The following is a 51862-nucleotide window of genomic DNA, read 5'->3' as shown; positions in this document are numbered from 1 at the left end:
AGACCCGGGACCTGAGTTTAAGGTAGGACTGTACCCCGACCTCCATCACAGCTCAGCAAGAAGTGAATCAAAGTTCATTCACTTTCCACGCTGCGAACTCACCCTGCCCCAGCTGCAAGAAGCCACAAAATGATCAACACAGATTCCACACTTTCATTACTACTCGTTTCCACTCTACTTAGTATTTTGGGTTAATTTATATTAAGCAAATCTAACCTATGTCTTTTATAAAGGTTTAAGAACAAAAATATCAATGTTTTCAGCGTTCTGGCTGGACCTTTTAGGTGAAATCAGCCTCATCCGAAAGTAAAACCATTCACGAGGGGACTCCAAAATGAAAACTATGACTGGAAAGAATGCCCACTGCCTTGCCCACATGCACGTTGGCAGGTAAACAATCTTTATTACTTGCAGGTCCCTTATGGGTGGATTCCCCTACTTGCTAAAATGTATTGCTTCCCCCCAAAATCAACACTAGCAGCACACAATTGTGGACAGGTACAGAGGGGCAAAAAATTTGAGTTGCTGCATGAGTTTCAGCTCAGACTGTAAAGAAGTATCATTTTCAGTCTATTTAGTGCAGTGGTTTTTTTTAGCATTTTTGTACTTTTGGCTGGTGATTTCACTGTTGAAATGGCCCCAAGCAGAGTGGGAAAGAGCTGTCTAGTGTGCTAAGTGCAGGAAGGCTGGGCTGTGCCCTACGGGGAAGCATCCTTCAGGAGTGAGTTTTTTAGGGCTGTTGGCCATAAGTTCAATGTTAACGAACCAACAATATATAGCCATAAGGTGTCTTTAAACAAACACATACTGAACAAGGTTATGCAGTGATGGGTTGACAAAGACCGGTGGCTGGCAGGCACCTGCCCCTAGTTTTCCCTTAGGAGCCATGATTCAATATCAGTAATTCAAGGTTCACAATGACTTTGTACAACATAATCGCCATGAGTAACAAGAATCAACTGTATTTTTTTTTTTTTTTTTTTTGCGGTACGTGGGCCTCTCACTGTTGGGGCCTCTGCCGTTGCGGAGCACAGGCTCCAGACGCGCAGGCTCAGCGGCCATGGCTCACGGGCCCAGCCGCTCCGCGGCATGTGGGATCTTCCCGAACCGGGGCATGAACCCGTGTCCCCTGCATCGCCAGGCAGACTCTCAACCACTGTGCCACCAGGGAAGCCCTCAACTGTATTTTTGAACGTTATCTAACAAAAACATGTGCTTTCTTTTCTTTTTTAATTACAAGTTTTTCCATAATCTTAACACAAATTGGCATGATGAAGACAATGGCCAGTTGTGTTCTCCAATCACCTGTTACCTGTTGGGACCTGCTGGATTTGGGGAATTTGAAGAATGAGAATGGATTTTTGTTCCAGGCAGGAAAACATTTACCCAATCTCTCTCTCCCACCTGTGGTCACAGCTCCAGGGACGGAGATGCTTGTTAGTTAAGGAAACAGCTCTGCCACTGTGAGCTCACAGGGATTTTAGGAAGACAGCTTTAGGGGAAGAGATGTTAGACTCATGTTTGGGAAGGCAGGTTCTGAAAACTCTTGGGACACTGGGGAGAGTTCTAGAAGAGAGTTGGGTTTCGGGGTCTGAATCTGGGAGAAGTGGGAGGTACATGTGATCCACCCGCCCACCCGCCTCAGACCCACCCCACCACACAGCACCTGCTCCAACATCCCGGCCCTACAGGGTAACGCAGATTGGCTCGCGGTGGCCACACAGATCGCCAGAGCCTCAACACACGTTTGGAAAAAGAATGCATAATTTATTTGTACAATTTTTCACACTTGAATTTTATAATTTAAAAAAGATACAAAACAGAAGACAAACAGTGGTCACATAAATTAAGAGAAGCACTAAAGAAGGAACGCCTTCTCACCATGACAATGCTTTTTAAAATCCGCCTGGGGAGCAGGCACCTCAGGATGGTCCCTGCGGTTGCCGCTGCCCAAGCATCCTGCGAGTGGATCGTACAGCCTTCCGTTCCAAGGTCAAGTCCTAGCACAGAATCACTCAATTTGTTCTTGGAAACACCAGTGTGTCTGAGAGGGAGCAGAACCTCACGGCCCCGCGTTTACGCTTCACACTTGGCAACTGAAACGTCACCTTCCCTCCAGAGAAACTTTAGGGGCTGGAAGGGGTCACAGGGAGTCCAACACACACCTCTCTCTTCTTTGTCACAAGCACGGATGCTGTGCTTTAGCCTGTCATTTACAGAGCATTACATTTGGAGCCAGGCACTTGGTATAAGCAACTCAAGTCCGCTGCTGTTCACACAGGCAAAGACAACAGTAGTTTCAGAGAGCCAGGTGTAGAACTACTTAGAGGATCACGGCCCAGATTCCATGAGCACTGAGGTAGTAACATGTAGAAACTTCACAGGAAACAGTGTATCTTTAATCAGCATCCCTGATTGCCCTGGGTCACCTCAATTTCCACGTGATTAGCAGGCCTTCAGAGGGTCAGCAGGCACCCCACTCGGGGTGGGACCACAGTAGGGGGTGGGGCGCAACACAGACTCCAGGGAGAGGGACAGGGAGAAGACATGGAGTAAGGCTGGTCTCCCTGGACAGCGCCCTACCCAACAGGCAGGTGCCCCCTGCCCCAGCAGTGCTCAGCACTGAGCACATCTGCTTTGAGGGCTCCGTCTACACTCTCACCCCCCCCCAAGAAGGAAAAAAGGTTTCAGTGCCCTGACAAGTGGCTATCAAGTCATCACCCATGAAGGGCTGGTCCCTTTATGTCCAGCCACCTTCCAGGGCTGCTAAGAAGGCACTAAAAAATGATCAGCTAAATCCCTCATGGGGAGACAGGCCCTGGGGCTACCCCAAGTGGCCCGCACTGGCGATGGCCCCAGAGGGTGGCCCCTGCAGGTTCTACCTGCCTTCCTCCCTTCCCATCTCAAGCCGTCCAGCAGCTGAGAAGTCACCAGCCCCATGTGCATCCAAGAGGGGCCCCTGGAACAGGGCTTGGAAGGGAGGTCCCCGTGGGACAGACCCCATCCCTCTGCTCTGCACTGGCCCTGCATGCCCACACCCAGCTGGGCCTCCCCTGTCGGACGAGGAGCGCGGGAGTGTGGGCCTGGGGTAGGGGAGGCCACGTGGCCTACAGAGAACTGTGGAGTGTGCCAAAGACAGACAGGTTCACTATTTGATAAAAATGAAAGGACCTGGGAAGCATTTCTAAAAATACATCATGCACAGGGATTAAAAATCAACCCCTTCATTTTCTTGTGGAATGGTGTCAAGGACCCAGGCTGTACGGATTAGCTGTTTGCCTGTTCAAAAAGGAAAAAGAAACGATGTTATTTTCTTGAGACAAACAAAGGTAGACAATTATTTTTTCCCCTAAATGAACGTGAGGCCCTTATACACCAATGAGTAAGCTTAATAAGACAAAGGGATATTGTTTTTCTACAGCATGAAGGTCAAGGGGTTAGGCTGACCGTGGAGGACAGCATGTGCAAAGGCCCTGAGGCATAAGGGGGAACGGGGTGTGTGGGGGTCCAATCATTCAGCACAGCTGGGACACAGGCCTCTCTGGGCAAACTGAGCATGACCTTAGCCACTGAAAGACGTCAAGTGTCTAATTAGTCCTGCTTTCTACCCCACTTTCTCTGCTGCTACCCAGCCCTCTCGCTCCCCACTCTGGCCGTGTTGAGCCACCGGCAGTACCTTAACACACCTTGCCCGTTTGCTCCCTCATCCTGGAGGGGCAGTCTCCCCTTGGCCTGGCTCACCTCCCTCAAGGTGTCCGGGCTCCCTTCTCCTCTCAGCCCCACCACAGCCCCCCAGCTTCCCTCTACCACATAGCCCCTGGCGGGTCAGAGGGGGTCATCTATTTCCAGCACTCAGCCCTTTCTGGGGCGGGGACTGGATGGACCTCATGGCCACTTGAAGGTGTTAGGTCCTACGGTTTCAATCTGGGGAGATGCAGGCTGGACCTTATTGGGCAATGCCCTCTGGTTCTGCACCTGGGTAGCTTTGGAGACTTGAGGGAACAGAATAGAACTTCTTCTTCCACCAGGAGCCTACCCCTAGAAGGAGCTGAAATCTGTGAGCTCTGCCAGTCCCGAGGCCCGCGAGATGGACAGACATCTGGTCCTCACCCAGATCCAGGCAGAGCCCAAGGGCTGGGCTCCGTTATGCGTTGCAGGCCAGGCCGGGAGCCTGAGGTGGTGGGTCACCGGGAGCCCCTGGGATCTTTCTCCTCCTCACCACCTCTCCTTGTACCAGGGAACCCCAGCCGCTCCCCCGCCCCGGGGCGTACTCGATAGCCCAGAAGAGGACAGGGCAGAGTCACTGCCCTGGGGCTGTGACAGGTCAGGCTGGCTGACCTGCCCCTCCCTGCTCTCTGCCCGTCACCAGAAGTTTGATTCAATGACGTCTGGGTGGGTAAACAGAACCACCTGAGCCAGAGCTAAGCGTGGTCAGCAGAGCCCAAGGAAGGCCATCACAGTCAGCTCTGGACCCTGCAAAGCTGAGCCCCAGACGTTTTCATCCGAACACCAGTGGTGAGCCCTGGACAGTGGAGGAGGGGATGCCACCTGGCATGGGGACCACACCTCCTAGGCTTTGACACAGCGAGTCAGAGAACCCAATGAGCAGGACGGGAAAGTTACCCTCATTTGTCGATAAATCCAGTCTGTAAACACGGTCACATTTCCGTACACTCCCGGTCGGTAAGCCTTAGCACAGCCAGACCCCCAGCTCGTGTCCCCGATCAGCCACCAGACGCTGCTCTTCAGAGTGACCAGAGGGCCTCCGCTGTCACCCTGGGGGACACAGCAGGTTACAGAGCAGAAGTGAAACCACAAGCCGTACATCACAGAGGGCAAGGAGGTGGGGGTGATGGGAGGGTCTGCAGGTCTCCTCCAATGGAGGAGTGATAGTTATATAATCCCCCAAAGAGACTGTACCAGCGACGAATTTGAGTCTGCGGAAGTTAATAGTTACCAAATAAGTGGCTGTCCATAGTTTTAACTAGTCAAAATACTTATTTCTGTGGCACTGACACTTCGACCCCATAGCGCCTTCCGAGGAAGCAGCGGCGTGCACTGTTGGGGGTACCAGGGCTTTCTCACCGTCCATGGCTGCCACTTCCCACGGCCGCCCCCCGGGCCCCACGTCGGGGAGGAGGCTTTCCTCACGGGCCCCCTGGGAGCCGGTTGGCAAGGCCCAGAGGCCGAACACAAGCTGGTCATCACCTGGCAGGAGTCGACGGTTCCCTGCAGGTACCCCGCGCAGATCATGGCCGGCGTGATGAGGTCGCTGTACACCTGCTTGCTGTTGCACCGCCAGGGCTCGATGAGCCGCACCATCGCCGCGTTCAGCCCATCCGAGGTTTTCCCTGCAACAGAGGACGGCCTGGCTTTCCCAGGAAGCCTGGACTCCCTCCCGGAGGCGTGGAGAGACGGCCATGACCCTCCTCCCCTACCGGCTCCTGGGGCACCGGGGTACCTTCCAGCTGCTGGGGCCTGTGTTTAAAGCGGCTCCAGATTTGGTTTGGGGGCAGACTGCCTGCCTCTGGGGCTGGGGAGCTCCACCTGTGTCCTAGAATCATCCTCTCCCATCACCCAGCCACTTGGTTCCCTGGGATCAATTTTCCTCCTTCGTTGCTCCCTCTTCTCTGCACCGTTCCCAGGGCCCCCCGAGGAGCCCTGTGTTTCCACCTCAAACCCCCGACTGTCCTCAACCCCACACGAGCCTCCACTCTCTGACCATCTGCCCTCGGCTCCCGGCAGGTGGAAACTTCCTAGACGCTCGCTGGGACTTGCGCTGTCTCCTGGTTGCTGCCTGGATGTCTTCTGGGCTCCATGGGCTTACCATGCTGAAGCAGTGCCTCTCTTAGAGGCTCCTCCACCCAAAGCCCCACCCCTCCCCGTCCTCCGGACTTGGGAAATGGCCCCGCCACCCACTGGGGGGCTTGCGTCACAGCTGGAAGCCGCCTTCCTGTGACTCTTCACTCTTTCTCTGCTGACACTCCATCCATCAGCAGATCTGGAGGCTTTGTCCCAAACGTGCTCCCACACCCATCCACCCCGGTCTGAGCCGCCTTCTTGTCTCGGAGGACACAGCACTGGTCCCCTCACAATGCTGTTGCATCTGCCCTCACCCCCAGCCCTTCCGTGACTCTCTACACAGCTTTCAGATCAAGTCACTCCAGTATCCTCACTACAGCCTACAAGGCCCTAGGCGACCTGGCCCCAGCCTGCCCCTCACCCCGGCTCATCATGCCCTGGCCACACTGGCCCTGCTGTTCCTAAGACACTCTCGTCATGCGGAGCTTAGCTCAAATGTCCTCTCTTCCGAGAAGCCTCCCCTGACCGCCGCTCGCTGTCGCAAACCTCCGCTGTTTGAAAGCACCTAGTTCAGTTATTCAGCTCCTTTCTGAGCACATCCTGCCCCCAGACATCCATAGGAGAATGTGAAGTTCCTGCGGGCAGAGATTTTTGTCTCATTTTGTTCACTGCTGCATTCCCAGCTCTTGGTAGGTGCTCCACAAATCGTGGCTGACTTTCCCTTTCATCTTGGATGCCGGGAAACCTTGCTCACAACTGGAGGGCTCAACCCAGGAGCTTTCTTGAGACCAGATGCCAGGACACCCAGCGCCACCGACATCTCCCCTCCCCCCACAACCACCCCGCCCTTAAGCTATTCACCGTGCTTTAAAGGATCCCTTGTAGGTGTGCCCTAAATTTGGAAGGATGTAAACAATATGTAAATGTACGACTAAGCCCATCCAATGCTCCATAAGAATGCAACAGCAAGGATCCCTTCATTTGAAAAACGTTATCTGAGATGAAAGCAAATTGTAACCGAAGGCAGCTGGGCCAGCCTGCGCCAGGAGGGTCTAGTGTGTCTTCCCTCTCCGTGGTGTCAGGGCAGGAGGACAAAGCCCCTGACGCCTGCAGCTGGCATTGCCAGTCACACGAGCCCATCCTCACTGAGTCCGTTATCACTCGGCCATCAAAGGCAGGCAGACTTCCGGGCGGCCTGTTAGCGACCATGGGGTACAAACATAGGGGGCCGTGTGCCCCTCACATTTAGGTGGCCTTCACCCTTCAAAAAGCAGTTTCCGGGGCTTCCCTGGTGGCGCAGTGGTTGAGAGTCCACCTGCCGATGCAGGGGACACGGGTTCGTGCCCCGGTCCGGGAGGATCCCACATGCCGCGGAGCGGCTGGGCCCGTGAGCCATGGCCGCTGAGCCTGCGCGTCCGGAGCCTGTGCTCCGCAACGGGAGAGGCCACAACAGTGAGAGGCCTGCGTACCGCAAAAAAAAAAAAAAAAAAAAAAAAAAAGCAGTTTCCGCACATTGTTCCATTTGGTCTTAATGAGGGCATGGGGTAGGTAGGGAAGCTAGGATTTTCCCATCTAGCACGTGGGGAAACAGGCAAAAAGACTGGGCGAAGTGCCCAAAGTCGTCCAGTCACTTAGTGGTAGATCCAGGATCAAAACCTTGACCTCCCGCTTCAGAACCCAGTGCCCTGCTCCTGAGACCCGCAGATCCCCTGCCTGCTGGGAGCCTCACCTTTCTCGTAGGTGGACCCCCACCCGGAAATCCAGCAGGACTGTGTCGGTTCCAGCATCATGCCCGGGTTGGGCAGACACACTGGTTTCACTCTGTCTGTTTCAAGAAGGGAAAACAGCGTGAGCGGGTCCGGTCTAACTGAAGGCCTCGGGCGACAGTGTCCACCTGGATCTCCCCTGGGCCTGGGACCACCAGCCTCCTGCCCAAGGAGACTTCTGGATTCCAGTGTGTCCCGGCATCCCCTTTCCTATCCCTGCCAGGACCCTCTTTCTAACAGGCAAGACGTCCCCCTCTGGAAGTTAGGGTTTTGGAGGATTGAAGGACAACAGTCCTGTGATGCCAATAGGTGACACTGGACGTGGTAGGGCTGCATCAGACTAAATTGATAAGGATGAAGGTAAGTGATTAGCAATTTACAATTAAACTCACAACAGGTGCAATTGCAAACCAGCACCGAGTGAAGTCTGACCCACCAGATGCCGACTATGAAACAAGGTTTCTAGACATTCACGTGCGCTGATTAAGTCGTCACCGTGCTGAGCAGGAAAAGTGCTGCGGTGAACGCATCCTTCAGTGGCCAAAGGCACATTTTGGGGTGACTCGGCCTCTGCTGAGCCCTCTTCTAGCAGCCAACCCCTCCCATGGCTCCACACACTACAACTCAGTGCAAATTCCCTCCTGGTCATCACAGCACATTTTATTTCCCGTCAACCTCTCCTTAAGATGCGGTCAAAACTGTTCACATGCCCTGGGCTGCAGGAGCCCAGCGACGCACCGTTGAAAGCCAGAGGCGTCTGCAGCTTCATAAGAGCGATATCGTTGTTCTTCGTCTTGGAATCGTAATTTGGGTGGGAAACCACTTTTGCGACTCGGTATCCGTTTCCATAGAACATGAAAGATTGTCTCAAAATTCCTGCAAAGGCCGTCCAAATCTTGGGATTGTTAAGAGGTCTGGAAGACAGAGAGGAACACCGCTCAGCATGTCAGAACCACAAACATGAAACACTCATTTGACGGTCTTCAAAAGTCATCCGCCAGAGCCAAGGTCTCCAAGGTCTCCAAGGTGACGTAACTTGTCAAAAGCCGCAGGACAAGACTGGTCAGGTGGCCTCAGGCCCCTCCCCCTCCCCTCCTTTACCTCATCAGTGAATCCTATTCCTCCCGTGCTTCCCCGCCAGCCTGCAAACCCTCACAATTCCAAGAACGCTTGTTCTTGAGCCTAAGTGCCTTCCTGAGGTTTGAAACCCCATTTCTGGCGTGGCTGGGTCTAACTGACTTTTACATGCTAGAGCATTTCCTGGCACACAGTGGGTGCTTAATAAGTGTGTACTGATGAATAGACTCTGAGGCTAATAGCCGTCCAGGCATTACCTTTATCTGGGTATTTCCCTTCTAAGAAAACCCTAAATCCTACAGCCCATGGAATACGGTGGATGGGAGGAAGGGAACGCTCCTGGGTAATAAACACTGCTTTCTTCAACCATACAACAGCCCTTGGAGCAGCACACCTGTCTTACAGGTGCAGATGCTACAGTCAGCAACCTCGAGGGAATTGTCTGAAGCCACTAAGCCAGAGAATAGCCAAGCCAGGCCCGGCCTCACTCTAAAGAAAAATAGCTCTGATGAGCGAGGCTTTTTCAAAATAGCCGTGTGATCAAAACACACAAAAAAACACAAAAAAACCCTCCACGTTTAAGAAAAAAGGAGGGGGAACAGTATCTTCTACAAAAGCTAACACTATACATGATGGCTACCCTTGCCCCCTCCACCCACCTGTATGGGTAATGCTGTGGCCCAGGGTGTTTAATGGACCACAGAGGGCCTTCCTGCATGGCAGTGTGAGGTCTGAGTGTCTTTGAGTGCACCGTCTCCGGGGATGAGCACCCAGGGGAAACCAGGCCTCCCAAGACGGCAGAGGCCTCAGGAAGGGTGGGACAGAGCTGAGAAGATTGTGGGCTAGAAGGAGTTCTTTGTTTTTTTTAACATAAATTTAATTATTTTATTTTTGGCTGCGTTGGGTCTTCGTTACTGCGCATGGGCTTTCTCTAGTTGTGGTGAGCGGGGGCTACTCTTGGTTGTGGTGCACGGGCTTCTCATTGCGGTGGCTTCTCTTGTTGCGGAGCACAGGCTCTAGGCGCATGGGCTTCAGTAGTTGCAGCACGCAGGCTCAGAAGTTGTGGCTCATGGGCTCAGTAGTTGTGGCTTGCGGGCTCTAGAGCGCAGGCTCAGTAGTTGTGGCACACGGGCTTAGTTGCTCCACGGCATGTGGGATCTTCTGGACCAGGGTTCGAACCCGTGCTCCCTGCATTGGCAGGCGGATTCTTAGCCACTGCGCCACCAGGGAAGCCCCTAGAAGGAGTTCTGATCACAGCATCACCCCAGCCCCACACCGCATCCCTGCGCAAGACCCCGCGAGTAATGGACGCACGCTCAAGGGATGGGCTTGGCCACGCGCTTCACGAGTCATTTGACCCTCCCAGAGAGGCAACGACCTGGGCGCCCTTAGAATCCCCACCTGTCCACAAGGAAACCGGAACTCGAAGGAGTCGGAGGCTTCACTCCAGGCCGCAGGGCCCAGAGCCTCCGTCTCCCAACCCGGGACCCGCCCCCGCGGGACTTACTCCTCCACGCAGTGGGCAGCGGTCACGATCCACTCGGGGGTGATGATGGAGCCTCCGCAGACGTGGGTGCCCTGCACGTGCAGGCTGACCTGCCAGGGCCAGTCCCCCGGGGCAGCGCTCGACCCGCCCACGATCCGGCTCTGGCGGCCCGTCTTCCCTGGGACCCCGCACTCTGAGGGCGACAAGCACAGCGCAGCCGGCCAGTGAGCGAAGCAGGGCCGCCCCCTCCCAGCCCCCTGACGCCCGTCACACCCAGTGCCCAGACGGCCCCCAGGCCGAGGGTCCTGCCTGGCCGGAGGGTGACTGTTGTCTGCTCTTGTTCCTGTTGGTTTGGGGTCCGACTTTCAGAGAATGTGTCCTGGTCTCTTTGGGTTGGGGAGTGGGGTGCAAGGACAGCCCTCCAGCCCCCTCTCCCCCCAGGAAACACCACTTCTGCTGGCACTGGGTGCCCCTGTTCCTTGGCACTCATGCGATTCCATCTGCGTCTCCTGTACACCCAGGTGGGGGGCCTGGATAACAAAGGCCCTGGCACCCCCTCGAATGCTCAGAGGCCCCAAGATTCCTGAACACAGCTAAGGAGGCTTTTCTCATGTGTGCTGCTCTCAAGGTGCCAGGAGATGGAGGCGTAGCGTGCGCGGGAAGGCAGGGCAGGCACCATGCTTTCTCCGTACCTAAAGAAGCTTGAGCTAGCCTGGGTGGGAAGGTACCAGCGGGACCACTGGGCATGCGTCCACCTAGGGGCGTCTGCTAGTTTCACCTGTTCAAACTGAAAGGCCAAACTTCAGGCCTGAGACCCGTATGGGAACAGGATGGGGCTGTCCCAGAGAAGGGAGTGCAGGGACAGTGTCCTCCATACCAGTAGAAGGTTTGGAAACTATAAATAATCCAAACACAGGGACGGGGACACCCACAGGCCTCCAGCTGCAGCGCAGGGATGCCCTAGAGTGTGGCCCCATCAGTTTCTTGAGCTTGCCGTCCTCATGGGACAGCTGCTTCTTGGACTTGAGGCTGAAGGCGTCTCAATTGCATCTGAATTCAAGAAAGGAGCCCCTTGGGCAGAGTGCTGGGCATGTCCTGACCTGTTACCCCACCTCATCTCTCCACATCCCCCAGAGACACAGGGAGATACACTTCTATAAGTACCAAATGTTTCCTATTTTAGAAACACAAAAAGGAAAACCAAGAATCACTTACCTATACAGCGTAAAGAAACCACTGTTTTTGAAGAACAGACATCACTACAAAAGAAGAGGGGAAAATTCTGGTCACTCTAACAAACGAGACACTTGATTCTCAAAATACTTAGAAATAAATATTTTCTTCCACTGTTCTCACTCTCTGCCTCCCCAGACATAGAAGAGTCCACAGTTGAAGACTTGAATAAGGAAAGTAAATCTATATACATAAGGGATAGTAGTGAAGAGCAGACACTGAGTCGAAGTGCAGGGTTCAAATCCAAGCTGTGTGACCTTGGACAAGCTTCCTAACCTCTCTGTGCCTCAATTTCCCCATCTGCAGAATGGGCTAATATAGTACCAACTCATAGGGTGGTTGTGAAGATAAGCACACATCATATCAGCTGTTATTATTTTTCCTTGGGATTTAAAATCATCCTTTAATTTCGTCAGGAAGACAGTCATAAACTGCCAGGTTCCTATAACTGCTTTACATTTACCGCACAGGAAACTATACAGTCAATCATTTGCCTGGGAACAGAAGAAAAGTTACTCATTTGGGGGGCAGACATTCCAGGTTACATATGAAAAAGAAACAACCAATGCGTTCCACTGTATATGGAATTTTCCCCCAATATGCTGAGGAGAAGAGAAACAGCCCTGACACCCACATGTTCGAACCTGGCCATGTTCTGTTGAACGTAAACAGTTCCCAGGGCATCAACATGGGGCCAGACCATTGTTACATGATGGAGCAGGACGCAGGCACGCCCACTGCACAATCCCATGAACCTGGTCCAGACCACACAGTGACCAACAGGCCCCTATGCTGGCTGACACGAGTGGCCGCACTTCTTTGCCAATCCCAGCCATAGCCTGGCTTCATGCCTGCCACCCACCTTCTAAAAAAAAAAAAAACCATTAAGGTACCAACTACAGAATCACCCTCACTTCCGGACAGCATCCAATGCAGGGCAAAGCCCTGCTTCCTGGAACCTTCCCCAAAAGGACTCAACACAAGCCCACACCCTGTAATAAGTCCCTTCTCACCCCCTTCCATGGAGACACCCACAGTTCCAGGACAAGGCATGTCCTGGTGGTCTCTGGCTGGGGGGCACTGGGTGCCAAGAGAAGACATGTTCCCATTAAGAGAAGATGCTTTCTAGGGATCATAAGGTCATTCCCCTCTGCACACTGTGCAGCCACCAGCATCAGGGCACAAGGCAGCCACTCAGACAAACCCTGCGAGGACTCAGGTATCCAAGAGCAACTTCTGAAAGCAAAGAGGAAAGCAGTTCTCCCACCTCACGCCATGCGTGCCAGGGACACCACGTGCCAGGCAATGACCTTCTCTTCTTTCCTCCGAACACTGCAGCCACCTGTGAGTTACCAAGAGGTGGCAGCCCTCCCTTCCCTGCTCAGCCCTGATTCCATGTAACCAAAGCCGATGAAGAGACAGACGGGGGCATTTACAAAGAGCCCAGGCAGCTGTGTTTAGCTTCTCGGGAGGGCAAACCACGGCCTGCTGTTTTGATGGGCACACCTGGCCGTGTGCACCCCTTCTCCTGGGCTCACCCTCTCACATTCCTGGGGACAGCCAGACCAGGTGCCCCAGGAAGAAGTCAGCCTCCCGGGCCACCAGGAACGCAAACCTGCTCCCAGCCTCCCACTCACAGGGAAGGAGGGGAAGTGTGACCCGTCCATCCTCCCCTAAATGCAGCATCTGGCGCCTGGCCAGCAGGGTGGTGCCGGCCTGGCTGGCCTCCTGGGGATGGGAGATAGGGACCTGGGAGCTGAGGAAGACTTAAGCAAGAAGGACACTGTGTATCTTTCACGTTAAGGAACATTCGGATAGTAATAATGATCCTAGGAAGACTGCAACCATTTTAACCTTATGCAACACAAAATGAGTAGCTCAAGCCCAGCCCTCTCCCCCACCCTCCTAAGCAGTTAAACCATCCACCATGGGACCAGCTCAGGTTCATTTCCACCCACCAGACGCACTGCGACCCACCCAGCGCTGCAAGTAGGCCTCCAGGTACAGGAAACATTGGTGGACTGGACCAGCCGCTCACTCCCAGGCCCACCCCTTGCACAGCAGCCTCTGACACGATTGCTTGGGCTGGGGGACCCACCACCCCTGCTGCCTGGGGCTGAGGGCCTTCTTGGGAAGCAGGATTTCCAGTGTGAAACCGGCAGAGTCCTGGGCAAACCAGGATGAGTTGATCACCCCAGTGGGGACCCTGAGACATTCTTTTGGACTCCCAGACACACACCCTGACACACAGTAAGGTACATGTCTAATGTCCGGAGAGAGAAAAAAATCAGGATAGAGGAATTTCAATTGTGCAATGTTACCCGATACCATGGAGGGCAGAGGGCAGAGGGCAGAGGGCACAAACAAGATGGCAAATAGACCTTAGCCACTTCCCTAGAATAAACCCAGAGCTGCTCAGAGGGACGGGTCCTACTTAAAGTCCAATCTCCTCCCCATGGGAAACTCAGACAAACCCGCAGCTGCAGCAGAGAAATCAAACTCTGGACGGTGATTCTCCCTGACGTCCCCTACTCATTCCCATTACACAATTTTTGAAAGGAAAGAGGAAGTCACCATGGCCAACAGGCCCATGAAAAGATGCTCAACATCACTAATCATTAGAGAAATGCAAATCAAAGCTACAATGAGGTATCACCTCACACCACTCAAAATGGCCATCGTCAAAAAGCCTACAAATAATAAATGCTGGAGAGGGTGTGGAGATAAGGGAGCCCTGCTACACTGTTGGTGGGAATGTAAATTGGTGCAGCCACTATGGAGAACAGTAGGGAGGTTCCTTAAAAAACTAAACATAGAGTCACCGTATGATCCAGCAATCCCACTCCTGGACATATTTCTGGACAAAACTACAATTCAATAACATACATGCACCCCAATGTGCATTGCAGCACTATTTACAATACTCAAGACATGGAAACAACCTAAATATCCATTGACAGAGGAATGGATAAAGAAGATGTGGTACATATATACAAGGGAATATTACTCAGCCATAATAAAGAATGAAATAATGCCAGTTACAGCAACGTGGATGGACCTAGAGATTATCATACTAAGCAAAGTAAATCAGAAAGAGAAAGACAAATACCATATATCACTTATATGTGGAATCTAAAATATGACACAAATGACCTTATCTAAGAGACAAACTCGCAGACATAGAGAATAGACCTGTGGTTGCCAAGCGGGGAGGGAGGTGGGGGAAGGATGGAGTGGGAGTTTGGGGTCAGCAGATGCAAACTATTATCTATAGGATGGATAAGCAATAAGGACCTACTGTAGAGCACAGGGAACTATATTCAATATCCTGTAATAAACCATAATGGAAAAAGAATATGAAAAAGAATGTATATATAACTGAATCACTTTGCCATACATACGTAGACATAACATTGTACATCAACTATACTTCAATGAAATAAATTTTTAAAAAGAAATCACCAAATTAAATACCTGTGGTAGAGTTTTTTATAGAGATCGATATTGTTGGCACTGACGTTCAGCTTCATGAAGCTTGTGGCTCCGCTGTCATCCACTATTCCTTGGCTAGAAAAAAAGCTATTCCTGAAAAAGACAGAAAATCTTATTTAAAATAATGGGGTTTTTTTGTGAGCATTCGTAAATCCTACGTTACAACTATATCAGAATATGACATTCTGGTTACAAGGAACACCTTAGCATTTGGGAAAACAAAAACACAACTTCCAGTCAAGTGACGCTGCGTTATAACCATCTTTCCACCCGATAAGCCTGAAGTGTCAGGGAAAAGTCCTCCATCAGTTGTGTTTCTAATCTAATCTGGATTAGGATAAAGAAGCAGTAAGAATAAGGATGTGTGAGTACATATCATGTAACAAAATTACACACGTTAAAATGCTCCCAGTGATAAAATACAGACCCTGAACCGTGATGGGGCCTCACTACGTCATTCACAGTGACATACGCTGCAATTGGGGGCTGGCATTTTGAAGGATTTCACTAGCTAAGATGCCAGCTTTCTTATCAAGTGGTAGTTCATTCTGAAAATTGGCATAAAGGCAACACACTTGAATTGCACAGAAGTCACACGGTGACACCCCCAAGGAAGAGACGGTGACAATGAAAGCGCACAGCCTTTCCCTGGGAGGCCAGATGGCCTCCACGTGTTGACAAGGATGGTCTGGCGTGTCCCTGGCTGGAATCCTGAGGAGGGGGCACTCCCACACCCCTCTCCCACCTCCTCTGGTGGCTGCATGAGGAATGAATTCTCTAATGGATAAATCTGTTGATCAGCTCTCTTCTGTTCAAAGGCCTCGCCAGCGCCTTCTGTGCTCATGCAGTGAAGGCTATGCAGATCTGTTCCCTCCGACCTTCCCTGCAGCCCTCCCCTCTCGCTTCCACCCAGGAGGTGAGTGGAGTCAAGGCTTCAACCCTGCCTGGGGGCTCCTTAAGAATGAGTCACCCAAGGCCCTCGGCCAGCACCCTGGACCCTGGTGACTGCAACACTGGACAGCCTTGAGTAACCAGGAGCGCATGGAGGCCCAAGAGGCAGGGCTGGGGGGTGCCATGGAGGGGGATGGGGCAGTGTGGTGCCCACAGTCCCCTGCTGGTTTCCCGGAGGCAAAGGTTCGTGGTGCCCCTGTGTTGGCACTTCCAGGGAGGGGCAGAGAGAAGTACTGATCTTATGTTTCTGTGCCCGTCACCATCATCACGGAGGCCACAGGGCTCAGAACTCACGGGTAGCCCATGTCCTGGCACGCTGCTCTCCCGTAGTTGTCACTCCAGCCATCCTGGCACACGGGGTGCCAGGACTTCCTCTGAGATGAGTACACCTGAAGGATGAAGTTGGGTCCGTAGAGACGAACTGCAGGAAGGGAGATTCTGGTGAGTCTCAACCCATCGTCCTGTCCGCCACATGAGCCCCACCTTCCCAGGGACCCAGAGGCCCTGGGACCCAGAGGCAGGGCTGGGCCCCCTCTTCCCGAGGCACCAGCTACACATGAGAGATGCCGAGAATCCAGCCTTTCCCCACAAAATATGCCCTTCACCCAAAAGAACTGAAAACAGGTATTCAGACAAAAATGAACATTGTACACAGATGTTCGTGAAAGCTTTATCCACAGGAGCCGAAAGGTGGAAACAACCCAAATGTCCGTCTACTGATGAACGCACAGAATATGGTCCATCCGCATAATGGAGTATTATTTGTTCATGAAAGGGGATGAAACACTGACACAATACAACACCCATGACATTCTGCTGAGTGAAAGAGGCCAGACACAAAGGCTCACACACTATGATCTCATTTCTGTGAAACGTCTAGAGAAGGAAATCTATGGAGACTGAAAGTAGATTAGTGGTTGCTTAGGGCATCTGGGGCTCATTTGGCTGTGGAATGACCAGCCTTGGTCTGATCATTTCCTACTGCTTCTGTGATGAGTGAATCCACACACCCTGTGAGTGGATAAGCAAACTGTAGGACATCTAGACAATGGAATGCGATTCAACACTAAAAAGACATGAGCTATCAGGCCACGAAGAGACGTGCAGGAACCTTAAATGCACATCATTCAGTGAAAGAAGCATCTGAAAGGGCTCCATCCTGTAGGATTCTGATTCTAAGATACTTGGGGAAAGGCAAAACCATGCAGACGGTAGGAAGATCCGTGGTTACTTGGGGATGGGGAGTAGGGGATGAACAGGTAGAGCACAGAGGATTTTTAGGGCAGTGAAACTACTCTGTATGACACTGCCATGACGGATACATGTTAGACATGTTAGACATTTGTCCAAACCTACTGTCCAGATGTACACATTGTACATTTATCTGCAATACCAAGCAAACCTTAATGTAAACTAAGGACTTTAGTCAATAATAATGTATCGATATCGACTTATCACTTACAATGCACGTACCACCCCAGTGCAAGATGTTACAAACAGGGGCGACTGTATGTGAGGGCAGGGGTTGGGGGGGGGAATGGGAACACTGTTCGTTCTGTACACGTGAAACTGCTCAGGATTCCATGCAAAGGAACACTGCGAGTGCAGCAGAGGGAAAGGGGAGGCTCACGTCCCAACAGAAAAGTGACTTCCAGGATGTGTCATCAAGTCCTGTGGAGTCAGCTGGATGGCAACCATCGGGAAATGGGCACATTAACAATGCAAACACCTATTTACTTTTTCGTGCAAAAACTCTGTGCAGGGAGAAACAAGATACTCTTATTAGTTGCCCCTAAGGAAAAAACATGATTGGCTGATGAACAGGCTTGTGTGTGTGTGTCTGTGTCTGTGTGTGTGTCTGTGTGTGTCTGTGTGTGTCTGTGTGTCTGTGTGTGTCTGTGTCTGTGTGTGTCTGTGTGTCTGTGTGTGTCTGTGTCTGTGTGTGTCTGTGCGCGTGTCTGTGTGTGTCTGTGTCTGTGTGTTTGTCTGTGTGTGTCTGTGTGTCTCTGTGTGTGTCTGTGTGTGTGTCTGTGTCTGTGTGCCTGTGTGTGTGTCTGCGTGTGTCTGTGTGTCTGTGTGTGTGTGTCTGTGTGTGTCTGTGTGTGTGTGTCTGTGTGTGTGTCTGTGTTTCTGTGTGTGTGTCTGTGTGTATCTGTGTGTGTCTCTGTGTGCGTGTCTGTGTGTCTCTGTGTGTGTGTCTGTGTGTGTCTGTCTGTCTGTGTGTGTCTCTCTGTGTGTGTCTGTGTGTGTGTCTGTGTGTCTGTGTGTGTATGTGTGTGTGTCTCTGTGTCTGTGTGTGTGTGTCTGTGTGTGTGTGTGTGTTAGAAACACGACCCTGTTCTTTCCTCTCCCTCGCATCCTTGTTTCCTGTGTGTCTTCTTTACTGTTCACACAGAACATGTCACTCCTGACACGGCTGGTCACCAAATGTGTAGAGGTTTTCTCCACACCAAGCAATTCTCCACGACACCAGCTGGGCGTCCTACAATTTAATTCTGACACTCTTTACCTGGAGAGAGTGTGAGCTCCCACAGGTTGAGGGCTCAGTCCCACAAGACTGATCGCCCCCACTTCAGATACCAACCCCAAGTCCAGATTGTCACCTGTGCTTCTGACCGACCAGCTAGAACTCAGAGGTTCCCACGACCCCCTCCTCAGCTTCGATTAATTTGCTAGAGCAGCTCACAGAACTCAGGAAAACCATTTACTTACTGTTTCCCAGTTCATTATAAAGGATAGGATAAAGGACACAGATGCATATCCAGAGGAAGAGAAGCACAGGGCAAGGTACGTGGGGAGGGGCAGGAGCCTCCGTGCCCTCTCTGGGCACACCGGTCTCCCCAGATCTTCATGGGGTCACCAACCCGGAAGCTCCCCAACCCTGTACTTTTGGGATTTTATGGAAACTCCATCACGTAGGCATGCTCCATCATTAATTCCATGTCCAGCCCTTCCTCCTCTCAAGACAGTGGGGTGCAGGGCTGACAGTTCTAAGCTTCTAACCGGAGCTCGTTCTTTGCAGTGACCAGCCCCCATCCAGGAGCCATTCAGGAGCCCAGCAAGAGTCACCTCGTTTGAACAAGACACTCCTCTCATCCAGGAAATGACAAGGGTTTTAAGAGCTCTGTGTCAGGAACTGGGGTCAAGGACCAAATACTAGAACCAAAGATGCTGCTGGTGGTCTTTTCACTTCGGAATCACCAGAGTTTCAGGAGCCCTGTGCCAGGAATCGGGGGCAGAGACCAATACATATTCTCTATTATCTCACAGTGTGTGAGTATATACTATGTGTGAGTATGTGAGTGTGTGTGTGTGTGTGTGTGTGTGTTAGGTGTGAGTATGCGTGAGTGTAAGTGAAATGGGGGAGATGAGATTTTTCACTGCATACATACCCTTAGGGACCTCCTGAATTATGATCTATTTGAGTACATTAACTGTTAAAGTATTTAAATAAACACAACTTCAGTATTAAGAAGAGAGAAAGTCTCTCCAGGTAACATGAGCTTGTCTTGCTAGAGTTTGTCAACACATGCACGTGCACAGGTAGGAAAACATCAAATGTCATTCCGCCTGAGAGCTTAACCATATCTGCTCAACTTCAAAAACTCCCTACTTTACTTAAGAAAATGGTGACAAATATATTATCACCAAAATAAAGGCAAGGCACTATGTCAACGGTTTACAGAGTGAGTGAGTCACTGCCAAGTGCAAACCCTCTCTGGGAAGGAACTGCAGGAGGTCAGAACTTAGAGGCCAAGGCACCAGCGTGGACGCAGGTCCATGCAGATGGTGCAGAGGCCGAGCTCTGGCCTAACCCCCAACCCTGAGGATTCCACGGCCAAGTCCGCACTGCATCTCACACAGGTGCCCTGACCTGGAAACGGGATGTACGGGAGTTCCATCCTCCCCCAGGATGGCTGCAGAAGGAAGACAGCGGTGGGGTAGAGCCTGGCCTTTGTCTGGCATCACCTGCCTTCAGAGTTAACAGCTCCCAGAAGACGCAGCAGGCTTTAGGCTCTGGGTATGGCCCTCAGTGGGTATTATTAGCACAAGCCTCGTCCTCAAGCATCATTTTCCCTGGCATGACCACTTTACCACCCATGAAATAATTCACTGAAAATAATAAAAGCAGAAGAGGTGCCCACCCCGTGACAACAGACATAGATCACCTGAAAGGCAGCTTGTTTAGAAAACGCAGAGCCCACTCCCAGCTTTATGTTTTAAACAGTTTGCCTGTTTTAGTGACGTCGTGGAAGCTGGGGCAGGCACGTTGGCCTGGTCCTGGGCTGGGGTCTCCCTTCCCCCGTGCTGTGCGATGCTGGTGGAGGGTTGGCACTCGCCCCCTCTGAGCCTGTCTCCTCATCTGAAAACCGGGCTTAGATGCAAGGCTCAGCCTCCAGGAAGGGATTCAGTTGTGGAATGCTCGGCGTTCGGGACACGGGCCTGACACCGTCACGCCTGCCCTGCTGTGGCCTCTGTGGTGGGCAGAGCGGTCCCCTCCAACCCGAGGCAGCCGGCACGGCCCGGCCACTCACCGCACCGGTTCTCGTCCTCGCCGCTGGGGCAGTGCAGGATGCCGTCGCACCAGTGAGAGGGGCTGACGCAGGTCCCCGAGGAGCTGCATTCCATCCCCAAGCACTCGTCCTCCACTGGCAGAGAAACGGAAGGGAGATGTCCGTCGGGCTGAGAAACCGAGAAAACCTCCCAGCACCCAGGTGACAAGAGGGAGTGAGCTTTTCCTCCTTCAGTGTAAAAGGCGGGGATGAGTCCTTGCCGACAACGTACGTCACAGGAAGCGGGGCTGGTCGCAGGGATCCTGAACCCCTCGGGTCTGTCACTTTGGTCAGGGGAGGACCCCAGCCTCGGATCTGGACAGCACCCACCCTCTCTGCCACAAAGGTGAGTCCTGTGATCCACAGACCCTGCCCCGGGCTGATGGAGGAGACCTGGCTGTGGGTACAGGAGGGGCCTGTGGCAGCCACCGCTGTACACTGAGACACAGGGACAAGGTGTGGCCCCGAGGTGCTGCACTCACTGTGCTCACGAGTGCCAGGTGCCACCTAGTACCCTGAAGCATGGGGTAAACTCAATGTGCTTCTCCCACGTGTACCAATATCACACACAAAGGGCATGGGATCTTGACAACCCACGGCTTAGGAGAAAGCATGCAAATGAGATTGGCCGCTTCCGAGAAAGGTTATTCATGCATCACGTAACCAAACAGGAGGAAAGAGATGAGAAATGTCACGAGGGGCCGTGGGTGAGCCCCCAGGCCAGAGACTAGGGCCACTAAAGGGCCGGCACACCACGACTTGGCCCTGCCCTGCACTTACTGAGCTTCCACAGCAGCATGGCGGCCAGGACTGCTCCCGCCAGGAGGGCCCCCAAGGAGAAGGTGATACACAGGATTTTCTTAGTCCCTGGAAGAGAAGAGTCGAGTAAACAACTTAGTCGCCAAGTTTCTTAGAAGTTAGACTCTCAAATATACATGGTATATCCTATCAAGGGATAATAATTTCTTATACATTTAAAAATGTGACTTTTCTCTTTAAGAATGTATCCTGGGAGGTCTTACTTCTTCCATAGCACTGAACTACAGGCTTTTTTGAGAACCGAAGCAGGAAGTCGTGATATGAAGCAACATACGTTAAAATTAAGCACTTCCAAAAGTATGGCCTGAAGGTGGTCAAATAAATGATGAATGTAAAAAAATGGCTGAAAAAAGGAAACATACCTTGTTCCGGTGATTATAAGCATAAGCAAAATGACAATAATGCTCCTCAGACTATCATCTCCACGTCAGTGGTACCCAAGGCAGCAGGAAAAGAGCCTCTTCCTCAAGGTGGTTTAGGGAGGGATGGCACAGAGTCACACTGACTCATTTAAACAGTCCCTGGCCACATGTGGCTATTTGCGCTTCAATTAATTATCGTTAAATGATATTAAATCGTTCTGTAAATTCAACTACTCAGTAATCCCATGTGACCAGTGGCTACTGCTCTGGACTGTGAAGAGGCAGGACATTCCATCACTGCAAGAAGTTCCACTGGGCAGCACTGGCATCGCTCCCGGGTCAGGGGGCAGGAACTCTGGGCTCACATTTCAGCTAAGAATACAAGTCTTTGGAGAAGGTCACCAGAGCTCTCTAGTCAAAACAAACCAAGACGCCACTGTCGGTCAGAGTGTAAGCCAAACGTCATGCCAAGGTTCAGAGGAACGCACCCACCGCCGCCACCCTCAGCAGTTCCTGTGCAGAAAGCAGCCCCAGGCCCAGTGCTCCCTTGGGATAGGCGGAGAGGCAGAGGGAAGTGTCGGGGCGAAGGCTCTCACACAGACCCTCCAACTCCTTAGTTCATACAGGAGGACACCCAGGCTGCAGAGGTGCAGTGCGGGGGGTCCTTGCACCCCACCTGTGCACATTCTTGCTTCCAGAAGTCCACCAGACCAAGACATTCAGCTTCTGGAGTTGATAGACCAGAGCTGACGCATCTGATCAGGGCTCAAAGCCTCGCTTCTCATTTTGTTACCATGTTCTGCAAATCCCACATTCTGTGCTCAAACCAGCTTAGGAATCACGGGGGAGCCTGTTACCCAGAGATCCTGACTCAGCTCAGGGACAGGAGGCTTGAGTCTGCAGTGCCACAGGCTCATGGGTGAGGTCACAGCCGCCAGTCACATTATCAGGACTTGGCACGGTGGTTGCATGTTACCGAACGCAGGGCAGGGTCACCACGGAAGCTCAGGGGAAATTCCAAGTGGCCAGTTTGACCCATTCGTCAAGGACGATTTCTCCCTTTAGGAGATTTCCCTATGTGTTATCTTATCCAAGATAAAATAATGTGCCTGGTGAGTTGAGGGATATTTAACTAGGTATCCTGAACCTCTCGTTGAGAAGGCGGCAACCTGCCCAGCCCTCACCAGGAGCGGGGGCAGCGGGAGCCCCGGCTCTCACCTTTGGGGCACAGGCATTTCAGAATCATCCTCTGGTCGATCAGACATGACTGGGTGCTGGTTTGCGATGGTACAGATTGTGAGTGTAATTATAACCGACTAAGCATTTACCTTCATTGTTAGCAATTGTTGATGCAACCCTATCGTGTCCAGTGTCAACTGTGAGTATCACAGGACTGTTGACCTTCTGGCCTCCAACACCCAAACATTAACATGTGTATGCGTGGTTCAATGGGAAACACCTATGACTCTTGCTAAAACAAACCGAGCCATTAAGATAAAAATTTCCTTTGTATTCCTGCCGGGGGTTCTCTTGAGTTTGCACTGTTTAAGTAACTTGCAAAATACTGTCAAGGCTCTGAGGGGCTACATGCTGCATGATTCCAACTCTACATTCTGGAAAAGGCAAACCTGTGGAGACAGTTAGATCAGTGTTTGCCAAGCGTTGGGGAAGAGAGGGAAGGATGAGCTAAGACGACGACAGGCTAAGACTAGGGGTCCTCAGCCTGGGTACCACGGACATCTTGGCTGGGTCATTCTTGGTGGGGGAGTGGTCATCCTATGCACTGGAGGATGTGTAGCAGCGCCGCTGGCACCTACCCAGGAGATACCAGTAGCACCCCCAGCCCAGTTATAACAACCAAAACGGTCTGCAGACATTGTCAGATGTCCCTGGGGGTCAAAATCACCCCGATTAGCAGCCACCGGCCTCAATCTACCAACCGTCACCAGAAAGACATTAGTGCAGAGACAAGTGTTTCCGTGATCCGAGACAAATTAATGGAGGGAAAGAGAACCACACAGGAAAGGAGCAGGGGCAGAAAACACAGGAATGGAAGAGAGTAGCGGTGGGGAGAAGGAAGGATGGAGGAGCCATCTGTAAGCGCGAAAGAGGCAAGGACTGAGGCAGAAATCCAGGGGCGACAGCCCTTGTGAAGAGCTGGCGCGGTCTGCGGAGGGGCGTCTTCAAAGGGTTCGGGTCTTATTCACTATTCCTTACCGCCACTATTTATGGCATGGGGGTGGCGCGTGGAAATTCACTCTGTCACTAATCTTTAACTGTGCAAGTTGTGTACGTAGGTAGGCATATCTCACGAATTAAAATAAAAACCATTGTAAAGCAATTATATAAAAAAAAAAAAAACCTCTAGTAGGTTAATTAGGCTGTCAGATGCAGGAAGTAAATTTTGGTCAAGGAACAGCCAAGGTAGTAATGCAGTGGTAAGTTATAAATGTGCTTACTGTGCTCTAGAATGTCACAATTGGAATACAAGAAATATGTGTAAGAAAAAAGACAAATATTCAATATTGACGGATGGATGAACTGAATAAATTAGATCACTGTACTTTCAATTAAAAAAAAATTATCAGTGAAAATGTTCCTTGGTCCAGCCACTGTACTGGTTCTGTGCTCATACTAGTACTGGACAGTTCTTACCACGTCAACTAGCCTGCATTAAAAGCTTGGGGAGGGGTGCGACGGGAAGGGGTCTGGAGGGAGAAGAGATAAAATGCAATGCAAAGAAAGCAGATGAATGAGAGGATAAGAAAGATATGGGATTAAGGTGATGGACAGAGGACACACCACCTTCAGTCCCTCAACCCTCCTCCGTGGCCCGGTCAGGTCTGGCTACAAGACCCTTCAAGCCAAGAGAAATGTTGAAGATGCTTCTGTACAACAATTCCACTGGCCACTTCATTCACCAAACACAAAATACACAAGCTACTCTTTGAGCGCCTTGAACGTGACTTGCAGTGCCCAGGGAATGGTACACAGAGAAAGGTTAAATCGTTTCTCCCTGCATTGGGGGTTTACCATCTACTCAAGATGATTCAGCGATAAACCACGCAGACAAGAAGCAGTTCAGAGAAGCCCAGCTAGAAAGACCACCCTGGGTCGTACACGCCAAGCCAGTACCAGAGCATTAGTGGGAGATGAAGGTCTTAGCAGCCGGGAGGCCCCCAAAGGCCCACAGGAGGCGAGACCCAGGCCCACAGCTTTGACACAGAGTGGGGGAGGGGAGAGGTATGCAGAGCCAGACCAGCCCGGCAGACAGAGGAGAGCTGGCACCAGAGCTGCTGGGGCAGACGGGCCACCGGAGAAGGCAGACCCAAAACTCGGGCTCCGTTAGAGGAAATAAATGCAAAAAGGGTCCTACTTGAGGTGCATGCTGTCCCCGACGGGGGTTTCGGCTGCCTGAGGATGACGGGTGTCGAGGTGTGCGTCTGAACCCTCGGGGTGTACTGGGGCACAGCGGGCGGGTAGTACTGAGCCGGGTACCCCGCGTAGGCACGGTGGGCCATGGGCGGCTGCGGAGGGTAGAGGCTTTCGGGTTGGAATCCATGGTTCTCATAGTAAGGCCCGACACCTGGTGGTGATCCCTGAATGATTAAAAAGAAGATGAATGACACAGCATTGTAAAGCAGCTATACCCCACTAAAAATATTTTTTTAAAATTAAAAAAGAAGATGAATGATACAAAACCCTAATTACCCTAAAGGTTAAATATACACCCCATCACACTCAGACAAGACACTGGGACAGTGCTGCAGATTCTTTTTTTTTTAACATCTTTAATGGAGTATAATTGCTTTACAACGGTGTGTTAGTTTCTGCTGTATAACAAAGTGAATCAGCTATACGTATACATATGTCCCCATATCTCCTCCCTCTTGCGTGTCCCTCCCACCCTCCCTATCCCACCCCTCTAGGTGGTCACAAAGCACCGAGCTGATCTCCCTGTGCTATGCGGCTGCTTCCCACTAGCTATCTATTTTACCTTTGGTAGTGTATATATGTCCCTGCCACTCTCTCACTTCGTCCCAGCTTACCCTTCCCCCTCCCCATGTCCTCAAGTCCATTCCCTACATCTGTGTCTTTATTCCTGTCCTGCTCCTAGGTTTATCAGAAGCATTTCTTTTTTTGATTCCATATATATGTGTAAGCATAGTGTATTAGTTTTTCTCTTTCTGACTTACTTCACTCTGTATGACAGTCTCTAGGTCCATCCACCTGACTACAAATAATTCAATTTCATTTCTTTTTATGGCTGAGTAATATTCCATTGTATATATGTGCCACATCTTCTTTATCCATTCATCTGTCGATGGACACTTAGGTTGCTTCCATGCCCTGGCTATTGTAAATAGAGCTGCAATGAACATTGTGGTACATGACTCTTTTTGAATTATGGTTTTCTCAGGGTCTATGCCCAGTAGTGGGATGGCTGGGTCATATGGTAGTTTTCTCAGGGTATATGCCCAGGAGTAGGATTGCTGGGTCGTATGGTAGTTTTCTCAGGGTCGATGCCCAGTAGTGGGGCTGCTGGGTCATATGGCAGTTTTCTCAGGGTCTATGCCCAGTAGTGGGGTTGCTGGGTCGGTGCTGCAGATTCTTATAGGGCATATTTAATTATGCCAAACACTGAACTCACATAGAATGAAAACTCACCAGCGTTTCCAATTAATTGGCAATAGTTTTTGGGTTTGTTTGTTTGTTTACTATTCATCTTTTGAAATAAAGAAAAAAAACAAATGGCTGACATTGAGACTGAGTAAAAAGACGTGTAGAAGTCTGGGAATGAGCCAATGCCCTATCTCCTGAGAGTGGGGTACAAAGTTATGGACTAGCAATGCCAGAATTATAATGAGAATAAAATAGCTGACATTTGAGAACTCACCTGCTTTGGGCATCTGTATTCATGCCTTCCTTGAAGCGTGACCATAACCCCCTAAGATGGTACAGCTGTGATGGATATACCCATTTTGCAGACAGGAACGTGAGTGGCAGAGATGAAGAAATCCACCTAAAGGATTTACAGCTTGGGGGGTGGCTAGCAGATCTGCCCCCATGAGCATCTTTCTAGGGCACGTGTGTTTATGTTGAGAGTGTGTGGAGTTCAGCAGCTCCGTCCCTGTGAGTGGAATTTCTGGGACACAGTGTGTACACACACAATCGTGGAAGAGGGGGCCCAGCTACTCCATTCCCCTCTCAGCTCCATCTTTTGGCTGGTTTCTATCTTCTTAGAATGCCCTCCCCTCCCCCTCTGCCTACTTAAAAATTGCCCTCTCCAGGCCCTGCCCCCCACTGGACACTCCGGACCCCAGCAGCCTGCCACCTTGTCCTGCTTCAGCCCCCCTGAACCGCCCACTGGCTGGGCCACTCTGGGAGCCACACTTGCTCTCTTATCTTATCTCCTCCCCACTCAGTAATTTGTCCCCTTGCTCCTTTTGACTGAGAGCTCAGAGAGGACCAGTATTCTGAGCAGAGGCGACTTGATGCTGAGAATTTTAAACAGGGCCTCCAGGGCAGCGTGATTAGAAAGCAATGGGCCAAATGCGAGTTTAATAACTCACCAATGGAAGATTACACTCGAAACCAGAGCAGTAACAGAAAGGGAGTACGAAGTGTAATCTCTCATCTAAATGGGGGAACCAGAGGCTAAAAAGCAGCACAGGCGTTTGGCCTCTATCTGAAGCATCTAAGAACGTGCCGTCCTTCCCACGGCAAGGAAAGATGGGAGCAGTCACGGCAGTTCGGCCCAGTGAATTCCTGTGCTGTGGATTTAAAATTTAAAAAGGCTCTAGTATAATTAAATACATACTACTAAGTAAAGGGGCAGGGGAAGCAAACGTCTATTTTCCAGATAGAAGAGAGAGAATTTTGTCATTAACCAGTAGAATAACTACTAAATGCACTTATTCCCAGGTATAAGACGATGAGTGAGATGGGATGGGGAATAAAGATGGTGCATTTGTCTCCAAAGTGTGTGTGTTGTGGGCTGGGGGGGTCTCAGGGAGAGGGACAGCCAGCCCAATGTCCCATGCAGCCATAGCCTGTCCCAGGCTACCAGGAAGCAAGGAGGCTACTCTGTGCTCTGCTGGCCGGCGGTATCCCAAGCGCGCTTTTCTCCCCAGGACTCACTCCCTCTCACCTCTGTCCTGCCTCTATCTGTCCACACACCCTCACCCCTGTCCCTTGCCCCACCCCCAATCTGAGCACGAAGAGAAGAGGCCCAGGGGGGAATCACACATCCACACCCCCTCCGAGAGCTCTGAGACTTCCCTGTCACATGGTTCCCCCCGCCCAACCCCTGCTCACCTCTCACCCCAAGACGCCTTCATAGCATCCAGGGAGCAAAGGCAGTCCTGCAAGCAGTTCTTAAAATGCCGACCCACACACATAGCTGGAAATAACAGAAGGAACCGGGAACAGAGGAAAGGTCAGGAAAGTAATGATTAACCACTTACTGAGTTTAAAGCCATCCTGATTTTACCAGCAGCATCAGGTGAAGGGAGGTATTTGGAACGTCCAAGCTGACCTAGAAGAAACAAGGACAAGACTGTGCTATTTCCGTACCGGTGAGTTTGCAGACGATGAATCGAGAATGCAGTAGAAGGATCACCTCTCACCAGAACCATGGCGGTTCTGCCTGCTCACCTTTGCCTTCACCTCACCACCTCCTCCTGCAGCTGTTCATCCTGAAGAAGACTGGGACCCACTTGCTTGTTAAGTTCAGGGCCCGCAGCACTCCCCCAGCTCCCACCGGGAGGCCCAGACTCCCCCGACGTCACCTCCACCAAAAGGAGAATCCAGGAAGAGAGAAACGTGCACAGGGACTTATAGACCGTTGAGTCAGGTGGCGGTGAAGGAAGGCAAAAATCCGGGTCAACCCCTGGCACTGCCACACCCTGAGGTGTCCTTGGGCTACTGACCTCTCTGAATCTCGGACAGAAGCGGACGCAGCCATCGCACTGGATTGCTCAAGTGAGGATTTAACGCGAGGGCACAGGCAGACGCCTCATGTGCCCAGGCCATGGCAGGTGTGGTAAGACTCTGCAGAGCATCCGCTGGGACAACAGAGCAGCCACCGACCCCGTCGTGGAGCAGGTGGTCTAGAGCTTAGACCCACATGGAGGCCACACCTGACTTTTCAAATAATCCATACGGAACCGCCCCAATCTTAATAAACAAATATATTTAGAAATTCCATAAAACACACCCATACCCGCCTGCTACTCCTCTCACTATCCCAAATCCAGAAAAGAAAGAAGTTCAGAACTAACCATTTGGGTGGTTTCTAAGGATATCGGTAATGAAAAGAAAGCCCTGGGTCACCTTGTTTGCTGACGTTTGTGAACAGTAGTATCTAGAAAGACCATCAACATAAAAAGTTTTATAGTAAAGGCTTATATGACGTCACTCTTCCCATCATAAGCAAATAATGGCCTTTGTCCAACACCCCTGGCTGCCCTGAATTGACCAAACAATACTCCAAGAAACGGCCTTCACAATCACACCTCCACAGGACCCCATCCACAGTGAGAAAGCTCTGGGTTTCAGAGCTGGCCAGATCAGGTCTGATCATTTTTCATCTGTAAAGTGCCCGGCACACAGCAGATGCCGACAGCACGATGACTAGACTCTGGATCCAAACCCCAGCTGAGTCACTCACTACCTGTGACCTGGGGCAACTCAGTTAATGTTTCTGGGCCTTGGTTTCCTTGTCTGCAAAAGGGGTTAATGGTAGCTCCCACTACAGGGTTGTCAGGGGCGTAAAATGAGTTGATAAAGAAGTTCTTAGTGTCTGGCACACAGGAAGTGCTACGTACACTTTTGTTAAATGAAAGTGAGCATAAAGGGCTTGCCTGGGGGCACAGGGGTTAAGAACCCGCCTGCCAATGCAGGGGACACGGGTTCGAGCCTTGGTCCGGGAAGATCCCACATGCCACAGAGCAACTAAGCCCGTGTGCCACAGCTATTGAGCCCGTGCTCTAGAGCCCGCGAGCCACAACTACTGAGCCCATGCTCCGCAACAGGAGAAGGCACCGCAATGAGCAGCCCGCGCACCGCAATGAAGAGTAGCCCCCACTCGCCGCAACTAGAGAAAGCCCGCGTGCAGCAACAAAGGCCCAACGCAGCCAAAAAAAAAAAAAAAAGTGATCATAAAGGTGATAAACGTTGAACAGCCCACAGAGGCAGGATGGGCCTGATCGGTAGCAGTTGCAGATTTGCAGATTTGCATCTGGAAAGGGTGCTCAAGATACCAACCCCACCGGCTCTGAAAATCCAGTGGAGCCAAAGGCAACAGAGCCAGCTCCTGCCGGGCACTGTGTCTCTGACTCCAGAGCGAAATTCTTCTTTGACTCATTACATTAAAAAAAGAAAACCCTGGGGACATATGTAAATGTATAGCTGATTCACTATGCTATAAAGCAGAAGCTAACACACCATTGTAAAGCAATTATACTCCAATAAAGATGTTAAAAAAAAAACCAACATTAACTTGCTAAAAATAAAAATATAAGTATGGCTGTTTAATCTCAGGAAATCTGAGATTAATTTCCTGAGATTTAATCTCAGGAAACCTCGTTGAACAAGTCACGAGAAAGACGCAGCAGATCATTTATTTACTCTTCATGCAAAGATAAAATAAAAGAACCAGTTTGTACTGATAGGTTTAAGATTGTTTTAAGATTTTAAAAAAGAGTCAACACTTTTCCGAGCATGAGGAAATAAACCTGAGCAATATACAGGAGGAAGAGATCACCATTCAGAATATATATGACGTTTAAGCCTTTAAGTGGGTGTGATTATCACATATTAATAACCTTTCCTACGTCTGCTCTGTAAAGAGAGAGTGTTCTCAGACTTTACAGCAACACAATATCCTCTAGTCTAAGCAGGAAAAGCTCGCACCTTCCTCGGATTAGTTTCAGGTGAGTCCTGCCCCAGCGAACATTCTCACCCCTGGTTTCTCTGCCCTCGGTGGCTGTCACTCCGTGAGCCTCTCGCCAGTTATAGGGTTGGTTGAAGTTTCAGGAAATGAAAATTTGATCCCACTGGCGGCTTTCCCAGTTTAAGAGCCCTCTGAAAGGAGTGATGAATCAATGCCCGAAATCCACGCTCCCTATTCATTCAAGATCCCTAACTGCGGGAGACTAGGAAGCCAGGAGCTCAAGGGGCACCGGGAACGCGGCCGGGAATTGTCCCGTGAAAGCCCAGGACCCAGAAGTAACCGCAGCACAATCCTATCTCACCCAGCGATCCCACGGCCCACAAACCCTTAGAACCCAGAACACCAAGTGTGCCCAGATCGGCTGCATGGACTTGGGAAGGAAAGACGAGAGTCGTGCCACCTCTAACTCTCTGTGGCCAAAGACAAAGGAAGGGGGAAATGTCTCCCTCGGGAACTGGACCTGACGGGAGACGCTCTGCTGCCCAAAAGGACCAGGAGATCACATTCCACATGGTTCATCTTAGAAACAGGCAATTCCACGCCCACACAAGATAGTAAATCTCTAACTGGTTTCTGAAAGGAGCAAGACAACCCAGATGGTGAGAGACAACACTGCTTCTCCAATGTTCTTTCCTGTCAGTTAAAGGACACATGATTGTCCTCGATTCCAGAAAGCCAGCCTCAATGAAGCACTTTTCCTTGAAGCGACAAAGAGCATGTGTGCCAAAGCTTGGTCCTCCTCTTTGTTCCCGGCAAGGTCCCGCTCCAACTTCACCCACTTGAGTCACACAACAGAGCACGGCTGTCCCGGGCCACCCCGGGCTCTCCTTTCAGAGGGCTGACTCATGCCTCGAGTCACCTGCCCGGCCACCACTCAACAGGATGGTGCCGTGGAATCCTACCAGCTTCCCATGAAGTAATGAAGCTATTTCCAAACAAGAAGAGCCTCTCCTTATACTGTAGTGTCTTTCCTCTGGACCTCAGAATGCATTTGCTGGAGGTTTATTTTGAAAACTACCAAACCAACGCAAATGAGGTCAGCCTCATAGATACTGACCCACATCCGGGGGGTCAGGGGTTTTCCCTATAATGAAGTCTCCACTGAATTTCCCCTGACACACGGTTCACACAGGGGCTCCTGCACTGGACCCCGCCGGGTACTTTCGAGACGCTGGTGGTGTGATGAGGTGTGATGGGTGAAAGAAGCTCCACCTCCCTTGACCTCAGATTCAGTATCCCTTCTGCAAACTCCAAAGCAAGCAACACCAACAGATACTCCCTCTCCGATGATCCATGACCAGTGGAACCCCTTATGCCTCAACCACTGCACAAAATCACCTTACATGTAAAGATGTTTTCGTGTCCTGTTGGGGACAAAATGCACTGTTAGAGGGAAGGTAACAGACTGTGGTGGATTTAAGTAACAGTTCAATATAAACAAGTATAAGACCATCAGAAAAATGGCACACACTGTGGTTGACACAAGAATGAGAGAAAGAGGGAGAGGGAGAGAGAGACAGAAGCTCGGAAGTACTGCCTGCATCATCCAAATTTCTTTTTCTATGAATGCCTCATGGTCCAAACGAGATTACAAACTTTTTAGGGCAGGAATTGGGTCTGGTCCTTATTTTTTTTTTTTTTTTTTCAAATCTAGCTTTGTACCATACAAAGAAAGCATTCCCATATATATATATATATTTTTTTTTTCATCCCAAAGGCCAAATGAGTAAGATGAAATTTAAGAGAGAGAGTGCCGGAAAGCCTGCACCTGGACAAAAACAGCCTCCAAATTGAGGATGTGGGTGACCTCACAGGTCCAGGTGTACAGAGCTGACTGCATGCCGAATATGACAGACAGGCCGGAGAGGTGTCCCAATCCCTCTAGGAGGGAGGAGGCCTCGACAAAGTGTAAAAGCCACTGTCTAAGGTTTGAAGAACTTGCCCAAGTCAATCTGTGAAATGGGCATAACACGTCAATGGGGTTTTTGCCAGGATTAAGTGTGTACGTGTCCTAGCACCGTGCCCTTCACATGATGAGCCCTCAGGAATAACATAATGAGAGCAGCTAAGGGACTGCTGTGTGGAAAGGGGACTCAGTTTTTTTCTGTGAAAATCCAAAGGAAGAATCCAGGATCAAACTGGTCAGAAATATCAGGAAGGCAGATTTAACACAATCCAGGGAAACCAAGTTTCCAACAATGAGAAAGTTTCAATATCGACTGGGTTGCCTTGGAAGAGAAAACAGTTCCTCAAACCAAAAAAAAAGTTTGATCCAACACTGGAAGGTCGTTTCTCCAGCACATTCTAGAACCAAATTAAGCTTCAGTTGCGAGGCCAGACATGACGATCTTTTATTCCTTTTGATGGGAAATGCAAAGGATAAACTCCAAACGCATCCCTAGAAAACACAGGCTCCATGTGCCCCACGTACAGATCAAGTCTCCAACGAGGCCAGGTGTGAGCCCTGCCGGGAGGGCCCCTTGGAAATCGAGGACCTTAAAGGGATTCTGACATGGGGGTCCCATACAAACAAGTAATCACAAAGCCTGGGCTTAGTCTCGTCTTCCAGATCAGCGCTCTCTAGAAAATATTTCTCTAACAGACGTCCACTGGAAGGCCGGGGTCTCTCTTCCCAGGCCTACTTGGTTGGGCTCCCGACGATTCCGTCCACTCGGCCCTCGCATGAGTTTCTAGACTTCAGCTGGTGCCTTTCAAACGTTTCCTGCTTTCATGTCACACTTCTGTACCCTCACCCCTCCTGCACCCTGCCCCACCCCACTGATGCCTGATGGTGCACACAAGCTAAATGCCTGCAGTTTCCACCCGCAGCAAGTCCTTCCCTTCTTCTCCTTGACTTGCCTCTAACAGGAGCAAAAAAGCATGTCTTTGGGTCACCTTCCCTCTTCAAAATCCAGTTTACAGTCCCAGGAGCTGCCCACACACACCCTCACCAGAATATCAGCATCGGCCGCCCTCCCTGGATGCCTCTAAGGCTGCCCGTGACATTTTTCACTCTCCCAATTCCTCTCCTCCTGACCGCTGACCAGGGCACACCGGGTCCTAGGTCCCCTGCCCTTCCTCCTGACCTCAAGCTCTGTCTCTGGGTTGTTCCCTGGAACTGCCTGTGCGATCAGCTGAGCCCTTTGCTACTCCATGTGCAGTTGGGACCAGGATGGTTAATGACACAGGGGTCACCCGGAGTCCCCTCTCACACACCCAGGCCTATAGCCCCGGGGGGGCTTGCAAGCCAGGGTTCCCCAAGATGGCCTATGTATAGGGCTCCCCATCCCCGAGCTAGGAAGGGACTCACCAAGCCTGGCCCAATTCACATCTCAGCACTCAGGTGTGTGACGCCCTTGCTCTCTCTCCCCAGAGGCCACTTAGCTTGTCCTGGGGCCGGCCCAGTGGCAGGGGTCCCCTGGCAGGTGCCCTGGAAACTAAGGAGGGACCAGCAAGGGCAGCAGAGGCTCAGCAACTGTGGGGAAAGCAGCGGCACCCCAGGAGACCCAGAGCTGTGAGAGCGGCAGAGGGCGGATGGGTATGTGGGACTTGAGGGCCCCTTCTCCGTCCCCCACTCAAGCAGGGCCAGCTTCCCCTCCTTAGGTAAGCGAGGCTGACCAGACACCATGTTGAGGCAGTCGCCTTTCCTTTCTACTTCCCTGCCTAAGGCTCAGGCATGACCCCTGGTTCCCAAGACTGGAACTTTCTGGGGGGCTTAGAAAAAATAGATTTCCTGTTCCTTCCAAGTCTGATGCAGCAGTTGAAACCAAGGCGATGACCCCAAATGGTTACAAAGCCCCCCAGAACTCCTGCCCCAGGCTTAGATGGAAAAGAGTGACAGACACCAGCCCGGAGCCCTGGCTTGCACATCCTGAGAGAACCCCGTGCCCCAGGCCAGGCCCAGAGTCGCAGTCAGTATGCTTACAGGATGATGATATTGACAACCGACGTAATGTCCTTTGTGTGTCTAGGCTTCATTGCCTGCAAGACATTTTCACCCTTGGCCCCATCACCCAGGGAGGTCAACCCTCTGCACTGCCCCAGGCTCTCCTGCCCAGGTCACCCCGGAAGCGGGCAGCACGGAGCCCAGGTGGGGCTCTGCTTTTGGATTATGGGGAAGCCAGGCTGGCTGGCGAGCAAGCCCCTCTCCCATGAGGGGTCCAGGCATCACTCAGCTTCCCTGGAGCCAGGTGGCCTGCCTGCATCCCCAGGTCTCCCTACAGGTCATGGGGCCTGGAGCAAGTTATGTCACCCCTCTGCCTCAGTTTCCTCTCACCTGAGTTAAATGTATCATAAAGAGCGTGGAACGATGCCTGGCTGGAAGAAAACGCCACATCCACATTTGCTGTTATCATGATAGCACCAGTGCGGTCCAACTTTCTCCTACAATTAAGGCGACTGAGCCCAGGGTGCGAGGGGGCCAAGCTCCACGCCATCTCCTGGGCTCTGTAGGCTCCTGGCAACCACACAAACTTGCTAGAAGACTGACCTTGGAGGCGTCAATAAGAAAGACGTTGCTGGGGACCAAACAGACTTCAGAATCAAGGACAAAGCCCCCTGCTGCTCACCAGGTGATATTTTTCAAAGCAGAGAGGGAGGTGTGTCCGCAGCCAATCTCCAACTCCCGGACTCCTGTGTTGAGTGCTTGCTGGTGCTCCCTGGCCTTTCAACCTGACCTCCGGGGTCCAGTAAGCTTGGCCGGGGTGGGGAGACGCAGGCCTGCCCCGCCTCTGGTAAAGCTGAGGAAGGGGAGCATCCCTTCAGTGATCCCTGGCTTCCCCAGCCCCTCCACCTCACTCAGCAGCAGCAGTGCCTGCGCCCCCAGGTCCCTTGGTTGTGTAAGCCCTGCGCACGCTCCCAGCCCCCTTTCTCCTCCGGGTGCGGTGGGGTGTTAGCACCATCCTCACTTCTGGGAGAGCCTTCTCCCACCTCCCAGGCTAAGTCGACAGCCCTCCCCTCACGTCAGGTTTTCTAAACACCTTGAAACTCTCCTTAGCAGCCTTTGTAATTTTCCGTCATTTGTTTGGCTGTCTGCTGCCGTGAGCGCCAGCAATGCCTGGATGCACTGGCACCCCGGGTGTGCCCCCTACCGTACTCGGCCCGGGGACTACCGCGCGGGCTTCAATCCGGGCGGGCTTCGCAGGCTGGAGGCAGAGCGCTGGGGCGCCCCAGCCCGATAGGCAGACCTTGGGTCGCAATCCTTTCCCTCCCAAACGATCCACTGGGATTCCACCTGACAGGCCCGCCGCCTCCTGGGCGTCCGGAACGGAAGTGAAACGGATTCGGGATTCGGGATCACGGCGCTGTGCCCTTCGGCGGGGCGGGCCCTTCGCCAAAGCCCGGGCTCAAGCCAGTGCCGGCGGCCACCTGCAGCCAGTCCCTCTGGGGCCTGGAAGCACGCAATTTGGGGCCATAAGGCAATTCTTCCGCAGGGCCCACGAAGCCGCGGTAAGGGCGCCCACTATGTGGCTGGCGCGGTCAGCCTCCCGGCCCCGGTCCGGGGTCCTGCCATGGACCGAAGCGCCCGGGTGCCTGGCCTTGTCCCTGGCAGGCAGCGTGCGCCTAGAGACCAGGACCACTCCTCCCGGGGCGGGGGTGCCCGGTGTCCGGGCTGCCCAGCCCTGATCGTCGCCTCCGGGTCTCCGCAGTGGGGCTCGGGCTGTGGGCAGTGCCCTCCCGGGGCTACCGAGCCGTTAGCACCTCGCCCGGGGACCCTGCGGGCCTGTCCCCGCCGCGCCGGCCGTATCGCTCCCGGCATCTCAGAGAGTTTCCAGTTTCTCCCTACTCCGGGAGGGAACCAAGAAGCAGGAGTTCAGGTAACACTACGGGGCTGCAGAGATTTTCCCAAAACAAAGAAGCGGAGGGACAAGCCTCCCTCTTCCTCGTCCCCAGCTCGGGGCCCAGAGGACAGGGCAGCAGGAGCCGACTTCAGCCGAGGGGCCCCACCCCGAGGGACCCCGCGGCACGCCTGTCTCCTACCAATTGGCTAAGGACCCGCAGGGCGACCTGTCCCGGGCGACTGATGCCAGCGGGGCAGCCGGGGACCTCTGACCCGCGCGCCAAGGCGTCCCAGGCGCGCGCAGCCCTCCTGACCTCACGCAGGTCGCTTTGCTCGGCTCAGCCCCGTGCGTCCCGCGGGCGGGAGGACGCACCTGTCGGGCAGGAGCTGCTCACACCTGGCTTCACCTCCCGCTGCGCCCACCCAGCGCGGGGGGCGCCCAGGGCCTCCCTCGCACCCTGGACCCCCAGCCCCCGACCCCGCCCAGAGAGCCCACCGCGCGCGCCGCTTACCTGCGGAGCTCGGGGCCCGGAGCTCCCCGCCCCTCTGCCTTCCGTCCCCTCCTCCGCCTCCTTCGGAGTCCCCGATCCTCCCCGGCTCTCACTTTAATCCGGGAGGCGGTGTCCGAGTGGCCAGGGTGACACCCCCAAGCGCCGGTCCCGGGTCACCTCGGGCAGGGGGAGGGGACGGACCGGAACGGCTGTCCCGGGCGGGGCGGCAGGAGGAGGGGTTTCTTCCTGGGAAAGCCCGGGACGTGCTCTCGGCGGGACCCAGAGGGAGCCCGGGGACGCTTCCGTCCCCAGCCGGCCTTTTAAGGTTGGGGGAGAGCGCATCTCCCTCCCCACTTCCCCTGGACCGAGCCGGTCGCCGGCGCTTCGCGCCCGAACACTCAAGTCTGGATTCAGGAGGGAGATTCTGGGCAGCGCTGACCGAGTCTGGTACGACCCGGCCCAGCCCTGGCGCTGGGGACCCGCTTGGCCTCTGTGCCCTCGGAGAGGACCCAGGAGTCTGCTCCCAAGGGCCGCTGGCCCGGACACTAGAGCCCAAGACGCAGCCCTCTGCGCCGAGCACCCTCCCCAGTCCTCTTGGGCGGCTCTTCCCTGCCCTCAGGTCCCAAGTCCCTCCTCCTCCCTCAGAACGTCCCCAAGAGTGGCTTGAGGTCTTCCCGCCCACCTAAGGCAAGAGACAGCGGGTGAGGAAAGAGGGTAAGATAAATCTTGCCTCTTTTTAAGAGGCTCTTTTCAATGCTGTTTGCAATACGCAAATTAACGTGGATTGTTTTAGAGTCAGGTAGAAGCAGAAGAAAGCCCAATTCATTCCAAGTCACGTGCTGCGTTGGCTCAGCACTCCTTCCTGAGCAGGTGACCTGGGGCTGGACTTTCCTAATAAGTTCTTTCCACCCTCTCCTTTGGCTCCCATCCTTATATCCACAACAGGAGACCATCCTGCATATGCCCCAGCCCTTTCCGTCTCTCTCCCATCACTGGTGTCCAGGTTGTCCAAGTAGAAGACCCTTGAGGACCGTCTCCAGCAGATAGGTCAGGTCAGGTGGTCTTCTGGTGGCGACTCACTTATTTCTGTTTTAAATAGCGTAATTGGAGCCCTCTGGGAATGGCACCATTGTTCCAGCCAACCCCAACGTCCACCTACACACCAGGCGGTATGCGTGTCTGTACCTTCATCCCTCTTGTGGTTGTTTTCTCACTATCCATTTTCCCTTCTTTTGGCAACTTTCCCGAACTTTTGTTGGAGTTTACACATCTCCCAGGAGCAGATCGCCGGCTTGGGGAGCCAACTCCACCCCACTGCTAGAGGGGAGCACGTGGCCAGTGTCTGGCTCAGCAGCTGAATCCCTTCCCTGCCCAAATTCGTGCTTCAGGGAGAACACACAACCCACTTTTGGCCAGTGAGACTTGGAAGAGAGGGTTTCGGAGGTTTGGGGTCAGGGTGGGGAAGCTGGTATATTTTTTATTTTTTATTTTTTTTGCGGTACGCGGGCCTCTCACTGTCGTGGCCTCTCCCGTTGCGGAGCACAGGCTCCGGACGCGCAGGCTCAGCGGCCATGGCTCACGGGCCCAGCCGCTCCACGGCATGTGGGATCTTCCCGGACCGGGGCACGAACCCGTGTTCCCTGCATCGGCAGGCAGACTCTCAACCACTGCACCACCGGGGAAGCCCCAAGCTGGTATTTTTTTACTCTTCTGCTGGAGCTTCCAGAGACCCTCTTCCTTGTGCTTGGAGGAAGAAGAAGCAAGTAGTCACAGGAACAGTTGATAGCCATCTTTCCATCACCAGGGACCTAGTACCAGGATGAAGATAGCTCCTCCACCAAAAAGCACAGCATACACTTCACACCATTCAGAATGGCTGTCATTAAAAAGTCTACAAATAACAAGTGCTGGAGGGGGTGTAGAGAAAAAGGGAACCCTCCTACACTGTTGGTGGGAATGTAAACTGACACAGCCACTATGGAGAAAAGTATGGAGGTTCGTTAAAAAACTAAAACTAGAGTTACTATATGATCCTACAATCCCACTCCTGGGCATATCTCTGGAGAAAACTCTAATTTGAAAAGATGTATGCTCCCCAATGTTCATTGCAGCATTATTTACAATAGCCAAGACATGGAAACAACCAAAATGTCCACTGACAGATGACTAGATAAAGAAGATGTGGTACATATATACAATGCAATACTACTCAGCCATAAAAGGGAATGAAATAATGCCATTTTCAGCAACATGGATGGACCTAGAGATTATCATATTAAATGAAGTAAGTCAGAGAGAGAAAGACAAATATCATAATGATACCACTTTTATGCGGAATCTAAAAAAATGGTACAAATGAACTTATTTGCAAAACAGAAATAGATTCAAAGACATAGAAAACAAACTAAAGGGGATAGTGGGGTGAGGGAGATATAAATTAAGAGTTTGGGATTAACATATATAGACTACTATATACAAAATAGATAAACAGCAAGGACCTACTGTATAGCACAATACTCAATATCTTGTAATAACCTATAATGGAAAAGAATATATATATATAAGTGAATCACTTTGCTGTACACTTGAAACTAACAGAACTTTGTAAATTAGCTATACTTCAATTAAACCCCCCCCACACACACAGCATAGAGATGACAAGAAACCCAATTCTTGAAGACAGCATTGAACAACTGAATCCAACCAGCTCTGAAGCTAAGCACCCTTTACCACATCTTCCATGAACACAAGTGGAAATCAGAATTCTCAACCAAGGGGAGTAGCCATAATACAATGAAAACAAAACAATATTATTATAGGTTAAAAATAAGTAGCAGGGGCTTCCCTGGTGGTGCAGTGGTTGAGAGTCTGCCTGCCGATGCAGGGGACGCGGGTTCATGCCCCGGTCCGGGAGGATCCCACATGCCGCGGAGCGGCTAGGCCCGTGAGCCATGGCCGCTGAGCCTGCGCGTCCGGAGCCTGTGCTCCGCAACGGGAGAGGCCACAACAGTGAGAAGCCCGCGTACCGCAAAAAAATAAAAATAAAAATAAGTAGCAGAATTCTGTTCATGGCAATGTGCAGGCTAGATATCCTGAAATAATGCTCATACTACAAAATAACCAAAAGGGCTTGATAGAATATATATTGTTACTATTCTTTAACATTGCAGCTGATTTTGCAAGAAAACTTGGAAAATACTCAGCCACAAAAGTGAAGTGGGAGCAGATATGCAGGGAAGTCAGGGTCGTGGCAGGCATCCTGAAATCACCTAAATACCTCTAGTCCTGCAGGGTTTTGTGGGCAGAGGATGGGGTGAATGACAAACAAAGTCACAGGCCTCAGCAAGGTGGGAGGTTGCTAAGATACCACAACGTCAACACCCAAAAGCCCTACCCTCAGAAAAAGGATGATTAAAAAATAATTGTGTCTACCCCACTGATGGGTGATGACTAGTAAACTTATCTATATCTTAGTCCTAGCTCTCAGTGGAGGGGAAGTAATGCTCTCCTGAGAATTGATAACCACCAGCAAGCCCTCTTAACGAGAATTTAAGTTTTGAACCCTAATTCCCACTATCTTTGTAGTCAGAAAAACATCAAGTCAAGAATTTAATCAAAAGTGGCCCCAGGGCTTCCCTGGTGGCGCAGTGGTTGAGAGTCCGCCTGCCGATGCAGGGGACGCGGGTTCGTGCCCCGGTCCGGGAAGATCCCACGTGCCGTGGAGCGGCTGGGCCCGTGAGCCATGGCCGCTGAGCCTGCGCGTCCGGAGCTTGTGCTCCGCAACGGGAGAGGCCACAACAATGAGAGGCCCGCGTACCACACACACACAAAAAAAAGTGGCCCCAGATTGGCAATGTCCCAGGCACACGGCAGAAGCAAACTCATAGCCTCTCTAGTGGAATGCCACTTGTGATGGATAATTTTATGTGTTGACTTGACTAAGCTAAAGGATGCCCAGGTAGTTGGTAAAATATTATTTCTGGGTGTGTTTGTGAGGGTGTTTCTGGAAGAAATTAGCATTTGAATCCATAGACTGAGTAAAGATCTATCCTCAACAATGCAGGTGGACCTCATCCATTTCTTTGAGGGCTTAAATAAAACTAAAAGGCAGAGGAAGGGCCAATTTGCTCTCTCTGTCCAACGTGGGACATCCATCTTCTGCTTTCCAACATCAATGCTCCCGGTTCTTAGACCTTTGGACCAAGACTAAGTTATGCCACTGGCTTTCCTGTTTCTCCAGCTTGCAAACAGCATGTCATGAGATTTGTCTTCCATAATCAGGTGAGCTAATTTCTATAATAATAAACTCACACACATATACACATATACACACACACACACATAACATATCTCTTACTGGTTCTTTTTCCTCTGGAGAACCCTGACTAATACACTCCTCAACCCAGGAGAAATTCCCACACAGTCAATTAAAATGAGCTTAATTTAATTAAAAACAATTAAAATAAGACATCATGAGAAAAATCAACAAGCATAACAAAAAGTGGAATCAGACCAGAGATATTGGCATTATTAGACACAAATGACAAAATAAATATGTTTGCTAGGTGAAAAAATAAAGCAGAGACTCTAAAAATGAATGAGAAGCAAGGATTGTTTAAAATTAACAGAATTAGGGGTAAAATACTAAATAGAACTTCTAGAAACAAACAAACAACAATGTAAATTTTCAATAGCTGAAGATGGAATTGGTGACTTGGAATATAGACCTGAAGAAATTATCCAAAATTCACATAGAAGGACAAAATTGTTTTTGAAAACATGTGACAAAGAAGCTAAGTGGTATGGAGAACAGAGTAAGAAGATCTAAAATATGTCTGATTATACCTGGAAAATGTGAAAATGGAGAGAACAAAGGTAAAAGCAATAATGATTAATTTTTTTTTCCAAAATTGATAAGTCATGAATCCTTAGATTATTGAAGCACAACAAATTCTGAGAAGAAAAAAGAGGAATCCAGAGTTAAATGTAATATAGTGAAACTGCAGAACTCTTAAAATGAAGAAAAGATCTTAAAAAACATCCTGAAGCAAAAGACCTAGCCCCCAGATGGAAGACAGAATATGGTGGAAAAAAATATTCAAAGTGTTAGAAAAAAAATGACTGTCAACCTAAAATGTTATATCCTGTAAAAATGTCCTTCAAGAAAGAAGGAAAACACATTTACAGCAAAACCAAACAGTGTTGACCACAGCAAAGAAACTTGAAAAGGATGAAGTCCAGGAAGAAGAAAAATAATCCCAGAAGGCAAGTCTCATATGCAAAAGGAAATGGTGAGGCAAGAATAAGATAAAAATGTAAATAAATCTAATCAAATACTGACACCGTAAAAAAGCACCATTTAGAATGGTTACTCTATAAAGGTAAAGCAGTGACAGCAAAAACAAAAAGTAGAATGAAAATATTGGGAAATGCTTTAATTCTGTTCCTCTAAGTGGGAGGAACAGAATTACAGCATTGTAATAATTGTAATCTTCTGGAGGAGAATAAACACATAGATTAACTTGAGACTTCTTTGAGTATGCTTGTTAAAAGGCAAATCGTAAAAGAATAAAAGTAGAATGTATGTTGACCTAGTCGAAACCCAAAGAAGAAAAAAATGAGATAAGGAAGAAAACACTCAGTGAAATTTAACAAAATAAAGCAAAGAAAGATGAGGGGAGGAAGAGAAGTAAAATCAAACCCAGAAAACAATAAGACAAATAGAAAGCATAAAATATAAACCTAAAAACATATACAAATACATCAGTAATCATAATACATGTAAGTACTCCCAACTGTCCAGTTAATATGAATAGATTTTTTGAAAGATATAGATTATCAGCTCGTCTAATTCTTAAAGACACAGAAATATGCAATTTATGAGACCTATGTAGCATGAACATATGTAAAAGAAAACTGGCTTGGCTAATTTAATAATGGACAAAACAGACTTTTGAATAAAAAGCTTTATTGAGAATAAGGAGAGTCACTTACTAATGGTAAAAGAAACAAATCACTTGACAAATATAACAGTTGTGAACTTGCCTATACCTAACAACATAGTCTCCAAAAAATGTACAAAGAAAAATGTATAGAACTGAAAGATCTTTTCAAATCCACCATCATCTCTCTTAGTCATGATAGGTCAACCAAACAAACAAACAAATAAAAATTCAGTAAAGATATAGAAGATTTGAACAATGCAGTGAGCAAACTTTATTAAATGGACATATATAGATGCCTACACCAAATAATTGGCCAGAGGATTTTCCAGGTTAATTCTTAGAAAGAGTTAAGAAACACAATATTTCAGTCTTTCAAATATCTTTTCCAAGGAATAGGGATTTAGAAAATACTCTTCAGCTCATCAGAGCCTAAGCCAGCAGAGAAAGTTCAAGAAAAATTATAAGTCAATCTAATTCATGAATATAAAAGTGAAAATCCTTTAAAAAATTAGGAAAATGAATGCAACAATGTATAAAAAAAGATTACGACTAAATTGGGTTTGTCCTAGAAATGTAATACTGATTTCGCGTTAGAAAAGCTATTAGTATAATTCAACACAATAACACATTAAAACAGAAAAATCATATAACCACCTCAATATATACAGAAAGAGCATTCAATAAAATTTAAAATGCATTCATGACAAAAGTCCTTTGCAAAGATAAAATAAAAGGAAGCTTTCTTACCTGATAAAGGAGATTTGGGGAGAAATGAAGCAGGAATGAAAGGTTTTGCTCCCACACTTGTTGCTGGTCAGCTGGCTCACCTCCTCCATGAGGCAGTGACCAGGCCCTTCCCCCGACCCTCCCACTTCTGTGACTCCTGGTCACATGTGTTTACCTCTGTGACAATGAGCCCCCCCTCAGCTTCTGCAGGACACCCCTGTCAAGGTCAGGGGCAACAGTCTAACCTTGTGGGCTACAGCTTGTCCTTGCCCTCCCCCATTTTACACCTGTTGTGGACAGAATTATGAATCCCAAATTCGTATGTTGAAGCCCCAATCCAATGTGACTGTATTTGGAGATAGAACTTTCAGGTAATCAAGGTTTAAGGAGGTCATAGGTAGATTGGTGATTGATAGGATTGATGGCCTTATAGAAAGAAGATCTCTTTCTCTCTCTGTCTCTGTACACACCGAGGAAAGGCCATGTGAAGACACAGCAAGAAGGCGGCTGTCTGCAAGCCAGCAAGAGGGTCCTCACCAGGAAGCAAACAGGCCGGCACCCTGATCTTGGACTTCCAGCCTCCAGAACTGTGAGGAACAAATGTCTGCTGTTTAAACCACCCAATCTGTGATGTTTTTTTATGGTGGCCTGAGCAGAGTGATACGAAATCACTCAGTGCCCTGTGGTCTGCGAGCTTCAACATCAGATGAGAACACAAGAACCAGACAGAGACTGGTTAGACAACTTCTTCAAGCACAAGGTCAAATCCTCTAACCAACCCCTTTTGGGGGTTGTTATCATTGTACAACAGACATATCTTTGCAGATATATCATTGTAGAATGTGGAACACAAATTAAAACTTAGTGAGGGCTCCAACATGGAGGAAGCTTGAGGACATTATGCTGAGTGAAATAAACCAGACATAGAAACACAAATACTGTGGGATTCTGCTTATATGAGGTCCCTAGAGGAGTCAAGTGCGTAGAAACAGAAAGTAGATGGTGGGTGGCAGGACCTGGGGGCGGGGAATGGGGAGTTAGTGTTTAATGGGGACTGAGTTTCAGTTGAGGAAGATGGAAAATTCTGGAGATGGATGGTGGTGATGGTTGCACAACACTGTGAATGGGCTTTACGCCATTGAACTGTGCACCTAAAGATGGTTAAAATGGTAAATGTCATGTGATGTATATTTTACCACAAAAGCGAACACATACCAGATTGGCAAAAACTAAAATTACTTGCTACCATGTATGGCCCAAACTGAGTCAGCTGGAGGAGAGGGGAGGATAAAGGAGGAGGGTGTAATTGGTGGAAACACTTTGAAAAACTTCAGAGTTCTGCAGTAACCTTGAAGCTGTTTAAAACTTTCACCCGGCAATTTCACCCCCAAGTCTGTGCCCTGAAGCATTCTTGCGAAGTGCCCAGAACCTTCTACAGGAATGTTTACAGAAGCACTATTTCTATTGCAAAAGCCTGGAAACAACCTAAATACTGATAGGAAACTCCTGTCAGTCCCTTCTAATGGGAAAAGAAATAAGTATGTATTGATCTATTCAGATGATGCAATTAGAATGGGTAAACTACAACTGTACCCATTACCATGGATAAATCTCACAACATGTGGAGTAAAAACGCAAGTTGCAGGGGGACAATATACAGAGGATTCCATTTATATAAAGTTCTAAACATTCAATATTAAATAACGTTTTTAGAGGTATATACATATATGACAAAACTGTGGAAAAGAGAAAGAAATGGATAAACACCCAATTCAGTATTGGGGTTTTCCCCCAGTGGAAATGGATAGAGCTCAATGGGGGCGGGGATGAAAACTGGGGGGACTGGACATAATGCATAACGGATCAGTGATAATATGTTTCTTAACCTGGATGGTGACTACCTAGTAAGTGTTCTCTTTATGTTTTCTTTATAGCTTTCTGCGTTATATATATGCTATTGTATGCATGGAATATTTCATAATTTTACAAATGATGTAATATCATTAAACAAATCGGTTTTAAAATGTGTGTAACTGAACATGACTCCCCTGATGGGAATGATGGAGCTAGTCACGATCTGTCAGTGATAACACCATCTCTGGTCCCACAGTGCTTAAGGTGGAGATGATAATTCTGTGCTGTGGTGTTTGTTTGTTTGTTTGTTTTGGGCTGTGCAGCATGGCATGTGGGAATCTTAGTTCCCCGACCAGGGATTGAACCCGTTTCCCCTGCAGTAGAAGTGCAGAGTCTTAACCACTGGACCACGAGGGAAGTCCTGTGCTGTGGTTTTGATGCCCACCTGCTCCAAGGGTCCCATGGATACCCAGACTCAGAAGGAGCAAGAAAGAATCGAGTCGATTGAAATACAGGGATGCAGGACACAGAGAATTTATTCCAAGCCAAAATGATAGGGAGGACTCTTCAGAAGACACATGAAGCCATCCCTGGGTGAGCTCAGGACCTTTGGCCCATCCTTCTGAAGTGGATGAGGCCCCTTACCCAAACGCCACTGCTGGAAAAGTGTCTCCTGTGGTTGCTTGGTACAGTCTCCGTGCTTTCAGCAAGTTCTTTGGGTGAATCCAGATCTCACTTGTTCAAACAAGGAAAAAGTTTTCAATGTTTGTTGTTTTTCATGGCTGGAGCCAGTTGTAAGGCTTTGTTCCAAGGCTTAGTGTGTCCTGGGTCTCTGGCCCTGTAAAACTAACAATTATCCTTCGTTAAACATTTACTGTGCCAGTCACCACACTGGAGTTTCCACTACCTCATTGTGAGACAGGTACACTGATTTCCCCATTTCACAGCTGAGGACCCTGGGGCTCCGGGCAGGGGGCAAGGGGTGAGACCTGACCTGCCTTCGACACACAGGTGGGGCTGAGGCTAGAACTGGGCCTACGGGTTCAGCCATTGCTTGGGTGGCGGCATCAGACAGGGGCCAGGGATCCTGGCATGAGGATGTGGGAGGGGCCAGTGTTCCCAGTCTGTCCCAAGTCCGACTGGCCCCCTTTGCCCCAGAACCCAGGGAGAGACAACTGCAAGGGCACAGCGTGTGCCAGGGGCCTGGGGAGCACCCACAGCAGCTGGCAGTGAATGAGGAGCAGCCCACCCTACCTCCTGCTTCCCTCTGTCGGCCTCCTCCAGTGCCCGGGGTCCCATGAATCCGAACTTGGCCCTCCCCACCCAGGTGCTCTCACCTCCACGGGGAGAAACCCCGCACCCAGGGACCTAGGACCAGGCAGTGGTGGATGTGCACTCACTCAGGTCAGCAGGCCTCCTTGAGCCTGGCTCTGGGGGCTAAGTTCCAACTTCGTCCCCGACACACAAGATTCATAATGATGGACAGAAAACAGGACAATGGCAATAAAAAAATGCCACTTGGAAAAGGGCAGGAGGAGAGCAGCCTTTGGTGCCCCCCTGGTCATCCCTTACCCCCTTCCAGTGGGGAGGACCGGGACTCCCTGCCCTGCTGTTGTCCTGAGAGGTGCTGGTGGCCCCCAGCTCTGCCCTGGAGTGACTTCCTTTTGCGATTCTGGGCGGAGGCTTTATGGCTTTTCCATGCTGCATGGGGCATCTCTGGAGATGCATGTTCCAGGTCTGTGGCCAGCTTGCTGGGTTTTGGTTTCCATCAACCAGTTCTGGTCAGATGGGATCCTCACAGCTAGACCCAGGCCTGGTCCTTGGCCCTGACTGGCCGGTGGCCTGGTGCAGACAATGAAGGGTGCTGTGGAGAGACCCCACTCCCTCCCGGGGCCACCCCTGTGCCGGCCAGGCCAGGGGCATGCATCACGCTCTGGCTTTTTTCCATGATTCTGTGACTTGTTTTCTTGCTTGATATTCTTTCTCTTCTCAAGAATATGAACTCTTGAGCTGAGAGGTTTATTCACCCATGACTGTCCCCTCTCACAGCGAGGAAGTAACCCTCTAACTGCAGGGCTTCTGAGGGCACCGGCTCTTCCATGACATCCTGGCGGGCTCCAGCTGCGTCCCACCCAAACGCCCACCTCCGGCCCTGATGCACCAGATTCCCAGACCCAGGACCCCCCTCTTCCAGGAGGGCGTCTGCACAATGACCGCTGAGTAGGAGGTCTCTGCTCCCCAAGGGGTGGCCCAGGCCTCTGTGGTGACGGGCACCACAGCTCAGCCCATCCCCCGTCCAACTCTGCTTCCTCCACTCCCAAAACACTGACCCCAGTAACACTCCTCAAGAAACTTCCCGCCTCCCAGGGAACCTGGCACAGGACAGAAGTCAGTGCCTCAGTGGAAAAGCCACAGAGAGGAAGTTTGGTTAAAATGAGTAACAGCATGTAAAAGGTTTAGAAAAAGTATTACTCTCACCCAGTTGTCACTACTGGTAGTACTGCTTGTAGTTCTCAGCACACACCACCTCCCCCTAAAACATGAGCTGCTTGCTACCCCTCTAGCAAAACCTCTGCCCTGACTCGGACCCACATCGTCACGGCGACGTGTTCCTGACTCTCGAGATGGTACCCATGCGCCTAAGAACCATAAATTAAGGGCATGCACTTCCTACGTATGTGAATTCATCCAATTCTAATGAAGCCACTCTGCAATTAACCCCTTGATGGAGGAACCGTCAACCTCAGCCTGGTGAGTTTCAAGCTGTCTCTTGTCAAACCACATTTCTACCTCGGAGCACCAAAGACCGCTAGCATCAGACCCCCCAACACCTCACCTCTGTCGAGAGCCCAGTGGATTGTGTTTCTATGCCTTAGCGAGTGAAAGAGTTTTTTTATTAGGTCAAGACTAATATTTTCATCATATTGTCGAATGCCAACGTTTTCAGACAAGAAATGGCAGCAGAACTGCAGGTAAAGTGCAAATGCAAGCTTATATACAAGTGCCTGCCATGCCCTTTAAAGCGTTTTAGTAGATGCCCCACTACTCTCACAATAACAATTTATTGTTAAATAAACTTCCCTAAAGGTCAGGCAGCAGAGTTACATTTCAAGCCCACATCCTGAGCTTTTTGAAAACCGCAGAGTTGAATGAAATGTTATATACGGCCAGGTGCTGAGGCATAAAGGCCCACTTTTCGGGAGAGGTCGTGGTCACAGATCCTTTCTTTTCAAGCTTCATGCTTTCCAGAAGACCGAGCCCAGCAGATCTGCTGGCCAGCTTGTCCCTCGGGGACTGTCCAGAGGCTGGGAGTTCCCAACCAGGACCAGGACTAAGGCCAGGCTGGCAGTCTTGGCAAGATGAAGGAGGAGGGGGCCGGCGAGTGGGGGACAGAGACAGCCTAGAGGAGCTGCTTCTCCCCAGCCCTGGCAGGGAGGCCTGTAACCACTGCACGTGCTTGGAGAGGACCAAGTCCTGTGGGCGCAGGGAGGCCAAGGTGGGACAATCCCGGCAGGTCTGAACTCTCTCCTTTGTCCACATCTGCTTGGGTCCATTTTGCAGCGTGGACAAGATTTCATTGGAAATGTGCTCTTTTGAAAACATTGGGCTGGGTCAGACCTCGGAGACCTCACAGACCCATTCAAAGAGCTTGGTTGGACCTCAGTGCAGGGGCATCCTTGAAGGGCTTAAAAGGGGAGATGAGATGGATTTGTGGCCCTGGTTTCTTCTCCCCGCCCTTCCCCCACCAGGTACACAGCAGGAAGGGGGAAGTGCTTGTGGGGGCGGGGTGCTCAGTGAGGTCAGACACCCAAGGGACTCTCATGACAAGCTTCATTTACATAGAAAATAATATTCCACCCTTCCTACGTTTCTTAGCATTTTGTTAAAATTGTTTTCTAAATGAGCGATACAGTTTTCATTATTCTTTGCAGAATGCACATTACAGTCAAGAGAAATTAAAAGTGCTCATTACCAAATGCAATATATTTGCAGAAAGGTTGCTCTGATGAAATGGGCCCCACTGAACCCCTATGTGAGCTCTGAATCTTCACCCTGCTGACAAAGAGTGGTGTCCATGATCCGGATAATATTTTTCCTTGCAAAAGAGAAAACTTAGAAATGTTATTCCATTCATAGTAAGTTCTTAAAGATCTAAAACTCAGAGGTTTTGTTTTTCACAAGTATTTCTCATTATAAAACATGCTTGATTTTTTCATGCTTATACATGATTTCTCTTTTCTGGTTCATATGCATTCAAATAACCTTTTGGAAAAAGATTAAGCCTGGCTGGTGATGCAACAGATGCTCTTTTTGGTACTCATGCTTAAATGCCCCTTCAGACGTTGAGGAGACATTCTGGATCCCCAAGCTTCAATGGCCAGACCTTGGCACTGGCTGAATTCACCACCCGTAGTGCGTTCTCTCCGCTAAAAACCCCTACTGCTCTAGGTCAGGAAGGCAACTTCGGGAGCTGCATCTGTTTTCTGGGTTTTTTCTCCCTGTTAATGGCTGGCCCAAAGTTTCAGAATGGGAGAAAATATTTGCAAATGAAGCAACTGACAAAGGATTAATCTCCAAGATTTACAAGCAGCTCATGAAGCTCAATAACAAAAAAACAGACAACCCAATCCAAAAATGGGTAAAAGACCTAAGTAGACATTTCTCCAAAGAAGATATACACATTGCCAACAAACACATGAAAGAATGCTCAACATCTTTAATCATTAGAGAAATGCAAATCAAAACTACAATGAGATATCATCTCATACCGGTCAGAATGGCCATTATCAAAAAATCTAGAAACAATAAATGCTGGAGAGGGTGTGGAGAAAAGGGAATACTCTTGCACTGTTGGTGGGAATGTGAATTGGTACAGCCACTATGGCGAACAGTATGGAGGTTCCTTAAAAAACTACAAATAGAACTACCATACGACCCAGCAATCCCACTACTGGGCATATACCCTGAGAAAACCATAATTCAAAAAGAGTCATGTACCAAAATGTTCATTGCAGCTCTACTTACAATAGCCAGGACATGGAAGCAACCTAAGTGTCTATCATCGGATGAATAGATAAAGAAGATGTGGCACATATATACAATGGAATATTACTCAGCCATAAAAAGAAATGAAATTAAGGTATTTGTAGTGAGGTGGATGGACCTAGAGTCTGTCATATAGAGTGAAGTAAGTCAGAAAGAGAAAAACAAATACCGTATGCTAACACATATATATGGAATCTAAGAAAAAAAAAAAAGGTCATGAAGAACCTAGGGAATAAAGACACAGACCTACTAGAGAATGGATTTGAGGATATGGGGAAGGGGAAGGGGAAGCTGTGACAAAGTGAGAGAGTGGCGTGGACATATATACACTACCAAACGTAAAATAGACAGCTAGTGGGGAGCAGCCGCATAGCACAGGGAGATCAGCTCGGTGCTTTGTGACCACCTAGAGGGGTGGGATAGGGAGGGTGGGAAGGAAGGAGATGCGAGAGGGAGGAGTTATGGGGATATATGTATACGTGTAGCTGATTCACTCTGTTATACAGCAGAAACTAACACACCATTGTAAAGCAATTATACTCCAATAAAGATGTTAAAACAAACAAACAAACAAAAACAAAACCTTCAGTCTTTTTCTCCCCAGAGAGACACAATGTCCAGCCGTGAGTCTACGCAGAATGTGAGACCAGTGGCTGCTCTGTTGGGATGGAGCCCACGTGCTGCAAAGTGGAACAGGAGCAACCCTGGGGTGGCCCGCAGCCTGCAGGGACTGCCTGGTCCTCCTTCCACTTCTCCAGGCAGGAGGTTGCTCTCCGTGTGGCTACCCCCACTCAGGAAACGAACTGTAGCTAATCAATACGCCCCCTAGTTCATCTGGACTCACGTGCCTCTCGTTCAATTCATTTGAGATGTGTGGCCCACTGAGCACAATTTCAATATCTATGCACATATGTGTACACATATGTATGTGTGCAAAAGCCCATACATGTCCATACACATATAAATACACAGTATGTATATGTAATGTGTGTATATATATTTTTAAAAATCCAAATACCCAGATATTCCTTTTCTCACTGGTTTTTAGAAATTGTAGCTGCTTCAATGACTCTGTCCTTTAAAATACAAAAACTGAAAACACCCATGCCCACGCCCAGACCTCCCTGTCTCTGCATCAACAAGATCTTACCTCCACTGGCTTCACAGCATGACTGCTATTCAGGAGGCCCAGGCACAGGACTTGATCATTCATTCCAGAAACCTCCAAAAGGCCCACTGGTTGGTTTTTTTATTTCCTGTTTATTTTATTTTATTTATTTATTTATTTTATTTTATTTTTTTATACAGCAGGTTCTTATTAGTCATCAATTTTATACACATCAGTGTATACATGTCAATCCCAATCTCCCCATTCATCCCACCACCACTCCCCCCAACCCCCGCTTTCCCCCCTTAGTGTCTATACATCTGTTCTCTACATCTGTGTCTCTATTTCTGTCCTGCAAACCAGTTCATCTGTACCATTTTTCTAGGTTCCACATATATGCATTAATATACGATATT

The 51862-nt window shown here is 50.1% G+C and overlaps 1 protein-coding gene across 7 annotated transcripts; it reads right to left on the bottom strand.

The window, feature by feature from the left end:
* Positions 1 to 1757: 1757 nt before the first annotated feature.
* On the bottom strand, positions 1758 to 36836 carry TMPRSS2 (transmembrane serine protease 2). 7 transcript variants are annotated; one of them, XM_081235697.1, is made up of 14 exons: positions 36789 to 36836; positions 27860 to 28079; positions 24918 to 25140; positions 21141 to 21227; positions 20348 to 20456; positions 16102 to 16228; positions 14839 to 14949; positions 11347 to 11390; positions 10153 to 10324; positions 8307 to 8482; positions 7532 to 7627; positions 5209 to 5351; positions 4624 to 4776; positions 1758 to 3279 (listed from the first exon to the last, which is right to left on the bottom strand). In XM_081235697.1, exons 2-14 carry the CDS (start codon positions 27940 to 27942, stop codon positions 3268 to 3270), a joined length of 1536 nt encoding a protein of 511 aa, XP_081091823.1. In that variant the 5' UTR covers positions 27943 to 28079; positions 36789 to 36836; the 3' UTR covers positions 1758 to 3267. The 7 variants fall into 7 exon arrangements, 6 of the variants coding, with proteins under 6 accessions (XP_081091823.1, XP_081091825.1, XP_081091826.1 ...); XM_081235699.1 differs by having other exon boundaries at positions 20343 to 20456; positions 28009 to 28079; positions 36789 to 36831; XM_081235700.1 differs by lacking the exon at positions 36789 to 36836 and adding an exon at positions 28199 to 29913 and having other exon boundaries at positions 20343 to 20456; positions 28009 to 28079.
* Positions 36837 to 51862: the final 15026 nt, after the last annotated feature.

The sequence above is a fragment of the Mesoplodon bidens genome (genome assembly GCF_964165515.1).
Source record: "Mesoplodon bidens genome assembly, chromosome: 5".
NCBI lineage: Eukaryota > Metazoa > Chordata > Mammalia > Artiodactyla > Ziphiidae > Mesoplodon > Mesoplodon bidens.
Note: the sequence above shows the minus strand (reverse complement) of the source record. Positions and strands in the feature narration are given on the sequence as shown.

Bases quoted from the DNA above. Each gene is read 5' to 3' on its own strand.
- TMPRSS2 (XM_081235696.1), bottom strand. From the start codon at position 28,179: ATGGTTCTGGTGAGAGGTGATCCTTCTACTGCATTCTCGATTCATCGT. The intron at 8,483-10,152 runs GTAAGTCCCGCG...TCTGTCTTCCAG, and splicing joins GCTGCCCACTGCGTGGAGGA to ACCTCTTAACAATCCCAAGA. The intron at 4,777-5,208 runs GTGATGACCAGC...TGTGTCCCCCAG, and splicing joins GAACCGTCGACTCCTGCCAG to GGTGACAGCGGAGGCCCTCT.